This window comes from Arachis ipaensis, chromosome B3 (assembly GCF_059453495.1).
Source record: "Arachis ipaensis isolate K30076 ecotype BB chromosome B3, ASM5945349v1, whole genome shotgun sequence".
Lineage (NCBI taxonomy): Eukaryota > Viridiplantae > Streptophyta > Magnoliopsida > Fabales > Fabaceae > Arachis > Arachis ipaensis.
The window spans coordinates 14,266,823-14,338,911 of NC_142438.1; the positions used below are offsets into that span (position 1 = coordinate 14,266,823).

At 33.7% G+C, this 72,089-nt stretch overlaps 4 protein-coding genes and 3 pseudogenes across 9 annotated transcripts; 3 read left to right on the forward strand and 4 right to left on the reverse strand.

Annotated features, from left to right (window-relative positions):
- Positions 1-22,600: 22,600 nt before the first annotated feature.
- On the reverse strand, positions 22,601-23,479 carry LOC107634198 (PLAT domain-containing protein 3-like). The gene is made up of 2 exons (XM_016337770.3): positions 23,358-23,479; positions 22,601-23,206 (listed from the first exon to the last, which is right to left on the reverse strand). Exons 1-2 carry the CDS (start codon positions 23,427-23,429, stop codon positions 22,745-22,747), a joined length of 534 nt encoding a protein of 177 aa, XP_016193256.1. The 5' UTR covers positions 23,430-23,479; the 3' UTR covers positions 22,601-22,744.
- Positions 23,480-26,523: 3,044 nt separating this feature from the next.
- Positions 26,524-33,470, reverse strand: ATG3 (autophagy 3 (APG3)). Of its 3 annotated transcripts, XM_088508027.1 has the most exons (12): positions 33,092-33,420; positions 32,285-32,398; positions 31,083-31,295; positions 30,623-30,693; positions 30,279-30,395; positions 29,100-29,263; positions 28,598-28,671; positions 28,268-28,319; positions 27,948-28,013; positions 27,626-27,753; positions 26,920-27,024; positions 26,524-26,840 (listed from the first exon to the last, which is right to left on the reverse strand). In XM_088508027.1, exons 3-11 carry the CDS (start codon positions 31,241-31,243, stop codon positions 26,925-26,927), a joined length of 933 nt encoding a protein of 310 aa, XP_088364153.1. In that variant the 5' UTR covers positions 31,244-31,295; positions 32,285-32,398; positions 33,092-33,420; the 3' UTR covers positions 26,524-26,840; positions 26,920-26,924. The 3 variants fall into 3 exon arrangements, with proteins under 3 accessions (XP_088364153.1, XP_088364152.1, XP_088364154.1); XM_088508026.1 differs by lacking the exon at positions 32,285-32,398 and having other exon boundaries at positions 33,092-33,470; XM_088508028.1 differs by lacking the exon at positions 33,092-33,420 and having other exon boundaries at positions 32,265-32,398.
- A 1,197-nt stretch (positions 33,471-34,667) lies between these two features.
- Positions 34,668-35,694, forward strand: LOC107632559 (wall-associated receptor kinase-like 20). The gene is made up of 2 exons (XM_016336228.3): positions 34,668-35,514; positions 35,624-35,694. Exons 1-2 carry the CDS (start codon positions 34,668-34,670, stop codon positions 35,692-35,694), a joined length of 918 nt encoding a protein of 305 aa, XP_016191714.2.
- Positions 35,695-37,137: 1,443 nt separating this feature from the next.
- On the forward strand, positions 37,138-38,382 carry LOC107634199 (equilibrative nucleotide transporter 3 pseudogene; annotated as a pseudogene).
- A 4,161-nt stretch (positions 38,383-42,543) lies between these two features.
- On the reverse strand, positions 42,544-44,452 carry LOC107632560 (COP9 signalosome complex subunit 4-like; annotated as a pseudogene). The gene is made up of 7 exons (XR_015906948.1): positions 44,439-44,452; positions 43,906-43,920; positions 43,708-43,815; positions 43,351-43,419; positions 43,175-43,266; positions 43,031-43,072; positions 42,544-42,876 (listed from the first exon to the last, which is right to left on the reverse strand). The product of XR_015906948.1 is annotated as a COP9 signalosome complex subunit 4-like (transcript).
- A 698-nt stretch (positions 44,453-45,150) lies between these two features.
- LOC148569890 (COP9 signalosome complex subunit 4-like) lies at positions 45,151-46,568 on the reverse strand (annotated as a pseudogene). The gene is made up of 3 exons (XR_015907111.1): positions 46,334-46,568; positions 45,422-45,562; positions 45,151-45,306 (listed from the first exon to the last, which is right to left on the reverse strand). The product of XR_015907111.1 is annotated as a COP9 signalosome complex subunit 4-like (transcript).
- Positions 46,569-52,335: 5,767 nt separating this feature from the next.
- On the forward strand, positions 52,336-57,006 carry LOC107634200 (putative F-box/FBD/LRR-repeat protein At1g66290). 2 transcript variants are annotated; one of them, XM_088507994.1, is made up of 4 exons: positions 52,336-52,639; positions 54,973-56,262; positions 56,342-56,530; positions 56,642-57,006. In XM_088507994.1, exons 2-4 carry the CDS (start codon positions 54,982-54,984, stop codon positions 56,858-56,860), a joined length of 1,689 nt encoding a protein of 562 aa, XP_088364120.1. In that variant the 5' UTR covers positions 52,336-52,639; positions 54,973-54,981; the 3' UTR covers positions 56,861-57,006. The 2 variants fall into 2 exon arrangements, with proteins under 2 accessions (XP_088364120.1, XP_016193258.2); XM_016337772.3 differs by lacking the exon at positions 52,336-52,639 and adding an exon at positions 54,029-54,266.
- The last annotated feature ends 15,083 nt before the right edge of the window (positions 57,007-72,089 follow it).

Here is a 72,089-nt window from a genome sequence, read left to right on the forward strand (position 1 = left end):
GATGTTAGTGGTGGTGGTGGTTGGGGATGAGAGTGGCGGTGATGAAGGATTTGGGTGAGAATAGTAGTGTGGAGTAAAAAGAGAAGTTAGAATTAGATTATATTAGAGGGTATTTTGGAGATTTTAAATAATTTTTTAGGGTTCGGATAGTTTTGTTAGCAAAATTCCATCTTTCATGGGTAGAAATGGTAGTTTTGCTTATTCGTGGGTAGATTTATCAGCGTTCTGAACTTTCATGAGTAGAAATGGTAGTTTACTCATCTTAATTATATTGAGATAATTATATTGGTAAATATTGATACTAAAGTTATCTATTTATGCATCTTTATTTTATATCTATTTTCTCTTCCTTATTTATTTATTTTGCAACACGTTATCAGTACGAGGCTCTGATCAAATTTTAGGAAGACTCAGGTAACAAATTTTCATTATGTTGAAGCTCTCTCATCTTGAATTTAATGCTCTTGATATATCTGGAAACAATTACTTATCATGGATACTAGATGCTGAAATCCATCTTGATTTAATGGATCTTGGAGATACCATTAAGGCTGAAAATAATGCATTCCAGAAGGATAAAGACAAAGCCATGATCTTCCTTCGTTGTCATCTTGACGAAGGACTGAAAAATGAATATCTCACATTAAAAGATCCTGCAGATCTGTGGAAAAACCTTGAAGAAATGAATAATCATCAAAAGACAATGATACTTTCTCAAGCCTGATATGAATGGACGCACTTGCGTCTACAAGATTTTAAATCCATAAGTGAATATAATTCAGCAATATTTCGAATCACCTCACGAATGAAATTATGTGGGGAAAAGATAACTGATAATGATATGTTAGAGAAAACTTTCTCAACCTTCCATGCCTCGAATGTGCTCTACAGCAGCAGTATCGAGAAAAAGGATTTGAAAAATATTTTGAATTAATTTCTTGCCTTCATGTTACTGAACGCAACAATGAGTTGCTTTTAAAAAAATCATGAAACGCACCCACCTGGCGCCGCCCCATTTTCTGAAGCAAATGCGACAAATCATATACCCAGAAAAGGTAAATGGCAAGGTTTTGACAACAAAAAAACTTATGGAAGGAAGAGAAATTATGTTCACAAGAAAGGATCTCACCAGAAGTGGGATAAAGAAAAGAACAATGGAAAAATAAATCAACAGAGGATAAATATTTCCGTTGTGGTGGAAAGAGCCATTGGTCGCGTACCTGTCATACCCCAAGGCACCTAGTCGATCTTTATCAAGTATCTTTGAAAAAAGACGACAAAGGAAAGGAGACGAATTTTGTTTCAAATGATGCTGAAAATTTCACCACTCATTATGATGTATCTGCTTTCTTTGAGGATCCTGAAGGGAATATTGGCCATTTGATCAATGATGAAAAAGTTTAATATGTGGGTTTGTTAAGTATTCATATAAATAAATAATACAAGAAACTTCTTGTTAAGTTTTATTTTCTATGCCTTTGAATTTCAAGTATGATGTATATAAATAATGTTTAATAAAATATTTATGAATTTCAAAATTACTGAATGTGTCAAGATAATAATAAAATTTTTGGTATATACTATACTTCTTAGAAAAATATTTTCAATCAAGAAAATAATTTTACTGCGCAAATATTTCTACTCATTTTATTATTATTTGTCTTTGAAGAAAATAGTAAGGACATATAGTGAAGATGTTTGCCTTGTGGATAGCGCAAGTTCGCACACCATTCTCAAAAGTAATATATATTTTACCCATCTTGTGCCAAAAGAAGAATATATTAATACTATTATTGGCTCAGACAATGTGATAGAAGACTCCGAAAGAGCTATAATTTTGTTTCCTGGAGGAACAAAATTCATAATAAATAATGCACTATTGTCTACTAAGTCTCTAAGGAATTTATTGAGTTTTAAATATATTTGCCGAAATTGATATCATATTGAAACAATGAATGAGGAAAATCATGAGTACTTATATATCACAACTCATGATTCAAATAAAAGGGTTATATTAGAAAAGTTACCCTCACTTTCATCTGGGTTATATTATATTAAAATTAGTGCAATTGAATCACGTGCCATTGTAAACCAGAAGTTTACTAGCCCAAATAAATTCATAACTTGGCATGAACGATTGGGTCATCCGAAAACAACCATGATGCAGAGAATTATTGAAAACTTCTATGGACATTCACTAAAGAACCAAAAGATTTTTAAATATAGTGAATTTTATTGTACTGCATGTTCTCAAGGAAAGCTAATTTTATGGCTAAAGATTAGATTTGAGCCCCCTGAATTCCAAGAAAGGATTCAAGGCGATATATATAGACCTATTCATCCACCATGTAGATCTTTTAGATATTTTACGGTCCTAATAGACGCATCTTCAAGATGGTCACATGTGTGCTTATTGTCTTCTCGCAAGCGTCAGGTTATTCGATCAAAGTAATTCGTCTTGATAATGCTGGTGAATTTACTTCACAAGTCTTCGATACTTATTGTATGGCTAATGGAATAAACGTTGAACATCCAGTAGCTCATGTTCACATAGAAAATGGGTTAGCAGAATCACTTATTAAACGCTTCTAGCTAATTGCTAGACCTTTACTTATGAGAACAAATCTCCCAACCTCGGCTTAGGGACATGCTATTTTACATGCTGTAACACTTATTCATTTGAGGCCAACAAGTTACTATCAGTTCTCTCCTATGCAATTAGCTTTTGGCCAGCAGCCAAATGTTTCCCATTTAAGAATATTCGATTGTGCGATATATGTTCTTATTGCACCACCTTCTCGCACCAAAATGGGACCCCAAAGAAAATTGGGGATATATGTTGGATATGATTCTCCATCTATAGTGAGGTATCTTGAGATACAAATTGGAGATGTATTTAAATCCCGATTTATAGATTGTCATTTTGATGAATCAAAATTTTCAACATTAGAGGGAGAGAATAAGCTTCCTGAGAAGGAACTTAATTGGAATGCATCATCCTTGATACATTTAGATCCTCGATCAAGGCAATGTGAATTAGAAGTTCAAAAGATCATACATTTGTAAAGAATAGCAAATGAATTACCTGATGCATTTTCTTATACAAAGAGGATAACCAAATCCTATATACCAGATGAAAATGCCCCAATTCGAATAGATGTTCCAGTTGGACAAGTGGCTACTGAAACAAATTCACGCCAGAAGTGTGGTAGACCTATCGATTTCAAAGACAAAAATTCTCGAAAAAGAAAAGAGGTAAATACTATTCCTGTTGAAAAAGACATAGTAAAAATATCTGTAATTGTCCAAAATTCTGATATAGTTTTAACACTAGAAGATGTTTAGGTACCTGAAAATTGTGAAAATCACGAGATCTCGATAAATTATGTCTTTACAGGAGAAAAATGAAACCGAAATAAGATAATTATCAATGAAATATTTGCATATAATGTGGTATTAAATGTCATGCATGAAAGTAAGGATCTTGAGCCAAGAACAGTCAAAGAATATCGACAAAGGAATGATTGGCCAAAATGGGAAGAAGCTATGAAGGTTGAGTTAGACTCACTTGTAAAACGTGAAGTCTTTGGACCTGTAGTCCGTACACCAGAAGATGTAAAACCTGTTGGATACAGATGGGTATTTGTGAGAAAACGAAATGAGAAAAATGAAGTTGTACGCTACAAAGCTCGACTTGTGGCACAAGATTTTTCACAAAGGCCCGGTATAGATTATGAAGAAACATATTCCCCTGTAGTGGATGTAATAACATTGCATTATTTGGTCGATTTATTCGCATACCATAAACTACATATGCATGGATGTGGTAACAACCTATTTATACAGATCATTAGATCGTGATATTTATATAGAAGTCCCTGAAGGACTAAAGATGTCTAAACCATCCAATGAATATTCACAGGGGTTATACTTAGTTAAATTATAAAGATCTTTATATGGTCGAAAGCAATCTGGACAAATATGGTATAATCGTCTTATTGAGTATCTGACCAAAAACGGATTCAAGAATGATAATATCTGTCCATGTGTTTTCATAACAAAATCTGCATTTGGATTTATTATAATTACTGTGTACGATGATGATTTAAATATCATTAGAACCCCTGAAGAGATTTCAACAATTATAAAAGCTCTAAAAGAAGAGTTTGAGATGAAAGATTTTGAAAAGACTAAATTTTGTCTCAGCCTGCAGATTGAGCATACAAAAAATGGGATCTTTATTTATCAAACAACATACACAGAAAAGATTTTCAAGATATTTTATATGAATAAGTCACATCCATTAAGTACCCCAGTGAACGTAAGGTCTTTGGATGTGGAAAATGATCAATTACGTTCTAAAGAAGAAAATGAAGATATCCTTGGTCCTGAAGTACCATATCTTAGTGCCATTGGAGTGCTAATGTATCTTGCTAATAACACACGACCCGATATATCATTTGCTGTGAACTTACTAGCAAGGTATAGTTCTTCTCTAACTAGAAGACATTGGAGTTGAATCAAACAAATCTTTCGATATCTTCATGGAACAGTTGACATAGGATTGTTTTATCTATATAGATCCAGGTCACAACTAGTTGGCTTTGCAGATGCAGGATACTTGTCTGATCCACACAAAGGGAGATCTCAAACAGGATACCTGTTCACATATGGTGGTACAGCTATATCATGGAGGTCCACGAAATAGACGATTGCAGCAACATCCTCTAATCATGCTGAAATACTAGCGATACATGAAGCTAATCGCGAGTGTTTTTTGCTCAGGAGTTTGATCCAATATATTCTGTCATCATGTGGACTGATTGATCATAAGATAGCTCCAACTGTCCTGTTTGAAGATAATACAGCATGCATTGCTCAATTTAAGGGTGGATACATCAAAAGTGACAGAACAAAGCATATTTCTCCTAAATTCTTCTTCACTCATGATCTTCGAAATCAAGGGACAATTGATGTCCAACAGATTTTCTCAAGTGATAATCTGGTAGATTTATTTACAAAGTCACTTCCAAAATCCTCCTTTGAAATATTGGTACATCAGAGTAGGATGCGCAGATTTCGAGATGTTAAATGATGTCGATAAGAGGGAGAGACTGTACTCTTTTTCTCTTGGTCAGGTTTTTTTCCATTGGATTTTTCTTAACAAGGTTTTTAATGAGGCAGTCCCCATCACAAAGGATATTGTATCCTTCACTAATTTTTTTCCCATTAGATTTTCCTTTAATAAGGTTTTAACGAGGCATATTCCTAAATGGTCATCTAAGGGAGAGTATTGAAATAAGTATGATGATGTGGATGCCCATTTAATGGGCCGTTCACTCTTTCCAGGATGAGAATTCATTTTCTCAAAACAGATTGAAATTCATGAAACAAAAAGGCAATACTATTGTACGTATATAAATAGGCATGAACTGATGCCAAAGCTACATACAACCAAAACAATAAAATCACTCTCTCCTTCTTCATATACTATTCTCCTCTTTCTCTTTTTACAAATAAATTGCTACATATATTAGTAGATGTGTATATAAATCATCTCTATTATATTGAGATAATTATATTGGTGAATATTAATATTAAAGTTATCTATTTACGCTTCTTTATTTTATATCTATTTTCTCTTCCTTATTTATTTATTTTACAATAGATACAGATGTAATGAAAAAAGAAATGCAGAATAGTTCTGAAAAAAAAAAAGGAAGAAGTTGAACTGCAACTTATGCTAGACAACACTACTGTCACAGATCCTACTACAAATCAACAAGCCAAAGACTATTACAAAAATAGGCTGATAGGTGATAGATTGGAGAAGCTCAATCCAAAGGAAATTATTAAAATGGTGGCAGAGGATTACGTTTTGGATAATGATGCGTGAGCATCTTTCCTATCTTTTCCTGGTGAATTTGCATTTGAATTGTTAAGTTTAATCAAGATTTAAATATTTTTTAGTCACTATGAATGATACTTTGAGTTGTGTGCAATTCTGTTTATTTCAGGTAGCATTTGGATGGATTTGATGGAGTTTTGTAGAAGAAGAGAAGAAAGTTAACGATGCTGTCAACCCTGACCTCCTTGCACTCCAACGGGAATAACTTGAGATACAGAGGTCCAATTGACGTGATTTAAGGTGGAAAGCTAACTTCCAGAGCTTTCCAACGATGTATAATAGTATACACTTCTTCTCCAACCTGTACGGCCATAGTGGCGCCTAACTTGGCTTTTTCCAAGTTAGGCCCGGAAAAAGAACCTGCGCTTGTAATGCTTGCTGCCAAGGCAGCGCCTAACTTGGGATTTTTCAAGTTAGGCGCCAAGAAGAAACAAAGCCACAAATACACACGATCATAGTGGCGCCTAACTTGGAATTTTCCAAGTTAGGCGCCAACCTTGATGAATGAAGTGGTCTCATTCGTCCTCCAAGCAGTCATTCGAAGATTTTTTATTAATTTGGATTAAAACTCTATTTTATTTACAAATAGGAAAAGATATTATTTAGTTTTAGAAAGTATATTTTACATTAATTAAGATTAGACATAAAAGGAAAAAGATTCAGCCCTTCGGGCTCGTCTCTTCTCTCTTACCTCATTCCGCACTTTACAATTTTTCAGAATCCTTTTTTTTTTCTCTCTGAGCCATGAGCAACTAAACATCCACTGTTAAGGTTAGGAGCTCTATTTATTGTATGGATTGATACTATTACTCTTCTATTTTAATTAATATTTTGATTTCAATTTCAATAATTGTTTTCGTTCTTCATCTTATGAATTTGGGTGGAACGGAAGTATGACCCTTATTCTAATTGAGTTCTTGTAAACCTTGGAAAAGTAATTTACTTGAACAACATCTTGAAAATAATTTCTCCTAAATTTCTAGTTATCTGGACTTAACGGGATACGTGACATATAATCCTCTTATATTTGGGTAATTAGGATTTCTGTGATATATAAACTAGAATTGAACTTAACCCTCTAATCGGAATTAAGTGACCAAGGAATTGGTGGTTGATGAAGGTTAGAGGAGACTAAAAAGGTCTAAGGAATTAGGGTTTAGTCACATATAGTTTGCCATGAATTGAATCTTGCATGATTAAAATAGTTGGTAAGAAAAGTAAATCCAAAAAATAAACATCTCCGAAACCTTAACTGTTTTTTCATATATATTTCACAAACCATTTACTGCTTGCTTTCTAATTCTCTGAATTTACTGTTTAATGTTATTGAACTCTCAAACACCATTTTCTGTTTGTCTGACTAAGAAAATCACTCAACCATTGTTGCTTGATCCATCAATTCTCGTGGGATCGACCCTCACTCACCTGAGATATTACTTGGTACGACCTGGTGCACTTGCCAGTTAGATAGACTTCGAATTTCGCACCAAGTTTTTGACGCCGTTGCCGGAGATTGACTGTGATTGACAACTACTCGTTGTATGATTGCTTAGATTAGATATTTTTTTTTAATTAATTTTTTTTAATATTATTAATTTTTATTGTCCATTTATTTTTCCTTTTTTTCCTCGTATGCGTACCTCCTTTCCTCGTTTTCCTTTTACCTTCCTTTTAATTTTCATTTGCTTTTATTCGTTTCTTAAAATTAATTGGTTTATCTTGTTTATTTTATTATTCTTTTATTTCTGTTGTCTTCTTTTTATTTTATTTTGCTTCATTCTACCTTCGTTGTCCCTTGCATTAATTTTATTTTTATTTTTTTCTTTTATTAGTTTTAATTGTTTTTTTTTGTTTTAATATTAGAATTTTGCATAAATTTTTTTTTTCTTATTTTTTGAAATTAAGTTTGGTGTCACCTAGTTATTTTTATTTTTATTTTTCTGTTTATTTTTTTTTATAAATTTCAAAATTTCCATTCCAATTTTGCTTATAATTTTTGAAAATTTACTACTTTAATTATTTAGTTTATTTATTTTATTTCTTTTACACAGGTTACCTCACTAGAAATTTTCTGCACTCTGACGTAGAGAATTTCACTTTTTCTTATTTTCTGTTTGTTTATGAGTAGGAACAGAAACAAAGAACCTCTTCTAGATTTTGATCCTGAACCTGAGAGGACTTTGAGAAGGCGTTTGCAACAAGCTAGACTCTATAAATCTGGTGAAACTCTCAGTGATACCCTTGCAAAAGAAACTGAGGAGCTCACAATGGATCCTAACCACAACAATGCTGTTAATGTCAATGTGATAAATTCGAATGAGAATGAACAACCTAGAAGAGTGCTTGGCTCATACACTGCTCCTAACAGGAATCTTGTGAAGTCTGGGACTCCTCAGAAGAAAGGCATTTTGGAAGTGGAGACCTTGGATGCTATTCTTGCTCAGAACACGGTTATGTCTCAACAGATTAATATACATACTCAACACTTGAGTGGGATGCATGTTTCAGCTGTTAATGCTCAGAATGCCCCTCAAGAGGCTCCTTATGACATGAATGGTAGCTTTATGCAAGGTGAGAATTATGACTATGCTCAATTTCCTTCTGAACAGGTCAACTATATAGGGAATGCTCCTAGAAACCCCAATAATGATCCATATGCCAAGACCTATAATCAGGGTGGAAAAATCACCCAAATTTAGGGCGGAGAGAGCAACCTCAGAAGCCGCAGAATTTTAATAATAATTCTCAGGGCAGTTTTCAACAGAATAATTTTAATAACCACCAGTTTCAGTCATCTCAACAACAACCACCTCAGCAAGCAACCTCTCAACCACAGAAAAACACTGATCTGGAATCACTAATGGCAAGTTTTATGCAGGAAACCAGAGCATCAATCAAGAACTTGGAGATTCAGATGGGTCAATTAGTCACAAGTGTTGATGAAATTGATCAGAGGGTCACTAATAGCCTTCCTAGTAACACAATTCCAAATCCAAGAGAGGAGTGCAAGGCTATCATCTTGATAAGTGGACAAGTGGCAAGTATGGAAGCACAAGTTACTGAGGAGCCGGTTGAAAAAGAAGCTCCAGAGCAGACTGAAGACACAGTAGTACACGCCTCTCCTAGGCGTGCAGACAACCATTTTCCAGTCACTCTTGACACACATCCAATATTACCTAAAGCTCCTGAATACAAGCCTAAAATGCTATATCCTCAGAGACTTCAAAAGAAGACCAAGGACAAGCAGTTTTCAAAGTTCTTAGAAGTCTTTAGAAAGTTACAAATTAATATTCTTTTTGCTGGTATTTTGGAGCAAATGCCTCTCTATGTCAAGTTCATGAAGGAGTTGTTGTCAAAGAAGAAGCCTTTAAAGGGAGATGAGATAGTGGTCCTGACTAAGGAATGTAGTGCCATAATTCAGAATGACTTGCCAAGGAAGATTTCAGACCCAGGGAGCTTTCAAATTCCATGTACCATTGGGAGCACCACCTTTGAGAAAGCCCTATGTGATCTGGATGCAAGCATAAATCTAATGCCCTTGTCTGTGATGAAGAAATTGCAAATCCAAGAGGCACAACCCACAAGGGTAGCATTATAAATAGCAGACATATCTCTAAAGCCTGCATATGGATTAGTGAAGAATTCTTGGTCAAAGTGGATAAGTTCTTCCTCCTAGCAGATTTTGTGATTCTTGACACGGGGGAGGATGAGAATGCCTCTATAATCCAAGGAAGACCATTCCTAGCCACTGGGAGAGCTCTAATTGATGTGGAAGAAGGTGAATTAGTGCTTAGAGTGCATAATGAGCAACTGGTCTTTCATGTCTTCAAAAATATGCACTCATCAGGTGAAGAAGAGAAGTGCATGCAGACTGAGCTTACTAATCCAAACCTTCAAGAACCCCCTGATGATGCACAACAGAATCTGCAGCTCAAACCTCCTTTGGTGACAATCAACGAAATTTCCCCTGACATCAAACCTAAGTTTGGTGTCGGGAATGCATCATCCACCAAGGAGGAGGTTCTCAAAAAGAAGAAAGTACCCAGGGGATGGAGAAATAAAAGGAGTCCCACTGAAGACTTCTCCCCAGGAATGAAGGTGGTATTCACTGCATGCCCAATCCTGCCTCATACAATGAATAAGATCCTGTCTCTTGAGCATATAGAGTTGATCCATGAGAACACAGAAAAGAAGTTCACAGTGAGGGGTGAAGAGCTGAGCCCCTATAATCCTCCTTCTTAGAGGAGCTGACCGTCAAGCTAGTGACGGTAAAGAAACACTTGTCGGGAGGCAACCCGATATTTTCGTATCCTTAAGTTTGATTTTTACTTTGATTTTTTTTATTTATTTATTTAGTTTTGTTTGAGTTTCTACTGTTTTTCCTTTGTTTTATGCATATTTTGATCATGCTGAGTGATTAGAACAGAAATAGGTGCATTAAGACAAAGTTTCGGACACCCTGGAAGAGTTAGCTTCGGACTGGGTGGCGCCTAACTTGGCCAGCCCAAGTTAGGCACCACATCTCACGCCAATTTGGTGAAACATTCGAGAGGCTAGGCGCCTAACTTCACTTTCTTAAAGTTAGGCACCACATTGGTGTACAATTGAGGAATGGCTACTGGGTGGGTGGCGCCTAACTTGGGAATTCCAAAGTTAAGCGCCACTCATATATATTTCACAAACCATTTACTGCTTGCTTTCTAATTCTCTGAATTTACTCTTTAATGTTATTGTGAAGACCATGGAAACATCATTATGGAAACATCTAATCTGTGGGATTTGGCGGGTTTCAGCAGGGCGGGGCGGGCTTTCCCAGTGGGCCAGGCATTTTTTTGTCAAAGCTTTTTTTTTTTACAAATTTATTTAGTGTTATTGATTTACAAGAGGATAAAGATGATAATTGAAGATGTTCTAAGTTATATTTTGGATTCTATTTTATGTTTGATTGATTATAAACTTGAAGATGTTTAATTATATATTTTAGACAGTGTTTGTTTTGCGTTGGACAGTGTTGGTTTTATTATTTTATTTCAAAAAACTTAGTTTATAATTATGTTTATTACATATTTATGATTATAAAGAATTTAGTGTTTGTGAATTAGAAATTATAACTTTTTTATGTCTTTAAAAATTATAAATTTATTGAAATAATTGTGAAATTATATATATTATTTAATATTTAATGGTTTATAAAAAATTGGTGAGCTGTTAGGCAGGGTGAGGCAGGATGGGCTTCCCCATTTGCCACCCATAGTGTAGACCATGGAAACAAACGCTAATTGTGAAGTCTATGGAAAAAAGAATCTCCTTATAGATAATGGAAAGGTGAATCAATAGAAGGTGGAAGAAAAAAGAGAGCATTCGGGTTATGGATTTGGAAGAAGAATTTTTCTTTGTCCGTTTTTTCAGTTATGAAGAATATGCTTATGTCCTATTTGAAGGTTCTTAGATGATTTCAGACCATTATCTCCTTATCCAACGATGGAGGCCTTTGTTTATACCTCAAGAGCTACAAGTCAAGAAAGTTGCTGTGTGGATTAGAATTTCCAACCTGCTAGCAGAGCTCTATAATAAATATTTCTTATGGAAGGTTGGTGGAACTCTTAGTACTATGCTAAGGGTAGATAAGTTAACATCAATCTAAAGAGGTAAGTTTGCACGCATATGCATTGAGATTGATTTGAGGAACCAACTTATTCTGTTCTTCACAACCTTGGGAAAGGAATTTAGGTGGGAGTATGAGGACTTGCATCAAATTTGTTTCAGATGTAGTAGGTATGGCCATAAGTTTGATGTGTGCTCGGAGATTTTTAGAGAAGGAGTTGAAGGAAGTAAGAAGATGTCTCCAACTAAAGATAACCAATGCTGGGAAGGGAATAGTAGCTCCTCCACCCACGGCCAGCAATAACCAAAAGAAGGGGGAAGGTCGAAAAAGGAAGATACGATGATGGCAAAAAATTAGGAAATCATCATTAATGATCAACAATTGTCTCATAATTTGGAAAATCAACATCACATTAATGCACCTACCAACAAAGAAGCCGTTACTACAAAAGAGGAAAGCCCATTTGAGCTTTGGATACTGGTTAAAAAACCCCCAAAGAAGAAACAAGCAGAAATTTGTTGGGGAATAATCAACCTAAAAAAATATGCTAACTACCAGATATAAGATTATGAATTAACAGGAATTAATTGAGGAGGAGCAAATCATTAATACAGATAAGACCAAATCGGGCAGGAGAATGGAAAGGGAAACTAGCTAGAATGGTTACTTTTAGCAAAACAAAAATGCAAACCAAGGACGAAATCAGAAAGTGGGGCCAACCAAGAATTCCACCAGCAATACCACAATAAGGGAAAGCTATAAAATAACAGAAAAAGGAATACAAAAAACCTCATACAAATAATGCAAAACAGAATAATGTTGAACACATATTAACTCTGAATGAGAATATGAAGATTACGGCATCTACTAAGAAAAAAAAGTTGCTCATCAGAAATATTAGGATCAATTTAAAAGGGTTGGTAATCAGGTTTACCATAGCCATCAAAATGAATATCTCATCTCTACTAATAGCGCCCTTAACCCCCCCTCTCCCCCATCTAGTTCTCTAGTTTCTAAAATCATGGGAGGTAGAACTAGAGGTCAAAGTTTAGAACATGTCAAAAGATAAACCTCTTGAATCAAGCACTAATAGTCAAGTTGTCATGATGGAAAAAGTCAATTGTTTATCAGGAGAAACTCTTCCTAATGGGAGTGAGGGAGCTGCTACTCCAAAAAATAACCCTATGAAAGCTTGAGGACTTTTCTTTCGAGTTTAGGGAGTTATTCTTACTCTTGCTAGTTACTTTATTTTTAAAAATCATTTTTATGATGAATATTATCATTTGGAACTATAGAGGAGCTTCTTTAAAGGGGTTCAATTCTATTATTTATGATTTAAGATACAAATATAATCTCAAGTTTTGTATCTTGTTTGAAACTCACATCTCAGGAGCTAAGGTCGAAGGCATTGTTAAGCGTTTGGGCTTTGACTCGTGGTGCTTCAGTGAAGTGGAAGGATTTTGTGGTGGTATTTGGTGTCTGTGGATAAAAGAGTCTTGGAACATTAAACTTATCAATTGTCACAAACAATTTAATCATATGAAATGTCAATTGAGAGAACACTCGCTGGTGGAATCTTCCTACAATTTATGGCAGCCCTCATGTAAGAAGTAGGAGTGAGTTATGGACAAATTTGAAAAATATTTCTTCTTCTATTACTGGTCCCTGGTGCTTAGGAAATGATTTTAACTCAATCCTCTCCCTCAATAATACAGAGAATTTTTATAATCTCTCTAATGATACTAATAGATTCATTACTTGTATGAATAATTGTGGATTTCATGACCTAGGCTTTAAAGGGTCCCCTTTTACCTGGCAATGAAATAATACTAAAAGACGTCTTAATCGGTTTATTAGTAGTTATGCATTTGTCAATACTTTTTCAGATGTAGGAGTTAAGCATTTACTTAAACTTAAATATAATCATTTGCCCATTCTTCTTGATTATCATATTCATGCCAGAGAGGATAGGGAAAGGCCTTTCAGATTTTTAGCACCTTAGATTCTACATAAAAAAGATGATAATATGGTGAAAAGGTGTTGGAGCAATGATGTCAGTCTGGCTAGCAACATTAAAAGCTTTACTAACATTGTCAAACTTTGGAATAATGAGGTTTTTAGTCATATTTTCAGGAAAAAATAGTGCCTTATATCTAGACCTGAAGGAATCAGCAACATGTCCTTTGCCAATAACCCTTTTCTAAATAAGCTTCAAAAAGACCTTTGGAAAAATTATAAAGAAATAGCGATTCAAAAAGAGAGCTATTGGCAACAAATGTCAAGGTGCAACAGATTTGGTGACAAAAATACCAAGTATTTCATCAAAGGGCTAATGGCAAAAGGTGCAGAAATAAGGTTGCTGCTCTCAAGAATGATGTGGGAATTGGATAGATGATGTGGAACAACTTAAAAAATGGGGTGTTAATTTTTTCAAAAGTCTTTATTCTTTGGAAGGTAATTCGACTCCTTTTCCTATCACTAGGAACTTTCCTAGACTTCCTGACCAACAATATGCAAATATGGGTAGAGATATTTCTCCCAAAAAAAAATATGCAGTTTTTTATATGGAAAGTTGGAAGGCGGTAGAGAGTGATGGTCTCCCAGCAAAATTTCTCCAACATTCTTGGATGTCATTGCTTATTCCCTTATTGATTGGTTTGCTTTATCAACCTCAATCCCCTTACTTGATATTCGGTGTCCAAGAACAATACCTTCTGTAACCATAAAATGACATTTTTTCCAATTTAAAACAAGGTTTGATTCTTGACACTGTTTCAAGACAAGAGATAAATGCTTAAGGCAGGATTCAAAAGAATTTCCAAAAATAGAAAAATCATCCATAAATGCCTCAATGAACTTTTCAACCATGTCAGAAAAAATTGAAAGCATACACCTCTGAAAAATTGCTAGAGCATTACAAAGTCCAAATGGCATTCTCCTGTAGGCAAATACTCCAAAGGGGCATGTGAATGCTGTCTTCTCTTGATTTTGAGGGTCCACTGCAATTTGGTTATATCCAGAATATCCATCTAGAAAACAATAAAAAGCATAACCAGCTAACCTCTCAAGCATCTGATCAATGAAAGGCAGGGAGAAATGATCCTTCCTTGTAGCAGTGTTGAGCCTCCTGTAGTCTATACACATTCTCCAACCTGTGACTGTTCTTGTAGGAATAAGCTCATTCTTTTCATTCTTGATCACTGTCATCCCTCCTTTCTTGGGAACTACCTGCACAGGACTTACCCAAGGACTGTCAGAAATAGGGCAAATAATACCTGCTTCCCATAATTTCATTACCTCTTTTTGGACCACCTCTTTCATAGTTGGATTGAGTCTCCTTTGTGGTTGCACAACTGGTTTAGCATCATCTTCAAGGAGGATCTTGTGCATACACTTGGTTGGACTAATCCCCTTCAAATCACTAATGGTCCACCCAATAGCTGTTTTATGGCTCCTGAGCACTAAAATAAGCGCCTCTTCCTCTTCAGGCTTCAGGGAAGAGCTAATAATCACTGGATAGGAATTATTTTCACCCAAGAATACATATTTCGAGAAGGGGGCAAAGGTTTGAGCTCAAGCTTGGGGACTTCCTCCTCCTTTATTGGCGTGTTCATCAGCTTCTTTTGGGGTGGAGAATCATCAACTTCCACTAATTCATACTCCGAAATAGGATCCAGAATGTCATCAAGTACCTCAGTTTCCAGTACCTCTTGAACAAGTGGTTCAACAACATCAATTCTCATACACCTTTCAGAATCATTAGGGTGCTTGAGAGCTTTAAAAACATTAAGGACCACCTGTTCTTCATTGACCCTCAGGGTTAATTCACCCTTTTTCACATCAATCATATTTCTACCTGTAGCTAAAAAGGGTCTACCAAGAATAATAGAGAATTTTGCATCCTCTTCCATGTCTAAAATAACAAAATCAGCAGGAAAAATAAATGGTCTTACTTTTACAAGTAAATCCTCAACAACACCCACAGGTAATTTAATAGAAAGACCAGCAAGTTGAAGAGAAATACAAGTGGGTTTTACCTCCTCAATTTGAAGCTTTTTCATCACTGAAAGTGGCATGAGATTGATGCTAGCTCCAAGATCACATAAAGCTCTCTGAATGATGACATCTCCAATGGTGCAAGGAATCACAAAGCTCCCTGGATCTTGCATCTTCTCAGGAATGTTGTGTTGAATAATAGCACTGCATTCCTTGGTTAACACCACTGTTTCTTGTTCCTTCCAATTCCTCTTGTTAGTCAACAATTCTTTCATAAATTTAGCATAGAGAGGCATTTGCTCAAGAGCCTTTGCAAAAAGAATGTTGATCTGTAGCTTCTTGAAGACTTCTAAAAATTTAGAAAATTGCTTGTCTTTGGAAGCCTTCTGAAGCCTATGGGGATATGGCATTTTCGGCTTGTATTCAGGAGCCTTTGGCAATGTAGGATAAGTGTCAAGAGAGTCAGGAAACGGGTTGTCTGCACGCTTTGGAGGGGCGTGCTCCACTTCTTCCTTCTTCTCCTTTGGAGCTTTCTTTTCAACTAGCTATTCATTGGCCTTTGTCTCAGAGCCAGCTGTTTTACCACTTCTCAATTGAATAATCTTGCAATCTTCTCTTGGATTCACCACTGTATTACCTGGAAATGTACTTGCAGACCTCTCAGGTATTTGCTTGCTCAGTTGGCCCATTTGCACCTCTAAGTTTCTAATGGAGGCTCTGGTTTCCTGCATAAAACTCCTCATCATCTCCCAATTAGAATCTTCTTGGGATTTAGAGTTTGCCTGCTGAGGTGGTTGTTGTTGATGAGACTAAAATTGGCGGTTATTGTGATTGTTCTGTTGGAAGCCGCCCTGAAAATTATTGTTGAAATTCCGAGGTCTATGAGGTTGGTCCCTCCACCTAAAATTTGGGTGATTTCTCCACCCCTGATTGTATGTCTTAAAATATGGGTCATTGTTGGGATTTCTAGGACCACTCCCCATGTAATTTACCTGCTCAGAAGAAGATTGAGCATAATCATAATTATCATTTTGTACAAAATTACCTGTCATGTCATAAGAGACCTCTTGAGGTGGATTTTGGTTGTTGATAGCTGAGACTTGCATGCCACCCATCTGCTGAGTAAGTAAATTTATTTGCTGAGATATAAGCTTGTTCTGAGCAAGAATAGCATTAAGAGCTTCTACTTCCATAACACCCTTCTTCTGAGGAGCCTCAGAGTTCACATGATTCCTGTTAGATGAGTATAAATATTGGTTGCTAGTAACCAACTCAATAAGCTCAATAGTCTCCTCAGGTGTCTTCTTCTTGTGCAGTGAACCACCTGCAGAATTATCTAAGCACATTTTGGACATTTCACTCAAGCCTTCATAAAAGATATCTAGTTGGGTCCATTTGGAGAACATGTCCAGAGGGCATTGCCTAGTCAGTAGCTTGTACCTTTCCCAAACTTCATAAAGAGTTTCACCATCCTTCTTCCTGAAGGTCTGAACCTCCACCCTAGGCTTAGTCAGCTTCTTTGGTGGGAAAAATTTAGTAAGAAACTCAGTAACTACCTTGTCCCAAGTATCCAAACTCTCATTGGATTGGGAATCTAGCCATAGCTTTGCTCCATCCCTCAGAGAAAACGGGAAGAGCATGAGTTTGTACACCTCAGAGTTCACTCTATTTGTCTTCACAATATCACAAATCTGCAGAAAATTAGAGATAAATTGATTTGGATCTTCGTGGGGAAGACCATGATACTGGCAGTTTTGTTGCACCAGGGTGACCAATTGTGGCTTCAACTCAAAGTTGTTCGCAGCTATAAGAGGCACCACAATGCTTTTTCCATAAAGATATGCAATAGGAGCAGAGTAAGAGCCAAGCATTCTCCTTTGTTACTCATTCCCATTCGGATTTTCTACATTGGCATTAACAGCATTATTAGGATCCATAGTGGATTCTGCAGCCTTGCAAAGTATTGCTTGTTGCAAACGTCGCCTGAAAGTCCTTTCAGGTTCAGGATCAAAGTCTAAGAGGGGTTCTTTGTCTCTATTCCTGCGCATACACAGACAGAAGACAAGAAAAGATGGAACTATCTACATCAGAGTGCAGAGAATTTCCAGTGAGGTAACCTGTGTAAATAATTAAAATAAAAAATACTAAATAGAATAAATAAATAAATTTCGAACTTTGTAGGAAAAATTAGGACAGAAAAATTTGAAATTAACAAGAAAAATAAACAGGAAAATTTGAAATAAAAATAACTAGGGGACACCAAACTTAATTTCAGAAATTAAGGAAACATATTAGTGCTATTATTTTATTTTTTTTCGAAAATACTAACCCAAAATTTAAATAAAAATTAAAATTAAAACACCTAATCTAAGAAATCAAACAACTAATAGTTGTTAATCACTATCAATCCCCGGCAACGACGCCAAAAACTTGGTGCGGAATTTATAACCACAAACTAACCGGCAAGTGCACCGGGTCGTACCAAGTAATACCTCAGGTGAGTGAGGGTCGATCCCACGAGGATTGGTGGCCTAAGCAACAATGGTTGATTAATTTACTTAGTTAGACAAACAGAAAATAGTATTTTGGTATTCAAAAGTATTAAACAATAATTCAGAAATTTAATAAAGCAAGCAGTAAACAGGTTGTGAAATATGTATGGAGAAACAGTTAAGGTTTCAGAGTTATCTATTTTTCGGATTGACTTTTCTTATTAATTTATTTTAATCATGCAAGATTTAATTCATGGCAAACTATATGTGACTAGACCCTAATTTCTTAGACTTTTCTAGTCTCCTCTAACTTTCATCAACTGCCAATTCCTTGGTCAATTAATTCCAATTAGGGGGTGAAGTTTAATTTTAGTTATTATGCCACAAAAATCCTAATTATCTAAATATAAGAGGATTATATGTCACGTATCCTGTTAAGTCCAGATAATTAGAATTTAGGAGAAATTATTTTCAAACTATTGTTCAAGTAAAGAGCTTTTCCAAGTTATACAGGAACTCAATTAGAAAGAGGGTCATACTTCTGTTCCACCCAAATTCATAAGATAAAGAACAAAAACAATTCTTAAATTATAAATCAGTGCATGAATTAAAATAGAAAAACAATAGAATCAATCCATACAATAGACAGAGCTCCTAACCTTAACAGTGGAAGTTTAGTTGCTCATGGTTCAGAGAGAAAATAAGAATTCTGGTAAACTGTAAATTGGGCTGAGGTGGAATGAAAAGTGGAATAATGTTGGAAATCCCCAGAAGAGAAGTTTCTTTTCCTTTTTATATCTAATCCCAATTAATTTAAAATCTATTTTCTAAAACTAAAATAATATCTTTTCCTATTTTAAAATAAAAATAAAGTTTAAATTAGAATTAATTAAATAATCAGTGTTTTTTGCATTTTCTGCACGTGGCGCATGTCACGCGTACGCGTCGATGGTCTTCTTCGCGTGTCACGCGTACGCGTCAGGTACGCACACGCGTCGCTGAGCAAATCTCCAAATCACGCGCACGCGTCAGGTATGTGCACGTGTCGCTCCTCGCTGGTCATCTCCTTTAATTCTTGTGCTGATTCCATTTGTGCAAGCTTCCTCTCCATCCTCTAAGCCATTCCTGCCCTATATAGCCTTCTTCTCTTTTTCTGCGGAAGCTCCATCAAATCCAACCGAATGCTACCTAAAATAAACAAAATTACACAAGACTCAAAGTAGCATCCATAGTGGCTAAAAGATAATTAATTCTTAATTAAACTTAACAACTTAAATGTAAATTCACTAGGAAAAGATAGGAAAGATGCTCACGCATCATTGGGTGAAATCTATTTTTAGGGATCCTAGTAACATTGCTATGGTAAACTAGACTCTAATAGCTATAATTCCTAAAGTTCACTCCCTAGAAAATTTTGAAAATTCTAGACCTATTAGTTTATGTAATATTTGCGATGAAATTGTCACTAAGATTATTACTACTAGATTAAAAATTTATATGCCTAATCTTATTTCTAACACACAATCAAGCTTTGTTCTTGGTAGAATTAGTGCAGACAATATTTTAATAGCTCAAGAAGTGGTCTATGCAATGCGCAATAAGTCCATAGCAAGGGCTTATGACTATCAAAATAAATTTTGAAAAGGCTTATGACATATTAAATTGGGTCTTTGTTATGGATACGCTAAAAGACATCGGAGTCCCTGAGAATATTATTGAAGTGATAGGATGTTGTATCTCTACTCCTATGATGAATCTTTAAGATGCATTTTCTATGATGATTTTGAGATTCCTCCTCTAGCAAATCTTCCGTTAATCATGTGTATGTGTCGTTCAGGAATTTGAGGTGGATGTTCTTGCCGTTCTCCTTCTTCATCTCTTTTTCTTTTTTCTTTGGTCGTCCGACCTCTCTACTAAGTACCTGTCTAACCGACCTTCTCTGCCTAGCTTTTTTATGATATTCTTTAAATCATAACAATCATTGATAGAATGTCAATAAATCTTGTGATATCCGCAGTATTCTGTCCGACTTCCTGCCCTTTTTGTGTTTGATTGGGCGATGAGGTGGAAGTTTCTTAGTGTGGCATATCTCCCTTAAAACATCTACAATAGAGACTCGAAGTGGAGTATAATTATGATACCTTCGAGATTTTTTCGAGTTGTATTCTTCTTTTTTCTTGGCTTCTTTCTCCTTTTTCCGAGATAGATAGGACAGGTTGGGCCTTGAAAGAGGCTCTCTTAGTTGGGAATTTTCTTTCATATTGATGAATTTTTTCGTCCGTTCTTGTACTTCGTACAAGGAAGCTGGGTGTCGCTTCGATATGGATTGAGAGAATGACCCCTTTTTAAAGTCGTTAACTAACCCCATTATTACTGCTTCAGTAGGTAAGTTTTGTATTTCTAAGCATGCTGTGTTGAATCTTTCCATGTAACCCCTGAGTGGCTCTCTGACTTCTTGTTTAACCCCTAGCAAGCTTAGAGCATGCTTCACTTTATCCTTCTGAACTGAGAATCTAGTAAGAAACTTCCTTGTCAGGTCATCAAAACAAGTTACTGACTTGGGAGATAAGTTATCGAACCACTTCATCACGGCTTTGGTCAAAGTTGTCGAGAATGCTTTGCAATGAGTTGCGTTGGAGGCATCAGCTAGGTACATCCAACTTTTGAAGTTACTGAGATGGTGTCTTGAGTTGGTCGTTTTGTCATAAAGATTCATGTCGGGTGTTTTAAAATTTCTTAGTACTCTGGTCCACATGATCTCCTCAACAAACGGATCTTCACCTCCTAGAGAAATTTTCTCCCGATCTGCTCGATTGCTCCATCTTCGGAGGTCAGCCTCCAATCTTAAGAGCTTTCCTTCCAACTCTTTTCGTCGTCGTACCTCCTTTGGCAGTTCTCGTTTTGCTTCCCATTGTCGTTCTGCTTCCAGCTCGAGTTGCTCGAATCGTCCACGATGGCCATGGACTAAGCCTAATATCTCTCATGGATAAGGAGGTTCTTCATCTTCAGGTGAATGGACCTTTGATTGGATCCGTCGTGGCTGGGGGTTCCCCGATATTCCTTCTTCGTGGGGAACATGCAATCTTTCCCGAGGTGGAGGTATTGTGAGCGTGAGGTCATCATCACGGTGGAGTTCCAGTTCTAACTCAGATGCTTAATTATGACCATCATCGTATTGATTGTCTGCCATTATCAAAGGTTGAGCTCTAGTTCCCTGGCAACGGTGCCAATGTTCCAAGAGTTACCTGAAATGGTTATTTGGGCCCGAACGTGAGGTCCAAACTCCTTGTGAGGTAGCATCCAATTTGTTCTTGTGCCGAGGTGCTGCCGTCCGAGTTCCTCATGATGAGGTAGGGATGGTACCTGCAAGAGACTCTGATACTTAAGTTAGCAAGGGTTTTAGGCAATTTTTTAGTAAATTAGAACATTAATATGCTTGAGGGGTGTCAATGTATTTATAGTAGGGTCGATAACCACCTTTTGGAGTAGTTCCACCTTTGTTGGTGGATAACTGTTCCTTTTATATTGGAAGTTTGTTAAAATCTATCTTTTAGCGGATATAGATATAGTTGTTGAGATTCGAGGAGGCAGTTACTTATTTGGATAAATAAATTGAACCTTTTGTCGTGTCCGACGTCTTAAGAGGTTGGGTAAGTTGGGAGAGGCTATATTTTTTTATGGACCTTTTATCCTTATTGGATCTGGCTTTATTTCTAGAATAGGGTATGAACAACACTTGACATATTTAATTAAACGCTGAATAAATATATTTATGAAAATCTATTAATTTAATCCATTTTCTCAATTATATAAACCATCAAAGTAATATAACCTAATGATACTAAATTGATAAATTTTCATAAATGTATTTGTTCAGTGTCTAAGTAAATATACTAGCTAAGTGTCATGTATGATGTGAATTAACGTTCCATATCACCAATCGTTTACGAAAACTACTAATTAAGTAACTGATGAACGAAAATGATTAATTTATAATCTTTTAAGGACTAATTTGATTGAAAAAATCTTTTAAAGATGAATTTAAAGAATGAGTCATCTTTTAAAAACTAATTTGACTATTAATCTTTAGGGGAAGACTCACATGCAGTTATTTTTATATGAAGTTGATAACTAAAAACTGTTAGATAATAATTTAGTCAAAGTTGTCAAATCATCTAACAGTTCTTAAATATCAATTTCACAGGCACGTGAGTTTCCACCTAATCTTTTAACATATTTCACTAAAAAGTGGTTCAATGAATCAATGAAGCTCGATCTTCGTATCAAAAATAAATAAGCATATATTTCAATTTAGATTTTATAATTATTTTTATAAAAAAATATTTTATTTTAACTATTGAATAATAGATTATAAAATTTAATTTTTATATATTATAAAAATATTATTTTTATTTAAAGTGTGATTATTTAAATAAAGATCATCACAAACATTTTCGTTAGAGTAGTTGGCAAATAAATAATGATAAAAATTCAGGGGCAAATTTACGTGAAATTAAGGATTTTCACCATAAATAATTCCTCATTACAACGCCAATAACCAAGAAGAATATCCTTTCAATTAACAATTTTCACCATGCATATGCATAAAGCATCATCACATACCACTTCTCTACAGCATGCACGAAATTGAAAACAACTAAAAGAGATCAAACATCAACTACCACAAAAGAAAATAAATCAAAAGAAAGAACGATGAATCAATGAATTGAATCATGCATCTCATCAAGCCGACGATAACTTGGCATTATTCCCGACACTGAACCTGCTGCCACGACGGGCGTATTGTGCACGGTGGCATCCGTCGAGGACGGCGGTGAGATTGTAGGGGCTGACATCATCAGCGAGCCACTGGTCAACGTAGAAGAAGGTCTGAGAGCATGATTTATGGGGGCCAGTGGTAGTAACCTCAACATAGTCGCAATACCAACCATGGTGGGAGCCAGAGCCGTCAGAGGTGAGGTTGAGGCGGCAGACCGGGGTGTCTATGCATGGGCCTCGGCCGGTGAAGGCGTCAAGATTGCCGCGCTCCAGGTAGTTATAGCCTTGGCCCATGATCCCCCAGGCCCGGAGGTTCGGGACCCGAACCTCGCGGGCCTTTACGTCACTGAGGGTGACAGTTATGTTTGCGTCTGTTCCTCCCTTTATGATGGATCCGGTTTTCACGTACATCGTGTACACACACTCCTGCTTATACGTACATACATACATACATGCATGTTGATTAGATGGATCGGAACATCAATAAGATTGTTCGTGAAGAGAGTAAAATTAAATTAAAGTATATGAATAGATAAATTTAGAAGAGAGGTGTATATGTGTGAAATTGAATACTTACATTGGAATCGCCACGGGCATCTGCAGAAAGGAAGAGAGATAGAAGAAGAAAAGAGAGGTATTGTTTCCTCATGGTCTTGTGTTAATTAGCTGTATTCAGCGACTGATCACTCTGCTTTTATGTTATTTTCTTTTTGATAGATTCAGATCGGAAAAGATGGACCATTTATAGCAATTATATACAGGGGAGACACGTTTACCATTCTACACAATAAGCACTATATTAAATTATCAATCATATATTCTCCTTTTCTTTCTTTTAAATATTAATATTATATATTTTTTAGAGGCTAATTTTTTTTATATAAAAGAAATATTTGTATTTTTGTTGAAAATAGGATTATATATGGAAAAGTATAGGGGCTAGCAACTTTATTAAATTCTGGTCAGCATGTAACCAGTAAAAAAAAGTAAATAATTCCACATTATTGGATGAAATCTCACACCATTAAAAACATAATTGATGGATATTTGATGGCTACAAATTACAAAAGTTGCTGGCCTCTAACACTCCTCTTTGGTGTAATTAGAGATGGGTGAATTTCGCAGGTGGAGAGTCAATACGGTTGGACACATTTTCTACACATTCACAATTCTGTAACTTCAAATATCAATATACAACCATAGCACCATCTTTATCTCATATTAAAAATAAGAGGAATGCTAGGAGGCCAGCAATTTTTGTAAATTGTAGCCATCAAATAGCCATCAATGATGGTTTTAATGGTGTGAGATTGGTGTGAGATTTCATTCAATGGCTCACTTTTTTTTGCTGGTTACATGCTGACCAAAATTTAATAAAGTTGCTGGCCCCTAGACTTTTCCTAAAAATAATCTGCATTTTTTAGAAGCTACCATTTATATTTTTTTAAAAAAATATTTTTCACATGATAAATAAAGGGGATTTCTATGGTGACTAAGGCATTAGTGGTTAAAGGTGACCAAAGATTAACCCACAAATAAGAGATTGACACGTGGAATGATTGATTATAATGAGAATCATTTTAAAAATATGTTTTTGTGAATTACATTAAACCAAGGAGCCATAGTTTTCACAAATTTTCAAAAAAAAATTTGTGAGCCTTCGATAATGTAGACCAAAAATGGGAAAAGCTAAATGATAAGAAAAAAAACAAGAAAAATATATATACACCGAAAAAAAAGGATAAATAAAAAACTGTGCAGTTGATAAAAATGAGAAACCAAGTAAAAAAATTAAAAAATAAGAAACTATGACATTAATTTAAAGTTTATAAAAAAATCTTATTATTTTTTGTTATTTTTAAATTTACGTAATTGAATTCTAAACCAACAAATTGAATAAAACCTCATTTAATTGTATTATATTTTGATTTTTTTAATTTTTTATTATATATTTATTAATAATTATTAATTATTTCTTTAAATAGATAATATAAGAAGGAACTAAGTTGAAAAATTAAAATCAAAATTTGTCATATTATGAAGTTTTAAGTTTATTTTTTTCTATTCAAATATTTATATTGATAATTTGGTTTCTATTATATATTAGTTATATCTCTTAATTATTTTTTTATAATTAAAATTTGTAATTGAGTATATTTTATTTTTTTAATTTAATTTTTTGATTGATTATTTTTTAAATAGATGTATACGACAAAAATAAGAGATAAGAGAGGGATATTTATTTCGATAAATATTTTTAAAATTATTTATTTTGGTAATTATTACATTTATTTAATTTATAAAAATAAGAAATCCCACAAAAATGTGGCCATTATCATTCTTTTCACTCATCATTTTTACCTAGGTTTAATTATTCTATTGGTCCCTATAATTTTATCAAATTTATAATTAAATTTTCATATATATTTTTTTCAATTAGATTTTTACATTGCTTTTAGTTTTGCAATTAGGTCATTGTCAATGTAAAAAATGTTAGAATTAACAGAATATTTTTTCACAAACTAAGATACCCATAGTATATCTTTGACCACATTTTTTCCAAAAAAATATTTCATTAATTTTAATATTTTAACGCGAAAATGACCTAATTACAAAATTAAAATTAGTATAAGAATTTAATTAAAAAATAATATAAAAATTTAATTACAAATTTAATAAAACTAAAAAAATTCAACAGACTATATAATTAAATATTTTATATATTTAAATTTTTATATTCATAACTAAATAATTAATTAATTTTTACTATATTTAGATTATATTGGTTGATTTTTTTATAAATAAAATATATAATTTATTAAGAATTTTACTATTATTGACCATGTTAACTACTCTGGTCTTTTCTTTCCAAATCTACCACGCATAACCTTTCAATTGGATATTCATCCTTGGCCACCTTAGTCACTGTTTCATTATGGCTACCACAGACGTCCCCATAAATAAATTGTTTTTACTTTTTTAAATAATTTTTTAAAAAAAGATAACTCAAAAAAAATATTTTATAAGTTCATCTAAACAATCCTTTAATAATAATAGTTATTTATGGCATATTTTTTTGTAAGGGATATTAGCAATTTCTAAAGAAGAATTTAATTTTTATATAATATGAGTATAAGGTAGTTTTATTTTTACTTTTTACATATACATGTAATACATCCAATTATTTAACGTTAGATTAATAAATATAACAACTTTTTACATTATCCGCATAAATGATTCATACATTAGAAGACAGTATAAACATTTTATACTATAAATACATCAAAATTAAATTATAAAATCCGCTAGTCCTATATTTGGTGGTGATCTTTCGTATTACTCAACTTGAATGTCATATAACTATCAAGCTATAAGTCCAAATCTAATCAGCATTTCACTACAAAAACGTACATAATAGCTTAACAAGCTCAACATTAAAGAAGTAATTCGCGTTTAAAAACCATATAACATGACACATTTTGATCTGTCATTTAACACTTTCAATTTCCAATGCATAAAGAGCACAAGCGACTAAGCAAAATCATCTACAAGTTTCGCCGCACATTTTAAGTGTGATTTACAAACAAGTGAGTAGTGACTTCTATTTGACTATCATTCTCTCTAGGTTAATTTTTGTTGGAAAATCTCATTTCTTCTATTACTGCTGACTCGAGTGGCCCTAATTGTAACTCTTGTTATCTTAATGAAATCTATGATTTTTTTTTTAAATAGAAGTTGGGGGGAACGTAACGATAAGCATTGGCTGCCATATATTTCATTATAGAGTGACGTAGAGTTAGCTATATATGTACAAAGACAGTAACCAAACCACACAAACGTGGCTGTAATTTACATGACATGTACACTTGGCAACAACAACAAGGTATAATTTACATGACATGTACACTTGGCAACAACAGCAAGGTTTATACGCAATCTGAATACATGCGCAACAAACCAACAAAACAAGATAAAAGGACCGAGTGTTTCTGCATTGGATCCAATGGGAAATCAACAATGGAGTATATTCCCCAGTTATACTTGAATGTGCTGCTACCATCTGGAAAAAAAAAAGAATATAAGAATGAAAGAAAAAAGCCATGTTATGATACTAAGGAAAACAAATAAAAATCAGTTACCTTAGTCAATTGTTGCTGGAGCTACCAAGATCAAAGTCCATTGTGTAATCATACTCAATAGTTGGAATTACAGAGGCCATAAACTTCAAGAATAAGAACAGGTACCTACACAAATACATTACTTATATTTAGTTATGCACTCCAAGGAAAAAAAAATGTGATTATACTAAGTCAGGCATTGCTAAGAGGGACCAGATCCAGAAGCGCCGTACCAAGTTCCAGTTGAAAGCTTACACAACTCACGAATTTGAATAAAAACAAGTCATTATTTATGGGAATTCAAGTCGTGTGGAGTGGTTGAAGTAAAATTAACAGGCATAAGCATACATGTTGGAATTCAATATGGCATCTCAAGCATAAAGTTGCCCCTATCTCGAGGAACATAATATAATTAACCACGGAAACTAGGAAAGGGGTAAATGATTATTGAACAACAAACAGATGCATGCTTGAGTATATGCTACAAACAATCTTTAGGCAGATTCCATAATCAAATATTCCATCACCTGAAAGCCACTAATTACATATCCGATAAATAAAAAATTGTGAAGCTAATGAGGAAACAATATTTGTATGGATGTTGTAAACAATTACAGACAATGTTGCTTTAGATTTATTAAAAGAAAAATCCAGTTTATATCACCATGTGGAAGATTTTAATTACGTTTCTATGAAAGCAATAATATCTTGGACAGAAAGGATTTACTTGTCAACTTCTGGCTCAACCCCACGTGACATCAACACATCAATGATTTTCTTCATCACTGCTCCATGTCGACATGGATGAATAGATGCATGCTTACCAGGCAAGTGAGGGTGGTCCTCAATTGTTACCTGTATATATTTCATGTTAGAACAATAACGTATTAACATAAGTTTGGCAAACTATAAATTGATAAATAGAGGGGTAAAAAACATAGGACGTATTAAGCTTAATAGTTTTACCCGTTTTGCTTCATCCAACAATAAACATCGTATTGAATTCTGATAAAATATCATTCACATAAACAATTCATGTCATATCTCACCGTTTTGCGAGCATGGTCCTGACTAACATCTTCAAGGACAAGTTCTTGTTGCAAAAGCATCCTTGACTGCAAGATGGAAAGATGGGATCATAAACCAGTGAACTAAGTTTCCAAGGTATAAAAAAGAAAAAAGATTAAGGAACTGTTATCAACCCACCCCCTGAGCCCCCAGTTCGGGATATTCAGTTATTCACATCATTTATATCCACTACTTAAAATAAGCAAACATTAGTTGTCCTGGTAGGTTCACCGTAGGCTTATAGACCAGACAAAACTAAATGAATATATATAGTTAAAAAGAGATCTTGTGGAAAACAAACCTCATCATACCCGGTAAGCCATACTCGAGGTGTTTGATAATATTTATCATACCTGCAAACAAGTCAAATAGAACTTTTCAAATTATTGTCTAAAGACTGTTTGTTTCAAATACAAAATAGGTAGTCCTTTCTATGACAGAAAGAACAAGATACAACAAAGAAAATAGGAGGAGTACAAATATGTCAGGAATAAATATCTTCCAATAGTTTGTTTTGTGTGATATGTCAGGAAAAGATACACAGTCTTCTCTGATATCACGAGTAGCAGTTTGTTCAGGAACAAAATGGCAATCAAAAAAAGTTATACTGAAAGTTTGAAACTCATCTTACGTGATACTGACGTCATAAGTTCGGGTTCGTAGAATATTATCATCATCAGGTTCATGAGCCACTAGATATGTAGACTGAAGTGTAAACAATGACAAATCACATTTCTTAAATTAGTACTAAACAAGTAAACAATGAAAGTATATAGTTCATAAAAAATAAGTAAACTAGTGGAAAATTATTTGAAATATTATATTACTATTACAAATTATGCAAATAAAAAATAAAAAGTATTAAAATGAAAAATTGAGTTAGAGCTCACATTCAGGTTGTTATTGCCTACAGCCTACCTAACATTTTAATTCCAACAAATATTGCAAGGACAGACCAGCCTGAAAAGACTCGCAACAAGCATAATATGAGAATACATCTACATATGACAGACGATACATATTTCTGTTCTCTTTCATGAGATTCAATAAACCTTCACTTTTCACTCCAAATACAGATGTATAACAGTTAGGAAACAACAATCTAGCTTCCTAGAAAGTGATACCCAACTTACAGGATCTGAAACAATGTTATCAGTTTCTTCAAACTCAGCCATATCCGGAATATCGTCTTCCTCATCACCTCCCATGTAGGATGAAATTTGCTTAATAGGTCCCTTTTTGCTGATTTCTAGGCTTTCCATGGAAGGTAAATCCTCTTCCTCGTCGGATTTGGTTTCTTGAAAGAAAGAAATAAAAAGTAATAATAAAGGTGTAAGGTATGAGCATCAGCGAATGGGATTAGAACCAAATCACAATATACTCATATAGAATAGAAGCTCTTGTTTTGCTACTCCCACAAGTTTGGGAGTTATGCTAGTCCTGTATAAAAAAGTATTATAAACAGATACATTATTCATGCTCACAACCATAGGACGGATCTTATTTCAATTTCAGTTGTAATTATTTCAATTCTGGTTAGTAGCTTGAAATTTTATTTGAAATTTTGGAGATTTCAATATGTTGCAAATAAATCCTTAGGTCTTTCTTGGGTGGAGGTGAGCTAGCCACACTGGACTCAAGGGAAAAACAGTTGCTGAGACCTTAATACCTGTCTACCTGGACATTTGCTGGTATCCCACTCACAAGTGGGAAGAACTTAATTCAAATATGGAAATCCCGTCAAGGTTTTTTTTTTTTTTTTTGTTGTGGTGGGTTGGGGGGGAGGGGAGCAGTTTCAAGGTGGAAAACAGATTATTAAAGGATTTGATTGGCCAACTCAATATATGTTTATGTCAGTATGTCAATGGAGCAACTTGATCATTCACTCTCTTTTTCGTCAAAAGGAGGAGCAGAATTGGGGAATTCAACAAAACACAGAAACAACATCTGGTCACAACAATGAGCACAGATTGAAGCATAGATAATGAGGGAGGAAAAAATTTGTAAGAGTCTGTTTTAGGGAAAGAAAGGTGGAAGTTTATGATTAAATGGGGGTTGTGGCACACCCAGAAGCTCGAGATGAGAGTCTGACATTGACACCGATCTGCGATGCTGTTGCCTCACCACTTGCATTTAATGAACATAATACTAACTTACTTTGGGAAAAGCCTATATTTGTAAAAAGCAAATACTACGAAACCATTATTGCACTAAGATTGTGGGGGTTATTTTAGGTAGTGGACTAACCTAACCCCAAGCTTGTACGGCAATGTAACACAACCCTAGAATAATGCCCCCAACAACATACATACCTTTAGGTTTTCCATGAGTTGCTAGCCATCCATCATTTTCTTCATCATCAAGTAGAACTTCTCCTCCAGCCGCTTCGTATTCTTCTTCAACAGATGCAGCTCTCCGCAAACAAGGCACTGTCAAGTGTTAAGCAACCTCATAAACCAGCATTAATGAGGACAGCCATAGTTACTTGTTTAAGACCACAATAACAAATTCAGGAGAACCTCAGGGAAATACAGGTATCATAATTTTCTAGCTTTAAGGACAGAAAGAACAACATAACACAGTTCAAACTAGACTGAAGATAACAAGAACAAAGAAGATGTATGACATACAAATACATCCCAAGCTCGACTCTTACCATTCCTAGTAATTAAGAATTGTTTATCCGCTGGCAAATATGACTTCCTTTTGCTTGGCTCACCTGATTCCCTATTATGCAATGGGAAAACAGAACATTAACAATTAATGAGGGCACAAAAAGAAGGACATCTTAATTTTGAGCTTTAGCAATTGCCATAACACAAATGAATGAAAATTTTCAATGCTTGCTAGTACTTAATATATGTACATGATTCAAATCATCCCCGAAAGTCCCATATGACCCCAAACCCTTTGTTACAAGGACCGAAGCTATATAACTTGATCGAAATCCTTCTGAGAGGTAAAATTTTGAGGCTTGAAAGCAGATTTAAAAAAATATATATTTTGGAAATAACAAATAGCTATTAGAGGAACGAAAACATCGTGTAACAGGGACCCTAACTAAGAAAGATGAAATCTTTGGGATGAAAAAAAAAAAAGAAAGGGGGAAAATTTACCAGGACCAAGTGGGGCATTTGGCAACGAGATTGTCGCCGGCAATGACGAACTCGGAGACACTGAGAACTCCTTTCTCTTTGAAGGCTGAGACGGTTCGAGCGCTCGTGATCCTCTCTACTGTGCCCTTGAAAGCTTCGTGAATCTTCTGAGACAAAACCATCCTCTTCTCTTATGAAGAAGTTGAATGCAGAAATGCAGACTTAGATTGCAGACTGCAGAGGAGGAAGAGGAATTGGATTATACGAATGAGAGAAAAAGTTTTGGACTTCCTCTCTCAGTTTTTTTCCCTTTTTTTTTTTCCTTTTTCGTTTTTTGCTTGTAAACACGGTCACCTTGTCAATAAAAACAATAACTATTGGGGTTTGTGGATTTGCATTTTAAGGTTGAGAGAACCGGACCAATCAACGAACCGGTATAGCAACTGGTTCAATGATTCAGAAGTTCAACCGAAATTCAACCAGAATTCAACCGATTTAATTAAATATGAAATAAAATTATTAAAAATTTAATATATACTTTTAAATATTTAAATTTAATATTTTTTAAATTGATAAAATTTAAAATTTTATAATTTTATATAATAAATTATCCATTAAAAATTCAGAAACAATTTTAAAAATCAACATTTATAACTAACAAAAATCAAAATGCATATAATACCACTAATAGTTATTCCAATTTCATAAAAATAGTAATAAAAATATAACAACAGCATAAACAATGCATTGAAACACTGCACCATAACACTATCAACTTAAAATCAGAAAAATCAATATAATAAATTATCCATTAAAAATTCAGAAACAATTTTAAAAATCAACATTTATAACTAACAAAAATCAAAATGCATATAATACCACTAATAGTTATTCCAATTTCATAAAAATAGTAATAAAAATATAACAACAGCATAAACAATGCATTGAAACACTGCACCATAACACTATCAACTTAAAATCAGAAAAATCAATAACCCAGTATCAACAACATAGAAAAAAAAAATCAATCTTACAATTTCAAGAAATCACTGAAAAAGATTAAATAAACAAAGACCAATCAAAATATTCAAAACTCAAAACGGGCTAAGAAATCCAATTAACCAACTTGAAACAACAAAAACCTGAAAAGAGAATCTGAAATTCCAATATCCATAAAATTAATTCAGAATCCGATGTCCATACAATTAACTCAGAATCCATACAATTAACGCAAGTGAGATCATTCATCTCTCGTGATTGAAGGAATGCAACTTGAACTCCTTGCAATGGCTCATTTCTTTAGTCCATTTTATTCTTCTTCAGCATAGCTTTCATGACTTCAGCTTGGAACAAAACAGGAAAAGCAATAGCATACTTGATGAACCTAAGCGTTCATGTAATAGAAAAGAACAAAAGCAATACCATACTTCCAATCAAGTATTCAACAAAAGCCTTCCAATCAAATATTCAACAACACAAACCCAGAATCCAAAAATAGAAAACTCAGCATCAAAAGTCAGGAAATCCAAAAACAGACAAACTAAGCATATAAGCAAGATTCAGAATCATATAAGCAACAACCCAACTCAAAACAGAAAAATCCAAACTCAGCATCCAAACTAAATTCAGGTTCTGAACTCAAATCTGCCCTAAATTATTATTATTGAACTTATATAGCAAAATTCAAAATTCAAAATTCAGAATTCTAACATTGAATTTACATTAAATTTATTCAAAATTACAGAACCTTTAATCCATATCCATATAATTAACAAAATAAAAAAAAAATTGAAAAGCAGAACAAGAACTCAGAAGAAAAACTGAAAAAACTCTGCATCTGAAGCTCTAAACTGAAATCTGCCCTAAATTCCTCACTGAATAAAAAATCAATGGAAAACAAAAACCAAAAACCCATGAACTCAATAACATCAGCAAGTCAGCAACCCAGTTCATACCGTTTTGTCACCAAACGTCCAAACCAAATAAACAAAATTCATTGAAAAACAAAGATGTTATGTTAGAGTACTCACCGCGGAAGAGCACAGAAGGCCAGACGACGACGACCAGATGCCCGACGACGACCAGACAACGCCGACGACCAGGATGACAAGCCGACGACCAGACAACGCCGACGACCAGACGCTTCGGAGTTCAGAGATCAAGACAACGACGCCGTTGATAACTGCCTCGCCGCGACGGTGACGCTTCGATCCGGCGTTTGTTGGAGGTGACGGTGGCGTTTGTTGGAGCCTTGGAGGTGACTGTCTTCGAAGAGGAAATTAGGGTTGGGACTTGGGACTCTTCGAAGAGGAGAAGGGGGCTCACTCAGCAGCGTTCAATTTCATTCAGGAACAGCCCCTTTTTCTTTTTCTTTTTTTTTTGTTAAAAGGCGTCAAAACGACGCCGTTTGGTGGCTGGGTGGGAAAACCAACGCTTAATAAAATCCGGCCAATTCGGCCGGTTTGACAGTTAACCACCGGTTCGACCGGTTTTTCACTGGTTTTATTTCCTTATTTGTATATAATAATAATAATAATAATAATAATAATAATGGTTCAACAATTTGAGAATTAACCAAAATTAAAGCTATATTCTTTTATCTATTTCAATTCATAACAAAATTTAATTTTTATTTATATAAGTGTTCTAACAAAATCCTTTAAATAAAGCATGTAACTCAATTTAATTTTCGTTCTTTGTTTTGGTTTTTTTTTTTTTTTTTGAAATTTTGTTAGCACATGCCTGTCAATAATATAATAAAATTTTTTTATAAATATATTATATATACATTAAAACTTTATTAAGTATTTCAGAATATCTGTTAATGATATTTTTTTAGAAGTATAAATAGTATAAATAATATTTAAAATTAGACAAAATTATACTTATTTTAAGTCAGTATTGCATCCAACTCTATTTATGGTTTAACCTTGATTAAATAGTCAAATAAAATATTTTAACATTAACTAAAATTGACCCAAAATATTATGAATTAAAAAGATTGAAAGAACTTATTTAATACATTAATTCACATTCTCATTTTTCATTGTCATTGTCATTTATCACTACTTATAAAAGTATGGTAATTATTATTAAAGTTATTGAGCCTATTTTTCCTACAACGACAATTTATGATTGTAATATTTTTTTTCAAAAGTTGTTAAACTATAAATTAACTTTTCTTTACTATATCAATAATTTCTCACGAAAACTTTTATTAATTTTTTATAATTTTAAAATGATAAATACAAATTTATTTAACTTCCTATTTTTATAACATTAGAGAAACATTAAAAAATTCATTAGTTATAATATAATTACTAAAAGTTTCTTTGTTCCACCGGATATTATTGAAGAAAATTATTTTCTACCTAGTGATAACAATTTGATAAGCAAATTAAAAGGGAGTGACCTTATTTATTTAAAAACGGCATTATATTTTTTCTAAATATATAATAATATTATTATTAAATAATATTTATCATTTAATGCTGAAAGTCAAAGTCCTCAGTATTGAACGCAATAAATATATAGCAATAATAAGAAACAAAATAAAATAAAATAAAATAGCAAAAACCATAATTGGCGCGATATATAGTAGTAACCATGACGTTAATGCATGATGCATTCCATTCAATTTGTTCTCTCTTCATTCACCGCGCAACAATGGAGGCCACCCCAACAAACCTCATCCTCTTCCTTCTACCATCCATTCTTTTCATCTCACGTGCTCCTCATGTGACACCAGCCACCCCATGCCCCCCATGCGGCAACACCACCGTCCCATTCCCGCTAAGCACCACCCCAACCTGTGGTGATTCCGCCTACAAAATCCGTTGCACCACCAACACCCTCGTCTTCGACACGCTCAACAACTCCTACCCGATCGAGTCCATAAACCCTAAGTCCCAGCGTCTCGTGATTCGTCCCGCACCGCTCGTGCCGAACACGTGCATCACCACCGACAAGATTCACCAAGGGATCCAACTCAACAACACTCTCCCTTTCAACATCACAAGCTCCAACACCATTGTTTACCTCAATTGCACCCAAGCGCTTCTTATGTCGCCGCTTAACTGCTCCTCCTCCAGCCTCTGCCATACCTACATCAACGCCACCGCCTCCGCCTCCGTTTGTAATAACGGACTGCTTTGTTGCACGTTCCGTACCGGCGGGTCCACTACCTCCTACCAGATTCGGGTTAGGGATGTTGGTTGCAGTGCCTATTCGAGTTTTGTGAACTTAAACCCGGATCTTCCGGTGAACCGGTGGCCCCAACCCGGTTTGGAGATCCAGTGGTTGTTGCCCAGGGAAACGGTTTGCACATCGCAGAAGGATTGTGATTCTGCCACGTCGGCGTGTGGACTAGATCCTAGCTCTGGGAGTGGGATCAAGAGGTGCTTTTGCATCAATGATCTTGTGTGGGATCCCATTGATGGGGTCTGCACGAAAAGTAAGTTGAACTGGTATAGAATTGTTGTTTTTTGTTTTTGATTTGTTCTTCTTTTTTCGAATTATTTCTCATGTGGAAAAAATATTTTCGTTGGTGTTGACTTGTGCAGAGACTACTTCTCACGATCCGAATGGCAATGGCAGAAATAGATCAGAACAAGTAGCAGCACATATTGTATAACTAAACGGGAAATTCTTCACGTGATATGTTAATAATTAAAAATCGTTATATGAATAATTAAAGATTATGTAATAATATTTTTATTTTTAATTTTATATTAAAATAATTATATGTGACTCTTTCCTGTTATTAAAAGTAGAGAATCAGTTCCACACTCTAATGTGAGAACAGATCAGAGTCTATTTTCCATTCTTTTTTAAAAGGGGAGTGTTAGGAAACAATGAAAATTTTGAACAATATGAATAACTACCAATCAAATAAAAATACACTATACTCTAATTTAATGTTATTAATTAAATTTATTCTTTTAACCCTATTAATTCCTATTGTTTACACATTATTCAAAAATTTTGTTAGTTACATGAACTTTTCCTTTTTAAAATGTGATAGGGCTCAAAGTGTTTGAGCTAATAGCTATCTTGAGAATAATAAGATTAGATAATGATGTTTTACTAGTGGATTAATAATCATCTTTAACTATCTTCCGTCAAAATTAGTGAAAGAAAACTTCATTTTCTTTTATTGAGCTTTGGTGAATTTGGCGTCACGGTAACTAACAAATTTTTAACATTCAAAATGTTCGATCAGATTATAAGGTTGCTTTTAATTTTAGAAAACTTGTGCATGATTTTTACAAGTTTAGACATCTTCATCGTACTCAAAACGTGATCTTGTTTAGGTTATATTAAATTATTCTTTCACTTTAGTCCATAACAACAATAAAAAAGTTTCGTTATATTAAATTATTTTTTCACTTTAGTCCATAACAATAATAAAAAAGTCTCGTGACCTATAAATTCAGCTCAATAGAATATATAAATTCAATTACAATTTTAGTCTTTATTATTTTATTTTGTGCTTGTTTGAGCGTCATTATTTTGATAAAAAAAATATCTTTTTTTAATAAAAAAATCTTTTTTTTATTTTTTAGTGTGTTTGACAAATTTCTAGTAGTAAAAGTAAAAACACTAAAAAAATAAAAAAATAAAAACATCTTTTTTGAGAAGCTGTAATTTACATTTTTTTAAAAGATCTTTTTTATTTAAAAAAGATGTTTTTCATGTAATAAATAAACAAAAAAGTATTTTTATATTATTATACTCAAACATAATTGATAGATAAAAAAATGTTTTTGCATGAAATACCCAAACATAAAATTACTTCTACATCTTTTAAAAAAAGATAACTCAAAAAAAGATTTTTTTTCTAAAAACTCACCCAAACAAGCCTTTTATATTTATGTTATCTTCTTATTTTATCTTATCTTTATCTTTTATCTTTTTTTTGAACAATGCTCTATATATATTTAGTTTTACCTTCATAATACAATTCAATTCAATCAATCAACAATCAATAGCACTCATTTTTTATTGTATCTGACTATCTGTGCTCTCAACTAGGATCATATAGCACACCAAGCTAGGTTAAAAGTAAGTATCTGAGGCAGCCATGGTTACCGCAGATCCTCCAACGAGACTTGAGGGAAAGTATACAGCAATAGCAGTGTGTTGGCTTCTTGGAAATGGATGTCTTTTCGCATGGAACAGTATGCTCACAATAACAGATTACTACTCTATCTTGTTTCCGAGATACCACCCCTCAAGAGTTCTTACTCTTGTATACCAGCCATTTGCAGTTGGAACGATTGCAACACTTGCCTACAACGAAGAAAGAATAAACACAAGATTTCGGAACCTATTTGGATACATTCTTTTCTTCGTAGCCACTCTTTTGGTGTTAGTTATAGATTTAGCAACATCTGGTAAAGGAGGAATTGGAACTTTCATTGGTATATGTGCAGTAAGTGGTGCATTTGGAATAGCAGATGCTCATGTCCAAGGTGGAATGGTGGGAGACCTTTCATATATGCATCCTGAATTGCTTCAGTCTTTCCTTGCTGGTGGAGCAGCATCAGGTGCATTAACTTCTGCTTTGAGGTTAGTTACAAAAGCTGCATTTGAGAACTCCAAAGATGGTCTTCGCAAAGGAGCACTTCTGTTCTTTGCCATAACAACATTCTTTGAGCTTCTTTGTGTCCTTCTCTATGCATTTGTGTTTCCCAAAGTACCAATTGTGAAGTATTATCGATCAAAAGCAGCATCAGAAGGAGCAAAAACTGTTTCAGCTGATCTTGCAGCCGCTGGCATCCAGACCTCATCTGACAATGAAGATGTAAAGAAACAAGAGCGCAAAGGAAAGAAGCAATTGTTAATGGAGAACATTGATTATGCAATTGATTTGTTCCTCATATATTCTCTAACACTCTCTATCTTCCCTGGATTCTTGTCAGAAGACACTGGAAAACATAGTTTGGGCGATTGGTATGCTCTTGTTTTGATTGCCATGTACAATGCGTGTGACTTAATCGGAAGATACATTCCCCTAGTGAAATGCATTAAAATGGAGTCTCGAAAGTTGCTCACGACAACAATAGTTAGTCGTATCTTACTTATACCGGCATTTTATTTCACTGCAAAGTATGGTGACCAAGGTTGGATGATGTTGTTGACATCTTTCTTGGGATTATCCAATGGTTATCTCACTGTCTGTGTTCTTACTAGTGCACCCAAAGGTTACAAGGGACCAGAGCAAAATGCCTTGGGAAACATATTGGTGTCGTTTCTTCTTGCAGGCATTTTTGCTGGCGTAACACTTGATTGGTTGTGGTTAATAGGTAAAGGCTGGTGAGATTTTCACTAAGCCAACTAGGGGAATTGTCAAGCCATTATTAATTTATTAAATAGGACTCATTTTTTATATTTTTTTAGCATTAGACATGATTAAGATTGTTTTTTTTTTATTATTTTAGAGTTAGATAGAGTAAATATTTATGTATAGTTATCTAGTAATTTTTAATTGAATTTATGTATTCTATTGAATTGAATTTGTGAATCACAAAATTTCTTTATTGTTGTCATGGATTAAGGTGGAAGAGTAGTTTAATAGACTACTCTTTATACAGACATGGTAAAAGTTAATTGCGACGCTATCATCTTCTAGAACCTTAATTTTACCGGTTTTGGTGGTGTGTTTCGAACAAAAATGATTCTTGGATAAAGAATTGTTGTGACTCTCTTTTAATTTGAAATATTTTTTAGAATGAATTCTTTACTATTTGAAGGGGATTTGTTCTTGTTTGAGAGAGTATATGCAAGTCGGTCATTATTAAAATCGACTCCATAGATATTTCTTTATTGTTTTAATTTGATTCTCAGCAGCCATTTTGTTAGGACGGTGATTTGGCAATGAAGATCAGAGAACTGTTAAGTCTTAATTGGGCGGTTCAATTTTCTGTTAGCGAAGAGAGAAATGTGAGATGGAGCAGAATTCATCGAGTGGTTGGAGCCTTGATTGGAGTTGCGCGATGTTCTTTGCATTGCTGTGACCTTGTTTTGCTCTTTTGTTACTAAATTTTTTGTTGTTGTTTCTGAGTCTGCGTTTCTTGTTTTTCAGTATGGTAAAAATTTTACTTTTAAAAATAATTTATAAAAGCTAATTTTTAAAAGATAATTTTTTAAAAATGAAAACATATGTGTTTAATAAATTAAATTAAAAATAATTTTTAATAAGCATAAATAATAACAAGAACTAATTTTTAAAATTTAAAAATATTATAATAAATATTAATATAAGAATTGAATTTTAAATATTAATTAATATATAAAATTATATTAAATATTTTAATTTTGATAAATACAAGTCAATTTTTAAAAAAGTTTCTCATAAATACTTTAAAAAAAAGACAAATATATTTTCAAAAAATTTTACCAAATCAAACTTTACAAAGTTGATAATGTCCAATGTGATTGAAGTCACAATTCGTATTGAGATTTCCATGCAACAATTGACACATTCTGTCTAAGAATAACAAAAAAGCCCATTAACAAGAAAAATGTGGCATCACTCATTTGAATATTTGAGATTGCTTATTACGTGCTAATAAGTAATTTTGTTGAATCTTTTACTGCAGTTTTTTTTTACTATTTTGAATAATAAAAATTAATTTCAAAAATAGGTTTATTAATTATTTATTTATTTCAAACACTGTATCAAACAAATTCAGTCCAGCAAAAGATCCAGAATTAGCCCACATCACCGTAATAATTCATCTCCACAAAACATCAAACAAAAACAAATGTTGCATTGGAATGATTTGGAATGATGCAGCATTCTTTAATGAAGAGTTCCTTACCATTCAGGTTAATTAGCATAAATGTTGCTCTTTTATGAAATGTTGTAACTTCTTGTTAATTAGCATAAGATTGGGCCTTCCTTGTTTTTACTATTCAGGTTTGAGGGGTCCAATTACAAATGCCACCTACCTCCTTTCTAATCCCACAGTTTCCATTTCTCAAGAGTTAGTAACTGCAACCTCAAAACACCCACTACTTTCAACTGCATACATTAGAGAAAAAAGAGAGAAAAAATGACAAAGAAAAGCTCAGTGCTGCATTCAAAACTCCAAGAACTCTCATCCATACTGGATGATCTGTTGCTGCATGCCCCTGATCAGACACAGTCCCATGAATCTCTCTCCAAAGACATAAAGAACAAGATTGCTTTCATTCGGAAATTGTTATCTGCTGAAGTTGCTTCCAATTCTCAATCACCATTGTCATTAAGTCCCCACCATCTGCACCACATTTCCGAGAGACTTGCCTCCTTGGAGAAAGCCTTTCATGCATGGAACACTCATCAGACACTGTCCCCTGAAGACATCAACATCGACAATGATTCTACCTGCTCTTGCTCCAATGACGACGGAGAAGAAGAAGAAGAAGAAGAAGAAGAAGAAGAAGAGGTTTTTCATGATGATGTTGGCGACACTGACAAGGATATGGTGGAATTTCATGATGAGAGGGAGATAACAAAGGTTGGATTTGATAGGATCGCATCTTTTGCTAATTATGAAGATGCTAAGGAATTTTTTGAAGGTTTTTCTGGGTTGAGGGTTGAGAGAAAAGAATTGGGAAGTAAGGAAGAAACAAGAAGAGGAGGCAATAGTGCATGTTATGCAAAAGCTTATGGGTTTGTGTTAGGGATGTTCTTGATGGGATTCATCATTCTTATTTTCTGTGGCTGTTTTGATCCTTCTGTGGAGCAACATGGTTTTGCAGCCCTTCCAACTTAGCCAACTTCAATGGTATTCACATGAATTCTGTTGCATATAACTTACTTTTAGGATCTACTAGACTTGTCTTCTAATCAATGATTTTGTAATTTGGATTATCTTTTAAACTTTGCTAGCACGGAACATGTCACAGAACTCAGAAGCACAACTGGCATCAGTTTAATAAACTTATTAAATTGAAACAACTAATCAACCATATAATAGCCCTTGGATTGTGACTAAAATTTAAACTTAACTGTATTAACATCATGTTAAAGTCATTTTGAAATTCTTTTATGCTGCATTGCAATTTATATTATAGTTATTTCATTTTGATGCCTATTTTTGATGTAACGTGCTGCATTTTGTTTAATCATAGTGTACGAGGTTGTTTCTACCCTGGACTAAAAGGGTGTTGGCTATAAAATTTTATTTGTTTTTTCAATTTGACTCTGTCAAAAGTAGGAAGGAGCAATAGTTAATTTATTTGGGTTGAAAATTTTCTACACCATCAAAATATCTTTTGATAGCTTTTTTTTCTCCCACCATAATTTTTGTTGTGTCTTAAGATTTATAAATAGGTAGTTTCTATTATGCTTAAGAATTAAGATCATGGTATTTATGATAATTATAATTGAGTTATAATTTAAAAGTGTCATTAAAATTTTATAACTCAGAAATAACAAAATATATATACTTTTTTTCTATTTCGTTCAAGGAGATGCGATGAATAAAAAACATTGAACTTATTCAGGTTTTCACGTCATGAAAACTTATCTAATTCTACCTACTTTGACATGTATGTGCCATGTCTGTAGTAGAAATGGCAAAACTCCTCGGAAAATCCTCGCGGTTATTGGTTCAAATGGAAATTTGAAGACGAAAACTTTTTCTTGCAGGAATGGAAATGGGAGAAGAAATTTTTCCGGTACAATTGTGGGGCTCCTGGTGGATCCTCACACCATCTTTTAAGAAAGATCTTTTTTCAAAGACATGTTAATTTACTTTTTAAATGCTTGATGGATATATGCGCACACTAATGAGAAGGGGGAATATTACCATCATAATCTTTTTAAGTTATTTACATCTCTTTCAAATTTAGTTGAACTCAGATTTAAAATGAGAAGAATATAATAACAAAATAAAACCTGAATCTTGCTTTGAAGATATAAAAAATAGTATCACTAATAAAGTAATAATGCATAATATAGGGGTGCACCATAATTCAGATCACATTAAAATGATTCCCTTTATTTGCAATATCAATTTATTTCCAATTAGTACTAATTTAAAATATTAAAAAGATATTGATTAACTTAATTTATTTTTTTTTTTATACTAAAGATAGGATACTCGAACCCGCAACTTCTTAATTGAGTATGGGGAGACTATGCCATTTGAGCTATTACAAATTGGCTTAACTTAATTTATTATGATTGCTTATTAATTTAATATTCATAAAACTTTGATGACCTTTGGTGTTGTGAACTGATATTAATTTAGCTTTTTCCAATTAACTCAAACCAACACAAATCATCAAATACACATTCACAGAAGAATAAGATGAACTAAGAAGTGATAGTGATTCAAGAATTTTGTTAAAATAATGAATTGGATTACCTGCTCTTCTGTTTTTAAAAGCAGGAAAAAAAATCAAATAGATAAGTAAAGAACTTAACTTTTTGATGCGCCCATGTGGATATCTTTTTAGGTAAACCATAAAAAATGCACTCGAATAATTTTCTCGCCGAAAAAAATGTACTCGAATTTTGTTATTAACAAAAATACCCTCAAATAATTTAAACGTGATAAAAATTCCCATCATCAAAATGTATAACAGCTTCAACCTGCAATAGTAGCGCAAAAACTAAAGAGGTTGAAGACAGCCCTGAGTTATCCCTTGCGGAATACTGTTTTTCTTCTCATAGTGGCCAACAAGAGTCCCTCAATTATAAGTTCTACCATCTGAGTACCAATTATAAACTATGCGGCCATAACTGTCATATACATATCTGGTCAATAGATCCCCTCATCCTATCCTCATAAATCATTCTTGATGCGATCTTCTCGGCCTAAATGCAAAATTTATTGTTAGAAATAAAATCAAAACAAAGATGGACGGATTGAACTTGAAAAAAAGTGCACGAACAACATAGGAAAATTCAAATAAAAAATTAACAGCTTAAAAATGTATGACTGTTGAAACTAAATGCTATACCAGTATACCTTGTGAGGTGGGATCCCAAAAGCGTGCCTACCTCATCAAAGCTACAAAAGCATACAAACAGCTTAAAAGGCATATAACCCATAATAATTTCAAATTAATCTAACCAAATGAAGCAATAAACTGGAGATGGAAATTTCATAAACCTCGTATTGGTATACAGTTTGCTTGCACTCAGAAGGTTATGTTCAATCATAGCATAGTCCACCACAGTGAAATTATCTGGAAGAAGAGCTTTCTGTGGAAAAGAAAAATAAAAAACTGAGACACAAAGATACCTCAACTTACCAAAATAAGATACAAAATGCAAGCCTATATTAACCTGATGTGGTTCAATTCTTCTGAAAATGCATCAGTTTCAGGCTTTCTAAGAATTCTCTCCAAAATACACCTGATATAAATGGATTCACATTATGCAATCAGCAAGGAAAGCCACAAATGATGTTGTTGCTGTTTTTTCTGTGTGTGTGTGTGTGTGTGTGTGTGTGTGTGAGAGAGAGAGAGAGAGAGAGAGAGAGAGAGAGAGAGAGAGAGCTTCTGTCGTATTGGATGGATATTTAACTTTGAACACCGCTCATCCTAATCAAAGTACACAAACATTAATATAATAACATTTGACATTGTGAACAGAACTTTCACAATTGTACAGTCATTAATGAATAATGATTGAATCAAATACCTAGTACAATGTTGCAAGAAAATGTTAACATTGCGGTCCTGCAGTTGCCAATAATGTGCATGTAACAGCAACAGATAAAGCTTGCTCAAGGCTTCCTCATTGATCTCCCTACAATAAAGAATACACCAAGTGCATACGTAGAAAGACACAAGGATATCAATAAAATCAGACAAAAAAGACTGAATGCAACATACGTACTCATCTCCTATTTGTCTTTTCTCAATTTGAGATATATCATAATATCACAAAGCTGCTTCCAAGAATTTCCTCTTCAAATCTAAGATCCTTGCTTAGCATACTGAGAGGTAAAAAAAAATTGGAAAATAGAGAAACAGATTTGTCAAGACTCATTGAATTCATGGATCATTAAGCTAAGTCATCTTTCACAGCCATAAGTTTTCAAACCTTATACTGCAAATTCAGTGCTTCATGCTGAGTGCTGACTATTGCTAACCAAAAATGATGCTTTATTAATAAAAGCTTCAGCATGGACAGCATCATCATCCTGCCAAAAAAGGGTAGATTTTAATTGAAGACTTTGCTTTGCAAAAATAAATAAATAAATGATTTTCCATCAGTAACAAAGAGAAAAAGTGTAGTTAGAAAGGACGAAACATCCCTATACTTACAGAAGTTAAAATAATAATGTTCATATATATGCAAACAAAGAACTGGAATTGCAATAGACAGTATATAACGCTAAAAATTATAGATAATATAGTATTGAATACTTGTGCTCTTCCATGATTTGTTATGACTATCCTATATGGCATTTCTTTTTAAAAAAGAAAAAATTGATAAAAGAAGGTTATAACTAAGACAGAGAAAAATAATACAAGATTGGAGGACAAGAGATCCTCCTAACAAGAGCCAAAACAAACAAAAGAAAAGAAAAAGTCAAACACGGTCTTAGAAACAGAACCATCTAATATGGATTTCCTTGCAAAAAATATAAAATTATAAAATTAGTAAGGAAGGAGTGTGTTTCTTATTTGGTGCTGAAACAGAAACACATTATTTCACACAAGCAAATAAACTTGGTGACCAGAAATTTTCTAAGACCGCATTCCTGATGATTGACATAATAATGAACTACCATAGTAATAATTACGTTGTTGAATGCATATCCAAACAAGTGACTCTAGAAGCAAAAGAGTGAGTTTCCTCTTCTCCTTCCCATCATCTCAGGACAAGTTATACGATTGTTCAGAATAGCACAAAACGTGAGTAAAAAATCCTCTTTATCCAGTAAGTATTTTTGGTTTGCAGAATTTACCTATCAAACAAGATACTTATGGAAAAAAGTAAAAATCGATTGCTAGCAAAGAGGGGATTACAGAAGCATGTTTCCTGCAAGATAAAGCTTTCCATAAACAACAGTTATACACTACTATTAAGTAAGTAGGATACAATTTAAAGTCTCCAATTGCAGAATGCGTAAATTTAAACCTGCTCTTCAAAGGACACAACGCGAGGCTGAATCTGTGCAAGGGTGTAATGTGCAATTTCTTTCTGGGTCTCTGGCTGTAATCTTCCCAACTCGAGCAAAAGTTTGTAACAGCTGCCGCGACACTACTAATGGGACATCATCCAATGACACTACAAAACCAAAAACATCAAGATTATCAAGAGCTTGAAATTGAGGAAAGCAAATAAATCCCTAGATTAACAAAAGAAAAAAAAGAAGTTATGGGACAAGGAAAAGAAACTGAACCGTGGTCAATAAATCTCCTAGCCTGAACAATGTCACTGGAAGAAATAACAGCAGAAAGGATGTGCTTTTGTACTGCATTCCCCTCAATCTTTTGCCTCTGGTCTGTAATGGCAGAAGCATTCCCAAAAGCACTCTCCATCACTGTTTCATCATCATCAACAACAACTATCAAGATCTATAAAACCCTAAAACCAAACAAGTTAACGATAAAAGTTAAGATTAGGAATATAAATGTTCCGTTTTTTATTCAACAGTTGTACATGCCATAGGGCATATCATCATTCATTAACCCATCAAATCAACCAAACACTGCAAACAAAAAAATAAAAAATAAAAATAATAACAGTTCAGCAGAAAGCATAAGGGAAAACAAAAACTTAAACGAAGTGAGAATAGTAATGGACTAATGGGAAGTGACGTTATCAATTTTATTTTTGTTAGTGACCGATAATGGAAGGGTTCAAATTTTTAGCTCTATATTTCGACCAATATGGAAACGGAATCCACCACTGTCAGGTCTCCACCCTCACTCTTCTTCTTCACTATAAACTAAGGTAAAAGTTCACCTTCAAGTTCAACTTATCAAATATCATAACTAAAATAAAATCAAAATGCACATAACTTAAATTGATGATAAGAAAAACGAAAAAGAGCAAAACAAGGCCTATTCTAATTAATGATAAACCACACATTGCGCATGTTCATGGGAGTTTCTTGGATTGCACAGGAGGAATGGCATGAACACAACCAACAAAATTTGAAAATAGAACAGCCATAGCTGACATTCAAATACAACAGCCAACAAAACCACATAAAATTAGCAAACAACGTCACAACATTAAAATCAAATTTATGAAGCAAAATAGAATTTTAACATATAAAAATAAATTATGAGAGAGCAATGAATCTTACCAGGGACGAGGGAGAAGCGGCAGGAGAGGTGAGAGACGACGACGAAGAGTAGAAAGACGCCGGCGAAGAGGCAGCAGAGACGCGGGTGGCAGAGACGCTGGTGGCAGCACACGGAGTAGCGATGCAGGAGGAGAAATGGATAACGGAGGCGACGCCGGAGGCGAGATCTAAACGGCGTCGTTTAAGCGGATAATTTTTTTTTTTTTCAGAAAATAGAAATTGTTTTTTCTTCCTCTAATGCCAGCTCTTTTAGTGGGCTGGCTATACTGGGATGGCCCAATTTTTCATTAGACCATTTTAGCTACAAGCCCAAACTAGAAGTTAGTATTTAGCTTCCAGCCTTCTTTTTTTCCAGACCAAAAACCGCCTTCCTTTTCTCTTTTTTGGGGAAAACTTCCAGCCTGCCTGACAAAAGAAATAGAAAAATAAATGTTAGCCAACCAATTATAAATTTATAACCATATGGATTTTATTCCCCCATGTGTATAGGGTTGGACATGGATTGGATAATATCCACATTTTTGGGGTAATTATCCGCATCTGATCCGAATTTTGCGGATATTATCCAATCCGTAGAGCCATCGGATCGGATCGGATCCAATTCGCATTATAGTAGGATCGGATTGTAGATTCGGCAGTGATATTCGCAGATTCGATCCGCAAATCCGCATATCCGCACATCACATATAAATAGCATATTTTAAGAAAGTAAACTCTAATGTGATATGAATTTTAGTGTGTTATTTTATGAATTTATGAAATTTTTTATGTTATACTTCAACTTAGAATAATTAAACTTAAATCTTGGATTATTATTTTATTTTTGTTATTCAAGAGAACTATTAGGTAGTGTTTGTTTTGAGGTACTGAGACAGAGACTGAGAGACTGAGACTCAGTATCGTGTTTGTTAGTTCAGAGACTGGTACTAAAATTTCTGTCTCTGTCTCTAAAATTTCAGTATTTCAGTACCTCCAAAAAGTAGGGACACAGGGGACTGAAATTTTTAGAGATGGAGACTGAAACTTTAATAACATTTTATACTTAAAATACTTTCATTTCAATTAATTAATTCCAATTTTACTCTTTGTGCAAATTAAATTAGAGTTTCATTCTTGTTTCAATTCCTGTCTCCCATTTTGCACCAAACAGAATACTGAGATTTATTTCAATCCCTGTCTCTTAGTCTCTGTCTCTCAGTCTCAGTCTTTCCGTCTCTGTCTCTCCACCAAACGCTACCTTATTGATAATATTTTAGGAATAAATAGGCTTAAACAGATAAAAATTAAATTTTTTGGATATTTTTTTGTAAAAACAGCCAAACAGAATCTTAAAATAGTTTTTTTGAATTATGCGGATATACCCGATATCCGATCCGATCTGATCCGCAAGTATGCGGATCGGATCTAGCCTAAAAAAATATAGATATCCTATCCGATCCGATCCGTGTGCAGCCCTACGTGTGTACGCAGTAATAGAGTTCATATTAACCACAAATTAGCTTTTGATTTGTAAAGTTGTGAATATCATAAAATCTAAGTTAAAGGCAGATTAATTTCTACTAATATTCTAATTGCTCATGAGTGTATACATTACTTGAAGAATAAAAAAAGAAGACTCAAAGAATTAGATATGAGTAAGACATATGATAGGATGGAATGACACTTTCTTTGGTTTATATTAGAAAAGTTTAGTTTTAACTCCCGGTGGATCACGTGGATTCAAGAATTAGTGACAACAGTTTCTTATTCTGTCATTGTAGAAGGACAACCCTATGGTTTCTTCAAACCAAATAGAAGTATTCAACAAGGAGACCTTTTATCTCCCTATCTTTTTTTTTTCTGTGCAGAAGGTCTCTCCTTCTTGCTACACAAGACAGAATAAAACAGACTAATTCAGGGTCTTTAGATACATAGGTGATATCCCAAGGTCAACCACCTCTTCTTTACTGATGATTCTATTTTATTCTGAAGGCTAATCCTGAAGCATGTTCAAATATCCTGCATTTAATGAATTCTTATAAAAGCATAAGTGACCAGAGAGTAAAACTTAATAAATCTGCTGTATTCTTTAGCCACAATACTCCCTTCACTACTCGTACACTACTGGCTAACTCTATGAATATTAATCATGTTGGGGTCTAGGATAGATACCTTGGTTTGCCTTCTACAGTCTCTAAATTGAAAAAGGCTTCTTTTAGCATGATCAAAGAGAAGGTTCAGAAAAGAATCCAAGGGTGGAAGCGCAATCTTCTATCGTCGGGTGGTAGACAGGTATTGCTTAAAGCAGTGGGAGAAGCTATTCCTATTTATACATTGTCTTATTTCAAGTTGCCTGATGGTTTAATTTCAGAAATTCACTTTCTACTTTCTCAGTTCTGGTGGGGACAAAAAGATTCTGAAAGGCAGATGGCTTGGATTAGTTGAGACACTATGACTCGCCCACAAAGAGAAGGAGACATTGGATTTAAAGATCTCAGAATCTAAAATCTGGCACTTTTAGACAAACAGTTTTTGCGACTCGTAACACATCCTACTTCCCTATTTTCCAAAATTCTAAGAGGTAAATACTTTAGCAATGATAATGCTATAACTGCAGAAATTGGAGTCTTACCTTCTTGGGGATGGAAGAGCATACTGGAAGGACGAAAGATTGTTGAAAAAGATCTTAACTAGACTGTGGGTACTAGAGAGAATATCCGAACCTTTGAGGATCCTTGGCTGCCTCCTCCATATCCTTTAATGATTTCTGACATGTCAAACAGACAGGCTATTTCTGAGTTGGTTCCAAGAGTTAAAGACCTAATTACTAAAAATGTGAATCGGAATCAGAATTTGATTCAAAAATTATTTCTCCAAGACGTTACAAACAGGATTTTGTTAGTTAAAATTCAGTAGAGTAGGGACAAATTGTAATGAAATTTGAACAAATTCAAGCAATATGATACGGTTTCAAGTTACAAAATTGGCTATTTATTTCACCATCCACCTCTGGAGCTTTGCCTTAATTATATGCAGCAGAAAAAGACGTGGATTGATTTATAGAAGTTGAACTTGTCTTACAAAATTAAGTTATTTATCTGGAAAGCTCTCCATGGTCGACTTCTGGTACTTGCTCAAATTCACCAACGCATCCCATCTATATCGCCAATATGCCCCTGCTGTCATGAAACAACAGAAACAATCGCTCATTGTTTGATCGATTGCTCTAGAATCAAAGAAGTATGGTCTCAGAGTTATCTTCGTGACTGTCTTCCCCCTCAGAGCCCTAACGACTTTTGGACATGTGGAATGCATCAACAGAGATGCTTAACCCGTTGAAGAATGCTGACCGTAATCCTCAACTGCTTGCCATCATTTGCTAGAACTGCTGGAAAGCTCGCAACCAGTTAATTTTTTAAGGTTTTACTTCAATGACGTCTGCCATTCTAGCAAACTCTGTCAAGTTGCTCTGTGAACTCCAAAGAACTCCCAGTTTAGATCGTCATCTCTATGAGGCAATCTCTTAGTTTCATTGAATTTGATTTATCATTCTTTCTTCTTTAAGATTTTTCTTCATTTTTCGACCATACACCATTGGATAAATACCTTCAGTGTATTATTTTGGGAAATCTCCACCTTTTATTATGTTGTCCTATTTTTGGACATCTTTATATTTTATTTTTTAATAATTAATAAAATATAACCTATTATCTTTGAAAAAAATTTTTAGATGAGTCAAGTGATCATTTTTCTTGTTTATTTAAATAAGTATCGAATTATTTGAGTCTCCTCTTATATATGCGTTAATCTATTGACATTTTTTTTAATCAAGTGGGGGGCCAAAAGCTCAAGAAACAACAAACAGTCACACTAGAATAATCCTAGGAAATTTAACACCCATTCTATCAGCAAGGAGATGAAGATGTAGCAAGGGAGGAGGATGCTCGAAGCAGTGATAGCCAACCTCCTGCTCTTGACTGTGTTTAGCAAGTACATCCGCACAAAAGTTGACTTCTTTGAAGATATGCTTAACCTTAACCTTGTTCAATTTTACCATAAGCTCTTTGATTGTTCTGATGAGGGTGGAGCTACCATGTCTATTCATCGCCTTCTTTTGGAGCAGCAAAAGAGCACGCACATTTCGAGTCTATCACCAAATCTTGGATCCCCATTTTGGTTGCAGGCTTGATCCAACATAAAAGCCCCAAATTTATGTTATTGTGATGGTGCATACACCTATATTCATGCTAAAACCCGCGACGGTGTCACCATACCAATCTCGAATAATTTCACCACATGCTCCTCGATTTCCTGGCTGAATGATTGATCTATCTACATTGAGTTTAAACCAGCCTAGTTCTGGTGGCTCCCAGCCAACTAAAACTTCTCTGGTAGGTTTTAGCCTTCTTGTACTTTTTTCTGTAATAGTGAGCACAAAGTTGTAGTTCTCAGCAAGGTTAGTAATCAAGTGTTGAAGTTGATTGTTTTGCACATTCTCATTCTTGAAAATGAAATTATTTCTATATTTTCAGGCAATATCGCAAGTGGTAATGAAAATAATGGGCCATGGAGTCCCATTTTGTTTGTGGGAGACCAGAAACAGGTTCAATTTTACCCGATTCTGGAAAGATTATGAGAACAATGTCTCCTATGTATCAATGTTCACGATGCTAGTCCACATTGGCCAGATGTAGTGACAATCTTGGAGGGTGTGGAGCAACGTCTCTTCTTCACCATGACATCTGGGGCAATTGTCATCTACTATAAATCCTCTTCATCTTCTATTACTATTTGTAAGCAAAGCTGTGATAGGAACCAATTAAAAGTTCTTAGTCATTGAGAAATTTTAATTTTCCAGAGCTTTTTATAGAAATTGTTGCTTCTTGTATTGTCTCTGAAATATGCATCATAAGCAGGCTTAATAGAGAATTTCTCACTTGTTGTTGGGTACCATCCTAATGTGTCTTTCCTTATAGTAGGATTGGGAGTCTTGAGAATGCGTAAATGATCCATGACTTCCTCAGGGAACATTTGAGCAATAGCGTCCAAGTCCCAACTTCCCTCAGAGTTAACATACACACTGACCGCTACTTGAAATACCATTCTAAGTATTAGAATTGCATGCCTTCTTGCGAACATTCGGGATGTTATTATCTCCATATCCATATATGGCGCGCATAATCTTACCCACAAAGCGTCTCTATTGTGAACTAAACCCTAAGAAAGTTTTATAAGGAATAGCTAATTCATTTTATGTGCGATTCAAATCCCCAATCCTAACTCAGAAGGTGGATTTTCCTCTCTTCTTCACTGCTACCCTAGAAAAATCACGACAAAATTTATCTATCTTATTGCAAGTAGTCACCGAAAGTTTCATTGTCTGCATACAATAACTGGGGATAATGGTAAGCATTAACTGGACCAAGGTGCATCTTTCCGCCAAAAAAAGGGTCTACTTGTTTCAACTTGTGAGTTTTGCCTGGATCCTATCTATAATAAACTGGAAGTGTTGTTGATTGCACTTCTCGTCTCGTGAATAAAGGAAACACCTAAGTATCTTCTTAGATTAGCCATAAGAGGTACTTCTTAGAAAAGCAGATGATGTTGTTTTTTATTTTTGTCGTATCTAAATGGTAATATCTTTGTTTTTTTTTAATTAGGAATGAAACTCAAATTTGAAATCTCTAGATAAAGATGGAAAGATTATGTTATTTAAGTTATAGTTTGTTGGTATGATAATATCTTTGTTTATTTTATTATAAGTTGAATAAATAATACTATATAAAAATTATCCAATGTTCTAGGCAAAAGTAACAGAACACGGTATTCAGGATACAAAAAGGTAGGCGGCTGAATTTTGTCATGTAGTAAAGGATGAAATGGCAAAAATGACCCTATATCTCTTAATCAATTGACGAAAATGACCAGCTCTAAGCTGTTGGTGATTTCCTGTTTTGTTGAAGTCATTTGTGCAATGAAGGATGGAGGGCGTGGGCCTGAGCCATTTAGTTGTGGTCCGGAGTTATTGTTGGAGGTCCAAGGGTTGTATTAGACAGAAGAGGAGGCTGGAAAACTAGTGTCAGTAGTGTGACAAAGACTCTAAGAAGGAGCTGGCGGTGGTGGCGTGGGCTATTGCCGCAACACGACGGAGGTGTGCGTCAGCCCGGAGTTATTGTTGGAGGTAGAAGGGTTGTAATCGGCAGGGGAGGAGGCAGGAAAAGTGGTGTCAATATTGTGAAAAAGCATCTGAGAAAGAGTTGTGGGTGGAGTCGTCGTTTGCCGCAACACGACGGAGGTGCGCGTCGTCCGTGGCGTAAGAAGTGCCAGGTAAGTGATAAAATAAGCCAGAATGTTGTTGTTGCTTCCACAAAATGTGAGAAATTTGGTATTGATAATTATCGTTGATTTTTGTTGGAGTTTGGATTGTATCCCGTGAATTGGAGTGATTTCGACTCCATAGCTTGTAGCAAGCTTGCTGTTGTCGGTATCAATATGTATATGTTTATGAGTATAGAGTACTTAGTAGTAAACATCACAATATAAGTGGTCCAGCATAAATGTCGTATTCGGCCATAAATTATTATACATAAGCAAATAAAAAGATTAATATTGTCATATTCAAGTTGTATATGAGAGATATAAACAAATAAAAGTGGGATGAACACAAAATGATTTGAAATGCTGTATAGTGACATTCCAATTACAATTCTATATATGCACTGCCTCTCCCTCTCTCTCATTTTCTTTATTATTGTGTTTTTGGAAAGTTGTAGCAAATTTGTTTATACTCACGAAAATGAATATTCAAAAACTCTACATTGCTATTGTTTAATTGTGGATAAGTTTGGGTAGTTAGAACTTGAATACTTTAGTTTGAAGTTATAATGGTATGCGTCTTTTATTGGCTGTGGATTTTGTATGAGGAATTAGAAATAGTTATGTCACTAAAATACAGTTGATATATGATTTAGGAATATCATAAGGATTTCACTAGAGAGACAATAAAATATGTATACAATGGCTACAATAGACTTTTTTATTAGTCCCAATTAAAATTAAAGCAAAATTTTTTAAAAAAATTCTCACATAATAAATAAAAAAATATTTTTATATTATTATATTTAAATATAATTAATAAATAATTTTTTTTACATGAGATACTTAAATATAAATTACTTTTATCTTTTTATAAAATCTTTTAAATAAAAATAAGTAGATAACTTCAAAAAAAAAATCTTTTTTATAAGCTCATCCAATTAGATCCATACAATATGTGATGGAATTGGCTCAATTTAATTTTATTATTTAATTTAATTTAAATTGATCGAAAAATTTAATATATCATAAATAAGAATTTAATTAAAAATTAATTATTTTTCAATTAATATTAACTAAGATTTTAAAATTATTATTTTATTTTATATCAATTATTTTCTTAAATTTTAAACTCTAGATTTAGTTTTAAATCTTAATTCTTCAAAAAGAAAATAGGATTCAAAAGATAACTTTAACGATAAAAAAAGATTAATTATATTAACTAATTAAAAATTAATTATATATACACATATTATAAAGAAATATTAAGTTTGATAATAAAATAATAATAGAATTAATATATATATATTTTTTATTTAAATAATTTATAGTGTATATTTAACATAATTAATTAATAAAATCAAGATTTATGTTTAACAAATTAAAAAATCAACTAATAAAATTAAAAGATATTTTATTTAGTTAATAAACTTGTGAGTGTTATCCAATCTGAAAATTGATTTAAAATTGTAAAAATCTAAATCAAATCACAGGGATTATATTTAAATTTAAACACCCTCTTAAACAGTCACCAAAAAAACACCCTCTTAAACCGAAAACCCCAGTCTCTTGGCGCCATCTCCACCGCCCTCTTCAGACGCAGTGTCTCTTTCAATCTTCGCAGTCTTCATCTCTTCAGGTTCGGCTCTAAGTTCTAACACTGTAACCATGTGGATCAGTTTCCTGTGATTGTAACCCTAATTTGAGTCTTCATATCTTTAACTTCTTGTTCATGGACACATTGCTGATTTGTCTGTTTCTTCTTTCTAACACTGAATGGATCAGTATACAATTGCTTACTGCTTTATATATATATATATATATATATATATATATATATATATATATATATAGAGAGAGAGAGAGAGAGAGAGAGAGAGAGAGAGAGAGAGAGAGAGAGAGAGAGAGAGAGAGAGAGATTTTACTAATTATATTTATTGGCAGTTATGCAAAAATCTTTAGACTTTGCTTTAGCTCAAATCTTTAGAGTTTCCATCCTTGATCTTATTTGTTCTGTATGTGTTTTTCGCATCCAAATTAGCAGTGTTTGTGCAGATGGTGATCAATAATGATTTTTGTGGGTTCTGCTTTGTTAATTAGTGTTGCAAAACAAAGGAAAGAAAACAAATTTGTAAATTATTTTCTTAGAGAAAAAATCTCTATATGATGACCATTTACGATATATCTACATTGACAGTATTTAGTTCTTGTTCTGTTTGATAACTCCACCAGGAAAAAAACTCTCATGAGCCATATTCATTAACATGAAAAGTGGTATTTTTTACTACCATAATTTGACATAGTTTGAGTTATTCTTTTTTGATATTCTTCTACTTGCTTTGAAGGACACAATAATGGATGAAAAAATGGACGAGATATCCGGTTTACCAGAAACCTTACTTCATGACATTCTCTCAAGACTACCAAAGAAAGATGCTATCAAGACTAGTGTTTTGTCTAAGACATGGAGAGAAATATTCGATACCTTTCCCATTTTGTCTATTTGTGACCGAGAATCTATTAGGAGGTCTTCCAAGAGGAAGAAAGATCAACAAATTAAGACATTCCTTGATTATGGCAAGCAAAGATTGCTGAGGTTCAGTGAACAAGGCTTAGCAATCAAAGAATTCAAGCTCAAGCTTAGTTTAACCTGCTATGACCTTCAGCTTATATACCCTGATGTTGATCAGTGGCTTAAGTTAGCTAGTGAATGTGATGTCCAGACCCTAAAGCTTTGCCTGCCTACTTTAAAAAAGGATGATCCGTGCCTATGTTATATCTTGCATCCAGGTGTCATTGAAGCAAGATCACTTAATAAGTTAGTGCTGAAGGGGAGAATCAGATTTGACAAAGAATTCCTGAATCCTTCAGTCAAGTTTTCCTCACTGTGTGTATTATCCTTGAGCTATGTCCTTTTTGATGACGAAGGTGCTATCGAGCATGTTATTTCTCATTGTCCTTTAATTGAGCATATAACCTCGAAGTGGTGTTATGTATACAACCCCCAAGGTGCCGGAGATATGCAAATTTCTCTTATGAAATCAGTAAGCATGCATGGTCTACAAAAGCTCAAGGGAGTTGATATTCAGGGAGTACAAAATGTCTATATTGATGCTCCAAATATTGAGAAAATATATTATGGTGCTGACAGTTATGAGCCCTCCAAGATGAATTTTGATAGTTGTGGAAATTTGAGAGCTTTGACCTTAATGAATATGAAGATTGAATTTCTTTTTACAGATATATGGTTTCTTCATCTATCTTCCAAATTTCCTTTCCTTGAGAGTTTGGAATTGGTTGAATGCTCCATGTATGAGAACATTAATATTTCAAGTTCTCAACTCAAGGCTTTGGTGTTATCTAATTGCTCTACCATGGATAAGCTTGAAATTGACACTCCAAATCTATTATCATTTCGATACTATTATGCTGGTGATGACTTACCTTCCATATCTTTTCTAAGCTGTTCTAATCGACTGGATGTAAATGTTCGGTTCAATATGATTCATCCACGTCTTTACCAGTTGGGGAAATTTGTCAAACAGTTTAAACCACAAAAGTTATTGACATCACTCTCCCTCTCCATCCGTCCTTGCATCCCTTCTGATGAGAGTTTTTATGATCATGAATATTATGTAAGTATAAATTGCTACTTATATTCTGTTAGTCTACCTATTTTTTTAATATGGTATTTATATGCCTTGGATTATGCAGTTTTGGGAAGACCCATATTCATTGCCACCTACATTGCCTGTGCCAAGCATCAAAAACTTGGTCATACGCTCTGTTCGGGAAGATAAATCTAAGTATTCACTTCTTGTGAATCGCTTGTTCTATGGTTGGTGCCCAGAAACTATTTCATTGAGCTTGAACCCGTCTCATTGCACCAAAGCATTCATTGAGGTACAACATTGTCTCCCAAGTTTCTACTTATTTCCTCCCTGTGCTTTTCATCAGTTCAGAGTGTTATCTGTGGAGCTTCCAACTCTTATTTGTTATTTCTTTAAACAACAGTTTTTCTACTGGTGGCTACTCGAAACCAAAAAGGCAAAGGGCAAGTTTTGCTCCTATTGTTATCCCAAGTCTAAGTGTTGGTTTCATGGCTTGAAGGATGTCAAGGTCACAAGCTCAGTCAAGAATGATGTGAATGTTGTTGATTTTGTTCATCTCAAATCTCTCTTATGTGGATTGTCAAGTTCTGATAATGCAAATATTAGTTTTAGATTAAAGTAGTATTTATCTTTTTTTTAGTTAGTAACTCATTTACATTTCTTTCTTTAATGTTTTATCTTCCATAGAGGAGGAAGTTTTGAATGTGTGAAGGTTTCTATAATAACAAACTCAATTTTGTTTTTAAATATAATTTTATATTTTGCTATTATGTGCTTACTTACTTATATTCATAGAGAGCATTAAAAAGCATTTGCTCAATGGAGAAAATAATCATTTCTCATGAGTTTTAAGTTCTCTTGTATGAGTAAAAAGTTATGAACGGCTTGCTGCATTCATACTCATAATAATAAATGTAAAATTTATTATGTTCATCATTTTCACTTCTAACTCGAAAAGTGAGACTGAAAATGTATGGAATAATACAACAGGACGAGGAGGATTGGAATCATTTGTAAGGATCATTAGGGAAGGTGGCGGATAAAAGGGATTATGGGATAAATAAACATGAAGGATAATCCCTATCAAATTCTTTAGTATAAAATTCATAAAAATTCATGTCAAAAACAAAGTTTATTTGGGCATTGCTTATTTGACATTGAATTGGTTCATGCATGTTGCCGTTTCCTCTCAACTTCGTGTAAGAATCTTAAGATGCATCGAAAACAAAATGTAGTTATGTCAAAAGGAAAAAAAAACATAAGAAAGGTGTGAATCTCACTGGTCCGCGAGAGATGAGAGAGGAGTGAGACAGAGGGTGAAAAACACAAGGTGGGTTAGAACTAGAGATATGCAAAAAAATTTAGGATTTGGAATTGAGACGAGTACCAACGGTTGGAAAATGAGTTTTTTTTCATTTTTGTTGATAATTTTTCTGAAGACATTTCGAAGAATAAATTATTCTATCTATTTAATTGATATGGACGTATTAATGACATCTATTTATCACGAAAACAAAAAGGTAGTAATATGTATGTTTTTGCGTTTTCTAAAGGCTATAGTAAAAATGAATCATATGAGGTTGAGAGGGAAGACTGTGTACGTGGGAGAAGCGAAGTATAGACGAACAACTGAGACAAAAGTTTGAAAGACAGCACAGGAAGGATGTGATAGTCGGAACAAGACAAATTCTCAACCTCAGGGAGAAGATAACTAAAAGCAGGTAGAGAAACTAACAAGACACCCAAAAGAACCAAATCCACATGGAAATGGGTGGACAAAGAAAGTGAAAGTATCGGTGGTGAAAGAGAATCTGGATTGGCTACAGAGAAGTCTGGTCGGCGATACGACGAAGGCAATCGATTTTAGTTCTTTGAAAAAGATGATTACAAAAAACCTGCCTCAAGTTGTCCAAGTACGGAGACTGTGAGCGTATAAAGCTGCTATTTTGACTTTTGATTCTATATTGAATGCGGAAGAAGCATATACGTTTAAAATGCATAGTCTCTTGCAATTCTTCCATAGTATATGGAGATGGGATGAGACGGAGCGAAGTGAAACTCGAAGAGTGTGGTTAGAATGCTACGGGGTTCCGTTACATGCATGGTCAGCAGATACCTTTAGTATGTTAGAAGGTCAATGAGAAAATAGTCGGTTGTGACAAAGTGACAGAATCGTGCATGTCTTTTAGTGTTGGACGAGTGCAAATTGATACTTGTATCATGGATGTGATTAATGAATGGGTCCATATTACAATAGGTATCAGTGGATTCGATGTGCTAGTGAAAGAAGTGGGACGGGAGGCTTTTGAATTGAATTGTTATGAAGAAGCTAATGGATAAAGTTACTATAGTTGAGAACAATGAAGAACAGTTGCGAAAAGGAAGTGTGCGAGTACGAGCTTAAGGAGTGCACGAACTATAAAATCGGCAATTTTCAATGACTAGACAGCCGATGTGGTGATGGGGGAGCTGAGGGAAGACAAAGAAGATAAGGGCAGATTGGTAATTCCTAAAATTATTTTGAATGAGTGGATTAATGATCATTCAAAACAAAATAAGGTAAAAACGGTAACATATCGACCAATTTATGAAGGAATTGAAGGGAGAGCGGATTGTGTGGGATGTGATTATATTAATTATGAAACTGATTCTAAAAATTACATGCGTTTATGAAGGTAACTTTAATGGGTTGGAAAGGAGGGTTAAAAGGAATAAGAAAAAGGTTTTTTGTAGGCTTGGTGCTAGGCCCAACCATTCAAGGATGTCCAAAAAAGATAGGAAATGATCCTTGAATTCGGTTTCCTCAATCAACTAGTTCCGTGATGTTAGGTTGGGTCTAGAATTCGGGTCAGGCTTGATGAAAATGGAGCACGATTTTTACAATAAAGATGGACATGCTAGGGAAGGGTCTACGATAAGTGTGCAGGAAACTGCATTTGTGAAACTTGCGCTGGAGATCAGCGCGGAGATGACCGAGAGAAATCGAATCGATGTTGAAGGAGGAAAGTTAAAGGCTGGCCACGGAAGAAGTGGCTCAACATGGCAAGGGAGATGCGCAACCCTAACGCCACCTATGTTAGGTCGTGAGATTGAGGAAGAGTTGGTGGCGGAGAACCAAGTTGTTACTCTCTTGGCGGTGACATTGAATGGAGAGACTGGTGGGTTGAGTGTGTATGTTGATGATGATGGTGCGGAAGACGTTAATGAAGGAACGGGTGATAAGGATGACATTGTGAATGATAATGGCATGAGTTCCGGCACAAAGGGAACAACATTGACAAAGGGACAAGGAGAGCTATCGGAACACGATGAAGAAGTAGCTAGGAAGAGGGTTGTTGATGATGGTGGTTCGGATAAGAATGAAGAAAGTAAAGAAAACAGAGATACTATTTTGGAGGAGAAGATGCTTGAAAATAGAAAAACTTGGGAACTCGCGTTGGAATCAGGTGCAATTTAATACAATAAAGAAGATGATATTATAGCTATTCTCTAAGCATAAAATAAAAAAATTACTCAAAAAAGAAGATTGGCAAAATAAAAAGAGAAAGCAAGACGCTGCAGGCCCAAAAATAAAAAAAAGTGTGTAATAATTTTTTAAAATAATTTTGTTCTTGGAATGTTAGGGGGTTAATGAGTGATGAAAAATTGAGCATGGTCAAAAACTTCAAGATAAAATTTAAGGTGGATACTACAATGAAGATTTTATAATTGTCTTCATGTGAATATATTTCTTTTTGACCTTTGGATGATGGATTGTATGGTTAGATTTTGATATTTATAAAAGTGTTGTTTTTGTTTAAAGTGTGGCTAAATAAATAAACTACACTTTTAAACAAAGCATCTTCATGAAAAGATATTTTTGCCATCTTCATTTGAGTAGTTGACAAAATTTAAATCAATATGTTAGGCTTGTTTGAGACTAAGGGGTAGGTAGTGACAAAGTTTGATGTAATAAGAAATCGGGGAGTGATGTTGCGGGATGAGAATATATTGAGTTGAAGGATGTCTCAAGTGGTTTACTGTTAATTTGGGATGAAATAATGTTTAAAATGAGTGCTTTGGTTGTGTGTTGAGGGGGTTTTTTGAAAAATAATTTCAATTATGCTTTCTTTGATGTATGAGACTCATACAAGAGAAGAAAAATTTAGTGTGTGGGAGAAATTGAGTTATATTGCAGGAGATTTTAACGACATTGTGCAGATAGAAGGTACAAAGAATGTTGTTAGATTAACAGAGTTTTAGTAAGAATTGAATACAAGAAGACATGTGACTGGTGGACTTTCGCTTAGCGATCTTGTAATCGGATTATCAGAATTTTAGTAAGATTGGAGTGGTTAAAAATATTTTTATGAGTACAAAATCTGGAGTACACTATAGAAAATAGGAGCCCAAAAAAAGTTGATGAATTTTTTCGCAATTTTTTTTTTATTTTTCTATTTGTATGTTGTTGTTCTTGCTCTCTTTATTGTATTGAACTCTCTTGTTAAAAAAAATTAAAACTCCCAAAAAGATTAAACAATGTTTAATAGTGATATGAATTTTGGGGAGTATAGCAATTTACTAATAAACTTGTTAGACAAATAATAGAATACAGATAATAACAACCTGTATTAAATATACTCTTTTGGGGGCACATTGTCTTCATAAATAAAGGTAACTCAATGAAAGTAGCATTAGTCCCTCTCATATTGGCAATCCACCCAGAAATTGTTTATGAAATTTAAAAGACTCTTGTGGTTTATATTCTGGAACTGTATGTCGCTGTGCCAATATAATTAATTAATATAAAAATAAAGAGTCACAAAAAAAATTAATATAAAAATAAAAAAAATAAAAGTAATTTAATATATAATAAAGTGTCATTTTTTTATTTTTTTAATTTTTACTGTTGTAATTATTTTTTGATATATCTTTCGATACATTAAATTTAAAAAGTATCCAGATATATCTTGTATATCTAGTTATGTATAAAAAAAGTGGTGATAACTATATAATAAAAAATCGATTGAAGGAAATAATGTACAAATATTTAGAAACGTAGTACTCTTGTCGTATCCTTGAATAAACCTGCAACAATTAGAAAATAAAGTAACTAAATAAGTCATTTTTCGGTCAAGATTAATAATTTATGCTGAAAATGTTAAAATCTCAGTAGAATAATAACAAAATAAAAATATTTAATAATAAAAAAATTAGTTAAAAATAATTAAAATTTATTTTATTTAATATTTATTAAATTTAGCAACAATTAATTTTTTATTACATATATCATAATTATTTGACAAAATAAAATTTTATCCTTTATGTTTAACATATTAAAAAATAATTAATAAAATGCAAAAATAATTTACTTAATCAATAAATTGATCAGCGTTATCTTAACTGAAAATTGACTAAAATTGCAAAAATATAAATTAAATTGATAACTTCCGTATAAGATCATAATTTAAATAATTTTTTAGTTAAGATAAGATATTATTAAGATCGAATCAATTTTCCGTTAGGGATCATATTTAAATTTAAACATCCCCTCTCTCTCTTTCCCTTAAACTCAGCACTGCCACTCTGTTCGCGTCATCTCCCTCTTCTTTCAATCTTCGGTGACTGAAATCTGCGTTCCAGGTTCAGTTCTAAGTTCTAACACTCTAGCGGTTATTAGTATTGTTAATTAACTAATACTGCCATTAAATTAGCTGTGATTATGTATCGTTTTCTAGCACTGAATATATGGAACTTATTGATCAGTATACAATTGCTTAGTGCTTAACAGTAATTTTATTAATTCTAATATTTATTGGCACTTCTGCAAATAACGAAAGGTTTCTTTTAAACAATCTGAAATATTGGACAGAGAACGTAACTTTAGAGTTTAGAGTTTTCAAATTTTGACTTTGCTTTATCTTAAATCTTTAAAGTTTCAATTTTTCAAATATCATGCCTAAATGTGTAGAATGTTAAGAACAATTGTAGGTTGTGGATTACTAGAATTTCTTTTTAATGTTCCCTAGACTCACTATTCGGTAATAAAGTAAAAAAGTTTAGGTGATGGCAGCAAAAGCAAATAATGTATAGTACTATATAGTATATACTATAGTAAAATTACCACATCATTGATCTTATTTATTCTGTATGTGTTTTTGCATCCAAATTAGTAGTGTTCGGATCGATGGTGGTCAATGATGATTCTTGTGGGTTCTGCTTTGTTAATTACTGTTGCGCGAAGGGAAAAGAACAAATTTTAGAAATTATTTTTTTGATTATCATAATTTGAGATGATTGAGTTATTCTTTTTCTGATATTCTTCTACTTGCTTTGAAGGACACAATAATGGATGAAAAAATGGACCAGATATCCAGTTTACCAGAAACCATACTTCATGACATTCTCTCAAGACTGCTAAAGAAAGATGCTATCAAGACTAGTGTTTTGTCTAAGACATGGAGAGAAATATTTTATACCTTTCCCATTTTGTCTATTTGTGACCGAGAATCTATTAGGAGGTCTTCCAAGTAGAAAAAAGATCAACAAATTAAGACATTCCTTGATTATGGCAAGCAAAGATGGGTGAGGTTCAGTGACCAAGTGAAGGATTACCATGCGTTCATAACACCCAACGGAAGAAAAAAAAATAATCCTTAAAGATTTATTTTGTGCTTAAACTTTATTTCAATAATATATAGATCAAATCTAAATACCTTTAGACGTTTTAGTAAAATCACTTTCTCCTTCGATGGTACGAAGGCGCTAGCGTATCTACACTGAAATCAACCTTTGCAGTCAACTCCTTGACCAATGGACATCTGATCTAAATTGAGAAACCTCTTGCAACTATTTGCATGCCATAAAATTCTTCTCCAAGAATTAGGCTCACATACATTTATGTGTGTAGAGGCAAAGGAATAAAACTCTTGTTATTCTCTCACCTTTTATTTCCTCTACTCTTGGCATACATATATATAGTATGAGATTTGTTACTGATTTTAAATTTAATTCTCAATTTAAATTTAAATCATATCTTTAAATTCCAAATCTGAATCCTTTAAATTTTATGAATCATATCATAACAATTTAAAACATAATCGATTTGGATCTCATCCAAATTTATAATTCAAATTCAGAAATAGAATAACTAATTATTCTCAAATCTCATTTAATATTCTCAATTATCATATTATTATTATATTCTTGGTACTAGCAAAGAATATAATAATATTCTATTTGAATTAATATAATTATTTATTTGATCAAATCAAAATAATAAATTAAATAATTCTATAACAAAGATTAGAACACTCGTTAGTGTGTGACCCCATAGGTTCAATACTAAGCGGGTAGTAAATTAGTCATACTAAACTTACTAATCAAGGTTAGCGTCTAGCAACACTCCTCAACAATTCGATAGTATGAAGTAATATATTTTTACTAAGAACCTCAGAAGAACAAAGTATAATTCCTTCCATCTTTCCAACTCTTGGTTAACCCTTAGAGTATGGTTTAATTGTCAAACTCTAACTTGTTACCATTATTATAATGAACTGTGAATGACTTAAGAAACTCATTTCTTCATTCATTCAATCCCCTTAACCAAGATTTTATTCATCTCAGTCATTATAATCATAGAGCTCAAATTCTTTACCAAGAGTTGATGGATTCCTTATTGACTAATCATTAATTCTACAAGTATTTAAATCATACCAAATATCCATTCAACTAGAACCCTAGGGTATTAGGTGTCCGGAATCAAAGTATAATAAATATATTGTTAATTACTATGACATTCGCAAGTCAAAGGAAACTCTATTATTATGTTCATCTTGAGAATATCCTATTAACAAATATACGGTAATTATAACCATTAGGAATTCTCAAAGTGAGTCCGTTCAATGGTCATATCTCTATATGCACCATCTATATATATAATTTAATAAATGAGATCTATTAATCTTCATCCAATGAAGACCATTATATATATATATATATATATATATATATATATATATATATATATATTGATCTTTCCGAATTATTAATGTCCTTTTTAATAATCCTATGACCAAGAACAATTTAGATTAAATTATAAAAGATTTATCTCTCAATATTGTGATCACTATCACAATGATAAATCTCTAAATTTAATCAAGGACGTTATTATATTAACATTTTAATATAATAACAATAACAAATTATTTGACACGTGATTGATTGGATTGTGGTCATACTACTTATTCCCAACAATCTTCCACTTGCACGAGAGCCAATCATGATAGATTGGATCTTGGGCATACTATTATCACAATAATCTCCCACTTGCACTAGATCCAATCAATCATGTGTATAATTTTTCAATGCACATTTGTGTTTATCAAAACTCTTTTGACCTTAAACACCTTTGCTCTTGAGCATGTTTGCTTGACCTTTTGTAAAATACACCTAGTGCATAATAAATATCACGTTTTCTCAAAACATGAAATCTCCCACTACAATAGTGTATAATTTTATTTTAAGGACTATCCTTATTGAACATGATTATAAAAAATCTAAGTAACCATTAGATCTATCTTTATAGAATTGTATCATTATACAAATAGGCTACTTTTTCGAAAAGTTAGTTTGACGATCAAACTTTTTATACTTTCAAGAGAAAGTATATCCTCTATTGAGTGGTATACAATTCTAATAAAAATAATTGTACTCCCACTCTTTTTTTAAGATGGAATCCCTTTTCTAAAAAGGAGTTTAACCTCTTATCACAGATACTTTGTTATAAGAAGAGTGATAAAAATAATCTTATTATTTACTTAGGATAACCAATAAATCTCATTTATTGGACCTAATATCAATTTTATTGTTATGCAATCTCTTAATACATATAAGACATCTCCAAACTCTAATGTTCTTGAGTTTGAGTTTATGCCTTTTCCATATCTCATATGAAAAAAATTGATTTAGCGAGAAATTTGTTAATTTAGCAACATTTCTAAAACATAGTCCAAATATTTAAAAAACAGTGATCCTCAGCTAAATCAAATTTCATGTTTTTTTAAACATGATGGAGTACATATAGTACTAGTATTTGTGCATTGAGAGAATCTCACCCTCTATTTGAATAGAATATCAATTAGATGTTAGAGATTTTACTTTAAGCTCTTATAATAAAAATACTCAATATCTTTATTATTGGTCAAACCAACCCTTAAGAGCAATTTTGATTCGCATCCTCAATACTCATATAGGATTTTTCAAAAAAGACCACAAACCTTAATCATATTAGGGCCAATTATAAATTGTTTGTAACAAAATAAATCTCCAAAAATGCTTGCAAGAACAATTCTCGCAAAAGCCATTTGCCTAATGGCATTTCAACTTCTAAAGTTGTTTAATTCAAAATATATTGCCCAATACTTCCACTAGTTCAAATAAAATCTTTGATAGTCATACTATCTTGCTTTGGGCATCATACATCTTCTCAAGATATTTAATAATAAATAGTAAGTTGTCTTTGAAATTGAAACTCATGGTTGTCAAAACAACCCATATTGTAGTAAAGCAATATTTCAAATTCTTCACAACTTCTAACTATTCCATAACCAAATTTATTAGACAATATTATTGAAGAGAGAACTTTTGCGTGGTCTAGAAATTCGCAGAATAAATCTTCGTTGCAGGTATAGCTTCTAAACCAACAAAAATCCTTTCTTAAAAACGTTTTGATTGTCACAAGTAACAAACCCCTTTTAAAATTGATAACCGAAATATTCAAACCTCGGGTCGTCTTCTCGAGGAATTGCAGGGAGGTATGTTCTTATTATTGGTTATAAGTTTTGTAAATTGGAGGTTTTGAAAGTAAGAAACAGGTAATTTAAATGAAAACTAAAATAAATAAATAACTGTAAAATAAACTCTTGGCAAGGTATGAGAATTTGAAATTTCTATCCTAGTTATCCTTACAGATGTGATGAGAATTGGGTTTTAATCCCACTTAGTTAAATTAAGTGGACTAATTAGCTTGATCCTCAAGTCCTAGTCAATCCCTGTGGGAAGACTAGCTTTAGAGCGATCTAGATCAATTAGTAATCTGCCAATTTCAACCATTGCTGAGTTTGACAACTCAAGTGTCACCAATTACTTAACCAGAGCCAAAAGGGAAGAGAATCTACTTGAATGAAAATAATTTGGATAAATCGAAAGCAGTCATAGCATAAATAAAACAATCTTATAACTGAAATACCTCAAATTATATTAAATAGAATATTCAAATCTAATATGAAAAAGTTCATAAATTAAATTGGAAAAATAAATAAAAGAAACATTGAACCTGTGATGAAGAAGAAATAATCATAAATCCTAAAACTAAATCCTAAGAGAGAGAGGAGAGAACCTCTCTCTCTAAAAACTACATCTAAATCCTAAAATTGTGAATAATGGTAGCGTGATGATGAATGGATGCATTCTCCCACTTTATAGCCTCTAATCTGTGTTTTCTGGGCTGAAAACTGGGTCAAAAACAGCCCAAAAATCGCCTTCAGTGATTTCTGTTACGTTCAGGTCGCGGTAAAGTGACGCGGAGGCGTCGTCCACGCGTTCGCGTCGCCTGGCGTCAGAGCAGCTATGGCAAATTATATATCGAATCGAAGCTCCGGACGTTAGCTTTTCAACGCAACTGAAACCACATCATTTGGACCTCTGTAGCTCAAGTTATTACCGTTTGAGTGCAAAGAGGTCAGGCTGGATAGCTTAGCAATTTCTTCAACTTCTTGTATTCCTTCCACTTTTGCATGCTTCCTTTCCATCCTCCAAGCCATTCCTGTCCTGTAATCTCTGAAATCACTTAACGCACATATCAAGGTATCGAATGGTAATAAGAGAAGATTAATATTAGCAAATATAAGTCCAAAGAAGCATGTTTTCAATCATAGCACAAAATCAGGAAGGAAAACGTAAAACATGCGATTTCTATGAATAAGTGTATGAAAGATTGATAAAATCCAATCAATTGAGCACAAGATAAACCATAAAATAGTGGTTTATCAACCTCCCCACACTTAAACATTAGCATGTCCTCATGCTAAGCTCAAGAGAACTAAAAGAGTGAAGGGGAATGGTAGAATGTATGAAATGCAACTTATCTATATGAATGCAGCTACATGCAAAATGTTTCTACCTACTTGGTTAAAAGTAAATAAGCTTTTCAAGACAAACATGAATCATATTTCACTAATTCAAATTATACAATAAAAGATAAGTGAACTTGTAAGAAGATAGCTCATGAAAGCCGGGAACATAGAATTAAGCATTGAACCCTCACTGGTAGTGTATATGCACTCTAATCTCTCAAATGTATATGGTAATTCACTCTACTCTTCTCTAATCATGCTTTCTAAACTTTTTTCTTCATCTAACCAATCAACAAGTATTTAATGTACCAATGTAAACATCATGAGGTCTTTTTAGGGTTGTAATAGGGCGGAGGTAAAGGTAAGGATATATATATATAAGGCTAAGTGAGCTAACAAAGTGAATCCTTTATTAGTCTAAGATCTCACCTAACATATACATACTTTATACAATTTTAAAATACTTTACCTAGCTACCCAAATTTTTTCCACTTTTGTATTACATGCTCATGTATCAAACTTATTTTTGAATTTTGTCCCATGTGCATTGATTCTTTTTATTTTGCATTTGGGGTAATATTATTTTTCTTCTCTTTTCTTTTTTTTTTGTATCCCCTTATTTAATTACTTAATATTTTTTTTCAATGCACATGGTAATTTAATTATTTTGATTTCACATGAGCATGCTTCCCAAATTTTTAAATAACTTATTCAATTTAATTCCCTACTTTTTCATATCATCCCATGTTTCCATAAAATTTTTCACATTTAAATTATACACAATATCTATCTTAAGCTAACCAAGGATTCAACTTGTGATTTTTATTTTGTTTTTCTGCTTAAGGTTAGTAATGTGGTTATGAAATAGAAGGAGGTTAAAAAGTTCAAAGTGGCTAACAAGGGTGATGTAAAAGGTAGGCTTATTTGGGATAAGTGAGCTAATAACAAATAATGGCCTCAATCATATGCAAGCATGTAAATACACTAAATAATGGACATATAGAATGGAATAAAGCAAAGATTGCAATTATAGAGAAGAAAACACACAAGAATAAAAATTGATGGTTAAATAATGTAACCATGTAAATAAGCTCAAAATCTCACAGGTTGTGTGTTCTTTGTCTCTAAAACCATGTTCCAAATACAACTTCAAACAAATTTAACACATAAAAAATTTTAACAATTTTTTTAATTTAAATTAGTAAAATTTTTCAAAAATAGGGTCTTAAAAAGAAACTTATTATTTTTCAACTAAGTAGTACTTAAATGCAAACAATCAAACAAACATGCAATTAAACATGCAAATGCAATAATAAATAAACAAAGAAAATAAAACAATGATGTTGAAAAGAAGAAAATAGTTAACCCATGGAGATCGGTATCGACCTCCCTACACTTAAAGATTGCACCGTCCTCGGTGCATGCTGAGATGTGCAGGTGGACGGGTTGTTCCAACTGATGCTTTTCTTTAAGAATTGTGCAGATGGACTTGTTTGTCTCCCCTTTTAGAAGTTTCTTCCTTTTTCCGTCTTCAGTGGCCAGCCTGAAAGAAGAAAAAAAGAAGAACAGTAACCCAGAAACAAAGATAAATAAAATATGGTTGGGTTAATGCCAAATAATGAGGGTCTCAATTACATGGTAGTTACAACATGCAAGTGAGAAAACAGTAGAAGTACATGGCAAATCAAGAGTGCAAGAAAATTGCAACAATAGGGAAGAGAGTATGGGTAAGAAGAGATAATATAAATTCATGTCAATGCAAAAGTAATACAGGTATAAAAGATTGGCATTGATTTAAATAATATTACCTAACCAGAATAAAACAAGTCACTAAACACCCAAAATAGTTCAAGAGAAGATGCAACAGTTAAATAAGAAAATTTTAACACCAAAGAAAAAATTATTTAATTTAGAAAAGAAAATAAAAATATGCACAAAATTTTAACACCATAGATTAAGGTGTGGAGCTCTGCTGTTCCTCATGAATTAATGTAAAGTACTATTGTTTTTCTATTCAACTCAAGCCTATTTCTTCTCCAATATATTCATTTGCACTTTAACTTGATGAATGTGATGATCCGTGACACTCATCATAATTCTCACCTATGAACGCGTGCCTGACAACCACTTCCGTTCTACATGCAAACAAGCTTGAATGTGTATCTCTTGGGTTTCTAATCTAAGATTGGAACCTTCGTGGTATAGGCTAGAATTATTGGTGGCCATTCCTGAGATCCGGAAAGTCTAAACCTTGTCTGTGGTATTCCGAGTAGGATCTGGGAAGGGATGACTGTGACGAGCTTCAAACTCGCGAGTGTTGGGCGTAGTGACAGACGCAAAAGGATCAATGGATCCTATTCCAACATGATCGAGAACCGACAGATGATTAGCCGTGCGGTGACAGCGTATTTGGACCATTTTCAATGAGAGGACGGGAGGTAGCCATTGACAACGGTGATACCCAACATAAAGCTTGCCATGGAAAGGAGTATGAATGATTGGATGAAGGCAATAGGAAAGCAGAGGTTCAGAAGGAACAAAGCATCTTCATACGCTTATTTGAAATTCTCACCAATGAATTACATAAGTATCTCTATCTTATTTTATATTTTATTCATCTTTTAATTATCAATTCTCCATAACCATTTGAATCCGCCTGACTGAGATTTACAAGATGACCATAGCTTGCTTCAAGCCGACAATCTCCGTGGGATCGACCCTTACTCACGTAAGGTTTATTACTTGGACGACCTAGTGCACTTGTTGGTTAGTTGTGTGGAGTTGTGACAAAGAGTTGAGATTACAATTGTGCATACCAAGTTGTTGGCGCCATTGAAGATCACAATTTCGTGCACCAATCGTCACCGACGAACTCTTGAGCAACATTATAGAAGTGTGCACACAGTCCCCTGAATGCAACATGACTCTCATCCGACCGACTGACATCATGGCTACTTTTGATATACGTATGATTGAAGGCAGTGACAGCACAACACACCTGAACTCTCAAAAAGATTGCACGCACAACGAAGCTCCTGTGTGGAACGGTCAAAGTGAACATCGTACGGAACGCATAGAATAGTATCGTTGACTAGTTTCTCCCATAGTTGTCAGAACCGAACCGGTGATCGAACCAGTCAGGTCACTGGGTCACTGGGTCATTGGTTCAACCGGTGGATCACTGGTTGAACCGATTGACCCGGTCCTATGTAAATAAAAAATAAAATATAGTCAAAAATTTAAAATTAAAATTTAAATACATATTTTCACTAACATTTTAAAAATATCTAGCTATTCTAAAACAATATGAAACAGGAACAATAAGTATTTTGTTAATTTTACTCTATCATAAATATTTTTATTTTTTTATATTAAAATAACTATTATTTTTGAATTTTAATAATTTATTAATTAGTTTATATCTATTATACTATTATATACTACAAGTATTTAGTAAAAAATAATATTAATAGATATTATATAATTATAAAAAAAATGAGTTTATAATTATTGTTAAATAAAAATATAATTAATTTAAGAATGAATGAGTTTATAACTAAAATTAAAATAAATTAAATAGAAGTAAATTATTTGCTGAAAGATATTTATATATATATATATATATTAATTTGCATATATATTGATAACAAGCTCAATAGCTTGGTGGTTGTGAGTATCATGTTTTTCCTTGAGGACGGGGGTTCGAACCCTAGCTTTAACATTTTGGAAAAATCTTGAAACTGAAGCGGTTCGGTCGAACCGGTCTTACCAAGTTTGACCGGTTCGCATCGGTTCACTACCTTATTTGGTCAGATCATCGGACCGGACCGGCTTAGGGTCCGGTTCACCAATTTTTCGGTTGAACCAGCCGGTCCGATCCGATTTTGCTAACAGTGGTTTCTCCTCTTCGACCTTCACGCAGACCAATGGACCCTGTTCATCAATTGTAAAAAACTCTGCAGTTAGCCTTCTTCACAAACTCAATTTGAACATCCCTAAAAATGCTCGTGGTATACTCTTGCTGCTCCTTGACTCCAAGCACATTGTCATATTCATGAACAAATTGAACTAAGCTAGTTTTACTGTGTAAGTATCCACTGTAGAATGCGTGCATGCTCTCACTCCTTTGCGTACTCCGCATTGCTGCCCAAAATTCACCCTTGAAGTATATTAGGACCCACATGCGTCGATCATCATACAGATCTACAAGAAATAAATAATCCCAAATTAAGCATAGAAAGCTTACACCAAACATATTACTATACCTGAGAAATGACCATCCACAATCACTGATATATTAAACATCCAAATGTATACTATAATGAACATCCATATAATTGCACATATTACTACACCTGAGCAATGACCATCCACAATCACTGATATATTAAACATCCAAATGTATACTATAATGAACATCCAACTAATTGCAATTAAAGCATGTGAAGTAATCGTACAGTAACAAACCTGACAGCCATGTGTTGTTATGTAAGTTGTACTCATCTATAAAATCAGCCTAGTTATCTTCAAATGACTCCTCGGTCCGAGAGTTTCACACAATGTCGTTTAGGTCACCATACAAAGCTCCGTACCGGCAATAATCCCCAAGCTTGGAAGGTAATTTATTCATAATATGGCAGATGCACCACCGATGGCGTGTGTCGGGTAAAGTATTTTTGATCGCACAGTAAATGGATCGACATTGATCGGTTATGATACACTGTGGAGTAGTTCCCA

Coding starts and splice junctions, on each gene's coding strand:
- LOC107634198 (XM_016337770.3), bottom strand. CDS start 23,429: ATGAGGAAACAATACCTCTCTTTTCTTCTTCTATCTCTCTTCCTTTCT. Junction 23,207..23,357: donor ATGCCCGTGGCGATTCCAAT/GTAAGTATTCAA, acceptor ACGTATAAGCAG/GAGTGTGTGTACACGATGTA.
- ATG3 (XM_088508026.1), bottom strand. CDS start 31,243: ATGGTTTTGTCTCAGAAGATTCACGAAGCTTTCAAGGGCACAGTAGAG. Junction 30,396..30,622: donor ATTCTTAATTACTAGGAATG/GTAAGAGTCGAG, acceptor AACACTTGACAG/TGCCTTGTTTGCGGAGAGCT. Junction 27,025..27,625: donor GTTGAGCCAGAAGTTGACAA/GTAAATCCTTTC, acceptor GTATTTGTGTAG/GTACCTGTTCTTATTCTTGA.
- LOC107632559 (XM_016336228.3), top strand. CDS start 34,668: ATGACGTTAATGCATGATGCATTCCATTCAATTTGTTCTCTCTTCATT. Junction 35,515..35,623: donor TGATGGGGTCTGCACGAAAA/GTAAGTTGAACT, acceptor TGACTTGTGCAG/AGACTACTTCTCACGATCCG.
- LOC107634200 (XM_088507994.1), top strand. CDS start 54,982: ATGGATGAAAAAATGGACGAGATATCCGGTTTACCAGAAACCTTACTT. Junction 56,263..56,341: donor TTTATGATCATGAATATTAT/GTAAGTATAAAT, acceptor TGGATTATGCAG/TTTTGGGAAGACCCATATTC. Junction 56,531..56,641: donor GCACCAAAGCATTCATTGAG/GTACAACATTGT, acceptor TTTAAACAACAG/TTTTTCTACTGGTGGCTACT.